The sequence below is a fragment of the Leptodactylus fuscus genome, chromosome 7 (assembly GCF_031893055.1).
Source record: "Leptodactylus fuscus isolate aLepFus1 chromosome 7, aLepFus1.hap2, whole genome shotgun sequence".
In the NCBI taxonomy this organism is placed as follows: domain Eukaryota; kingdom Metazoa; phylum Chordata; class Amphibia; order Anura; family Leptodactylidae; genus Leptodactylus; species Leptodactylus fuscus.
In genome coordinates, this window is record NC_134271.1 from 131,513,844 (window position 1) to 131,585,932 (window position 72,089).

Sequence of the window (72,089 nt, forward strand, 5' to 3'; positions counted from 1 at the left end):
TGGGCTTTTTTTTTATCAATGTCAGTTCGCGAGCGCCGGAGGAGGACGGGACCCGAGGACATCGCAGGAAGAGGAGGCGTGGATGAAGAAGACGGCGCACCCTGAATGCCCGCCCATCGTGCACGATGCGTAAGTAGATCACATTCTTTTTTAGGGTATCATTTTAAAACTGGGGGGTAGTTTAATATAACATTTATGGTGCCTGAATTGCCTTTTTAAAGGCTTTTCACGGATATGTGGGGCTCTATCAGCATGATTTTGCTGATAGAGCCCCTTTAAGGCCTAAAACAGGCTGGTGACTTAGGGGTTATGCTAGGACTCCATATAAATTTCCTGTCATTTCATCATAGCTGCCACGTAAGAAGTTAGGGAAGGGGTTTCAAATGGTTTTCTGCAAATAATCACAAAAACCCCCAACACTAGTATTTTTTTCTGTGACTATACATTGCAGAAGTGAAACACTGCATGTACTCTTTTAATGTCTTGCGATCCCACAGAGTAACATTCCGTGAAATAGCACATGCACTGCAATTTCCTGTGGTGGTGCACGAGATTATCCCACACATTTAACGCCATAAAGCCTTGGCCTAAAACAACTCATTCTAGCGAAAGTATTGGTAAAGAAAGTATTTTCGAATTTGCTCAAATTGTCACATATGACATCTGCATCCAGTGTACTGATTTGAGAACCAGAACAACGGACACACAGACCCCTAAAACAGTGCACACAAATAATGCTCGAAGGACTCCATTGACAATAATGGGATCCATCTCGTATCGATTTTGGGGTATGTTCATGGTGCTGCTGTATTCAGATATGGGATTGCTGTGATGGAATCCTGATGTCTCTGCATTGGAAATCCATTATAGCTTTCGTCTGCTGATTAGGCTCTGGTGAATCGGCAAAAACTCTTGAGCCGCTATCGGCAGATTCCTCTGTGTGAACATTTCCTTAAACTGAAACTGCTGGAGAAAAAAGTGCATTAAGTTTAATTTTCAATGGTCCCTGAAGTCTCCAAAGGGAGACTTTGGCGCAGATGTGAACCCGGCCTTAGGCTGTGACAATTCCAAGTAAAAATGAAAAATTAATTTTCCATTGGTGTAAAAGTAGTTACACAAGTTTGTGATCGGAAAAAAAAAGTCCAGTAAGGTAAAACGGTCCAGTTGAATATAGACCCAGAAGACATGGGGGATTCATCAAATGCGTTCCAACACTATTGTGACATTATACAGTCACAAATCATTGTGACAAAATAGTTGAAAGTGGTGAAAATTGTGCAGTGATTAGATTCAGCATGTAAGGTGACGGCTGAGTAATAAAGTTCCAGAAGTAGCTGCAGAGTCTTGAGCACCATCTTGCTTGTAGCATGGAAAACGCAGGGTGATCACTGGGCGGTAAGATGCCCTAAGAGCATAGTCACTACATCTGGCATGAATAAATATTGGGTGACTACCGAGTGGCAGACTTCTTGAAGTAACTGTACAGCACCCAGCTGTGAAAAGGTCCTACATCTAATATGGAAAACCACAAAGAGACCATTTGGCAGGACAGTTCAAAAAATAGCCTCATGAAGTCTTGGAAGTCTAAGGCATGGTTCTTTCATCCAGCCTGGAGAGACACACAGGGCATAGTTATCAGTACTGTGGAACTATGCACTTATAAACCTGTCATACGGACCTTCATAAATCTGTCCCATGTTCTAATGACCCAATATACTGGCGATGTGCTGCGGGCATGCGCAGTCGGCTCTGCCTGAGGCCTACGAGTTTGACCGCCTGTGCCAGAAGAAGACGCATGAAAAAGACGTTCCTGAAGAAGATGGAGACGTCGCTGGAGATTTCTCTCGTAGCATTGGAGACGCTCCCAGTGCTGTTTGAGTGCTGGGGCCCGTCCCCAGTGCTGCGAGAGAACTCATTTGCATACCGACGAAAACCAGGATTTCTACGGAACGGCGGCGCGGAGAAGACATCTAAAGGTAGGAGACGAATAGTCTTAAGGTAGGCATAAATTTTGGTGTAAATGAAGACGGCAAAGTATCGGACTTCTATTGATAAATATACCTCTTGGCCACAAGTGGGCTGTACAGTTGCCAAGGGTGTGTTCACACTGCTTCTTTTGGAGCGTTTTTTGAAACTTTTCTGCTACAAAAACAGCTGCCTGAAAATTCTTCCTTTGATTTCTAATGGAATCCGTCAGCTTCTTTTTTCAGTATTGTTTTTTTGTCAGCTACAAAGAAGTGTCCTGCCCTATGTTGAAGCAGAAAAAAACACCCCAAATCCCATTAAATCAATGAAACACAAAACTTAAGGAAAAAAACGCCTAATTAAAAAAAAAGCTTGAGAAAATGTGCAGAATTGAAACACTTAAGAAAATTAAGCAGCTTTGTGAGGGTGCTTTTAAAAGGTTGACTAAGGCCCCACAGGACGACCCACAGCAATAAAGTGCTGTGGGAAAACCCGTGGCAGCAACGCATCGCGGTTCTTCCCGCAGAGTTTTCCTCCGCGGACTTTCTGTTACAATTATATCTATGGGGAAACCGCCGGCGTTTCCGTGAATATACTTGACGTGCTGCGATTTCCAAAACTGAGCCGTTATGGAAATCGCGGAGTGTCCGCAGCGCAAGGTGGCAATGTGATTCGCTAAAATTCCACCCACTTTGCCTATCCTGTAAAATGCCACGATATTTCCCGCGGCGCTTTCCACTCTTGGGACCCCAACGCAAGTCTCAATTCACATCCGCGTTCGGGGAGTCCGTTCCCCTCTCAGCATCGAAAAGCAGCACTTTTCTCTTGGCATTTTTCATGAGGAAACCACACGGACCCCAATACAGTCTATGGAGTCTATGGTTTTCCTAAGGTAATTGTTTTTTTGTTTTTTTTATGCGGACACTATTTCTGTTTGGGGGACACCCCCCGAACGCAAACCTGAACTAAAATGTGAATGTAGCCCAAAGCGGAGGACCCACATACACAATTTTTTGGTTCAATTTTACTGGAAGTTAGCATTTTTCTCTCAAAATTTTTTTTTTAAAAAATTCTGCTTGGTAGAAATATTATATCAAGTACATTATTTTGTTTTCTAGTCATCCAGCAGGTGAAGCTAATAGAAGAGACATGAGCTTCCCTCAGGACTGTATACATTACAGCACGCCATGTATATGACGACTCCCTCAGCGCTTCCTCCCTCACACAAGACTTCCCGCCTCTCCGTCACTGACGGCTGTGCTGAGGAGACGGGACCGGTGTGGTTAGTCACAGCCCGCGGGACATGCAGCCTCTGCCGCCCGGAGACCTGTCCCATCTGGAGCTGGTGGGCAGCGGAGGGTTCGGGGTGGTGTACAGAGGCCGCAGCGCGAAGCTGGGCATGGATATCGCCCTGAAGAACACCCTCAGAGACAGCGTGTAAGTGCCTGGCGGGGTGGGCGGGGCTACGAGATCACGTGCTGCCCCTCTGTGCAGTGGTCGGTGCGGCTGTTGCATTTTTCATCTCATTACCTGAGTTGGTATTTTACTTTCACTTTCACTTTTTAGGGTGTTTCATCCAAAATCATTTTTCACTTCTGCACTTTATAGTTGTTAACTCTTTTTTTTTGACTGGAATACCCCCTTTAATTGGCTCTTATAACTAATTTACCAGTAGGTGTTCAATAAAATGTCCTCTCTTTTGCAAAATGGATACTTTAAGGTGTTGTCTGATCTGGGCCACCTCATCTTCACAATGTCTGATCACATAAAAATCTCACTTTATTAAAAACATTATATAACCTCACTTTTTCATATGGTTAGATGGTATGCAGCGTCCATTATCACAGGGGATACGGTCATTTTGATAACGCCTGTCTTTATAAGTCTTCCCCGGTGAGTTTCGTTGGGCTCCTTTGGTGTCATCATTATCAGATTGGTGGAAGTCTGACATTGGGTTCCCCGACCAATGTGTTCTCATCAGATACCGGCACTAGATCTATACAGTGAGAGGAGCCTGTAATAAATGGAGACTGAGCTTGTGGGTGGTGTAAGAGTCCATTCACATGGAGGTAAATGGTGAGGAATTTGGTGTGGAATTTTCCACGCTGAAAAAAAAGCCTCCCATTGATCTCATTGTGTTCTGCTAGCTTTTTTTTCCACTAGCGGAATTTTCCGCAAGTGGAAAATTCCACTAGTACAAAAAAAGCTAATGGCACCCATTGAAATCAATGGGAGGCTTTTTTTTTAAGCGTGGCACACCAAATTCCTCACCAATTTCCTCCTTGTGAATGGACCCTAAGAGAGAAGAAAAATTCAGATTTTGTGGGAAAACCCCAATTTGCACAAAAATTTGCAACTTTTTCATGCCTTGTATGCCCAAGAACTGTTATAAGGAAATTGTTTGTTCTCGTACCGTGTTAGCCAGCGGGTAGGATACCTTTTTAATGGCTAACTAATAATGATGACAGATTACGTTTCTGAACTCTCGGCTCCTTTCTCAAGTAAATTTCAAGAACTGTTATACAAGGCATTATAAATTTCCCACACGGTACGTAGCAAGATGTATACAGTTTATTTCTATGAACAGGTCAACATCAAAATTCTGGAAACCTCTTATTATAGTTCTACGATTTATAAAGTATTTTCTATTCCAGTGCTGATTCGGAAAGTCTGATGAAAGAGAAGGAGATGATGTCCCGAGCGAATTACACCTATGTTCTTCGTCTGCTTGGACTATACGAGAGAGAAGGACTCACACTATGTAAATATGGCCTGGTCATGGAGTACATGCCCCATGGTTCTGTTTCCTCTCTTTTTGACCGCCTTAAAGAACATGTACCATGGGCTTTGAGATTTCAGATTCTTCATCAAGTAGCGCTGGGTATGAATTATCTCCACCACGTTCTCGAGCCACCTATTATCCATCGTGATCTGAAGCCCCAGAATGTTTTATTAAACAAGTCCTTAGATGTTCAGGTTAGTATGTACCTTCTGGTTTGCATGAACAATGAAGTCATGATATGATGTCATCAGTGAAATTTTGTCCTTCACTGCTCTGAGTCCCTTGGCCTGATGGACACTAGGTATATACACCAAGCAGCCATATTATTAAAACCACCGATATATAAAGTGACTAAAATTGGTTATCTCGTGACAATGGTACCTGCCATGAATGGGATATACACTATGTGATCAAAGGTATCCGGACACCTGGCTGAAAATGACTTTCGTGGTGCCTCCATCGGTAATGCTGGAATTCAATATGGTGTTGGCCCACCCTGAGCCTTGATGACAGCTTCCACTCTCGCAGGCAGACGTTCAATCAGGTGCTGGAAGGTTTCTTGGGGAATGGCAGCCCATTCTTCATGGAGTGCTGCACTGAGGAGAGGGATCGATGTAGGTCGGTGAGGCCTGGCACGAAGTCGGCGATAAAAAACATCCCAAAGGGGTTCTATAGGATTCAAGTCAGGACTCTGTGCAGGCCAGTCCATTACAGAGATGTTATTGTGGTGTAACCACTCCGCCACAGGCCGTGCAGTATGTACAGGTGCTCCATCGTGTTGTAAGATGCAATCGCAATCCCCGAATTGCTCTTCAACAGTGGGAAACAAGAAGGTGTTTAAAACATCAATGTAGGCCTGTGCTGTGATAGTGCCACGCAAAACAACAAGGTGTGCAAGCCCCCTCCATGAAAAACACGGCCACACCATAACACCACCACCTCCGAATTTTACTGTTGGCACTACACACGCTGACAGATGACGTTCACCGGGCATTTGTCATACCCACACCCTGCCATCGGATCGCCACATTGTGTACCGTGATTCCTCACTCCACACATTTTTCCACTGTTCAATCGTCCAATGTTTACCCTCCTTACACCAAGCGAGGCGACGTTTGGCATTGACCTGCGTGATGTGTGGCACCCAATCACCTGACCACGTTCGAAGTCCGTGAGTTCCGCGAAGCGCCCCATTCTGCTCTCTCACAATCTCTAATGTCTAATGAGGTCGCTGATTGATTGAAAAATGGGCTCAGTTCTATGACTGTAAGCCTTCATACATGATGTCCTATCAGTTGTTCTGCTGCTAATAATTACATTATGGCTGTAGCACATTTTGCATTCGACTCTAAGGCTGTGAGCGTGTACAGTAACGAGCAGTCTGCCCCCTCCCCCATCCATTTTTTATGTGTAAGTCTGCCAGGAGTAACTGTACAACATCAAATAGCTGAGAATAAAGTGAGTATAATATAGGAGACCCAGGAACACTGGACTGCAATTATTGGGCAGATGCATGCACATACTCACTCCATTCTTGCAACTATCACGCAGGCCTGACACAGGAAAAGAGCAATTTCTAAACACAATCAGGAAATCTGCTTGCTGTCTGTGAATAATATCCCATCTGTAATCACACAAGCAGAAGAAGATACAAGTACTGTATATAGAAGACTTTTTTTACATTGTAACCTATGAGATGTGCTGAACATTCAGCCCTTTGCACAAAGCAACACTTTACAGAGGTGTGTGAAGGCTTTGAGGAGAATCAGCCCCTCCCATTTGCATTCACTCTGTGAAGAGTGAGAAGAACCTCCCCCTTCCACTCACTGCTATCCCCTCTTGCAACTAAAGAGACCAGACTTCCCTAACAACACAGAGTGAACTGCAAATTAGCTAGAAGGGAGACATCTAGTGGCAGGAACTTTAGAGAGGTTTTTCATGGAAAAAACAGCAATATTTTTCAATCAAGCGCATTAAACGAGACTAACTTGTCTGAAAAGCCAGTGACCATTTAATGCTGCATACCTGCTGAGGTCTTGTGGAGTCCATGTCTTATTGGGTCAGCTCTATTTTGTTGACAAGACAATATTATTGAGATGTGTTTAATGTTATGGCTGATCGGTGTAGATTGTAGTTCTTAATGTCGTTGGAAAATTACTACCAATATGTCTTACCAGACTGGGAATATGACCCTGGAAGCAAACTGTAGGCCTCTGAGATGACCTCTGAGGTACATGTGCTGGCCAAACCAAAAGTTCATTCTGTACGTCAGATCAAGCTGGAGGATCTGCATATGGGTATGTTCACATGGTAGAAAATGAAGAGGAATTCCATTTTTCGCCGCGGTCTAGCCATGACGGTTTGCCAATGCAATGCATCAGTATTCCGTCGTGGCATTCCGCTCCTAATTAGGCCCAGATGAATGGGTCTAACCAGTAGGGAGTCTCAAGCCGCGGACCCCGTGGATAAATCTGCGGCAAGATCGAGCAAGACGCTTCTGTTTTCCGCATCCTGCTGCAATCTCTGGGAGGAATCCGCCCCCAAATCTGCGGCAAATTCCTCTGTGTGAGCACAGCCAATGACAGATACTTGAATTAGCACAATGGCTTATTGTACGTCGTGATGACCACCACCCCCTGTGGCAGGGACATGCCCAAGACCTGATTTCATGAAGTTTTTCATTTTGGTCATTTTGCCTGTTCTAATCCTTTTATTCCAGTTAACAGATTTTGGTCTTGCTAAAAATGAAACCTCAGTCTCATCGAGTCAGTCTATGGTGGGCTCTCTGCCCTATATGCCCCCTGAAGCCCTGGTATCCTTCACTTACAAGCCGACAAAAGAGTTTGATGTTTACAGGTGAGGTTTTTCTGGCGCGTCTTGTAAATCTAATCTTCTGTATTTTGGACAATGGCCTAATGGTTATTTTTCTTCTTTGTGGCCTGAGCTAGATTAGATAAATGTTATCTCTACGTTCTTGGATAATATGCACAGTTTGGATTTATTGCTCATGTGACTATATGCTATTGATCCTGTGTTTACATGTATTGATTTCTAGATATTGTGATGAACTTGCAATTGAAGTGACATGGCATATTATTATAGAGATGGGAATAGATGGAGGGTTTATTTGCAAGGCCAGTGATTCCATTTGAGTGTATGGAGGGATCCACAAAAACGGCAACAATAGGACATCACCTATATTCTAATGGTTCATTACAACGGACCGTCAAAATAACGGTCATGTGAATAGCCCCCACTCACAGACATTGAATTTAATGCTGACGATTGATGTCACACGGCCATTAGTCACTGCTGTTTGTAGGTAGCTTTAGGTTAAGGCCCCATTCTGGTACAGGATCAGTCAAAGGGGATTAATCTTAGATATGGATTCCATTTGTGGGTGATTGATATCACACCCTTTACCTTGCAAACCCTCACAGAGTTGATGTCTACAGACATTACACATCACTTCCCTTCATACAAGGGTAAACTTGGCTTTTTTTGGAGGCTAAGGTTTTTTTTGGAGGCTGATTTTGAGGCGGATTCCTGACCAAATTCCTGACCGAAAAATTCAGTGTGAACTCAGCCTAAAGGGAAGTGTATCTTAAGTTTTCTAATAGATGGGATGAATCCAGTTAGTCATCAAAGGAAATATAGTAAAATGATATTTTATGAGGGGAGCATCCTACAGTCGCACCGAGGTGCGCAAGACTAAAACGGACGCATCAAGTCCAAACACGGCACTGTTGGGAGCAGGGAAAAGGTCTAGACACTCAACTCCCTACCCAAAGGGATTGGGGGGGTAAATCTTGGTGTCTGTGCGATGGAAATGTCGCCCTGAACCATGTCATACCCCTAGCTTGATACTACGGTCGTTTGGCGAGGAGTTATTGTTGTATGTAGCTTTCTGGTCCAAGGATGTAGGGCTGGCCTCTTCTCCTTGTGACATCACACGGGAGGGAGACGAGGACTGGTATATGGTCTCCATCCAGTGAGGGAGGGTAGCTCTGATCTTGAGAGAAGTTTGAGGACGCACATGTCCTGTGGTTGACTTAAGGAAGTGACCTGGGGCTACATAGCGGAGGCCTCCGTGAACTAGAAGGGGAACTTGATACTCATTTTCTCTTTTAGTCCCATTTTATTTTTGTACTGTATTCCATGTTTTTACCTGTATTTACTTGACCGTCCACTGATGTATATTCTGTATACTTTAGCAGTTAGTACCGACCCATTTGGGTTAATAAATATATAAAATTTATAAAGCTTTGTTGTCATGTTATCCTACGAACCAGGGTGGAAGGTAAGAGGGTGACCACAGGTAGGCTAAGCGGCTTGGCAAAGCGGTATCCTTCACACCCACGTTGTGGAAAAGCAGATTTTTTCGTTACGTTTTTTTGAGCCAAAGCCAGGAGTGGCTTGATCAGAATGCAGAAGTAAAGCGCTTCCTATATATTTTCCATTCCTCTTGTAGCCACTATTGTCTTTGGCTCAAAAAACGGCAGCAAAATTTGCAAAAAAAAGCTGCTATTCCACAACATGGGGCCTTATTCTAATACTGTCTCCAGAACACAGCATATCATCCCAACCCCGTAGGCAGGTTTAGGATCACGTAAATAAAGCATTGGTTTCCTCTTGTGAATCGAGGCCTCAATATGCAAATTACATATTTGGAGAAAGAGGTCATTGCCATCATAACCCTCTCACAACTCTGTGCTACCCTCTGTACACTTAATCCTGCATGGCCATGAGTCCTGTTGCCCTTGCTACTGCTTATATTCTCAGCACATGTGCGGGATTGCTATAATGGTCCCTAGGTCCTAGTTACGTGTACTGTACATGTGCTGAGAATATTTGTGCAACAGAACTGTATTTATTGAAATAGTGGAACTCACTGTCCTACATTGTTTCCGCAACTCCTGTTTACCTCTACTCTAGTGGTTTAATTACCAGGATATATGCGGTAGCAGCTACCAAAGGGCCTGGGACATTACGAGGCCCCTGATTTTTTTATTTTTCTTTAAATAGGCCGTCACCTGCTGGAGTAACCCCATCAGGTAACGGGCCCTGTTTACTTACCGATCCTTGCTCATGCTCACAGCTGCCTGCGGTTCCCCTACTACAGAAGCGGTTGTGAGCAGGGGCGGGTATCGGTAAGTGAGGCCGCAAGGTCCTGCAAACTCCGTAATCGTTATACTCTGGGGCCTTTTCAGACCCCGGAATATAATTATAATTGGGCCAGGGAAGGTGAAAAAACATAAAAAACACAGTTACCTACCTCTCCTGGGCTCCAGCAGGCTTCGGGCCTGTTTTGCCTTCCTGTTGTCACATGGCCCAGGCCAGGGTCATTATGCGTTGCGAATCCAACCTGGGTCAGGTGATCTCTGGTCCAACGTTGAAGATATCTGTGGGGAGTGTACTGGAGCCCAGGAAAAGTAAGTAAAAGTGTTTTTATCCTTCCCTAAAAAGACTCCAGAGTTAAGTGTTCATGGATGGTCCACAATGAGGCATAATACTGTGGGAAGGGGCCACTATGGGGTATAATATTGTGTGCAGGGGCCACTATGGGGTATAATATTGTGTGCAGGGGCTATTATGGGGCATAATACTGTGTGCAGGGGCCACTATGGAGCATAATACTGTTTGCAGGAATGCGGTTTGTGCCGGGTGGGGTCAAGGAACTGGAGGGGCCCCATATCAAATGATCACCTAGGGGCCCCGTCATTCCTATTTATGCCACTGCTCTACTCTTGTTATACACCAGATTTGATATGTCTGGTCCAAGATGTTCCTAATAGACCCTCAGACTCACTAAGTAAAGAGGCAGTTGAAGTGATTTTCTCCTAAATTTATGGTTCTATTTCATCTAAAATCTGATCTAAACTTTCACTTCCTCTCAGTTTTTCTACGCAGTCACTTCCCTTTTCTTAATTGTTTGCCATTATGTTGCAGTTTTGCAATCTTTATCTGGTCGGTCCTGTCTGGTCAGGAACCCTATAAAGGTAAGTCATAGTAAGTTACAGTCATTGTTATCACTTTTTTCTTTTTTTTTTTCCCCCTCTTTGTACTTCATCCGTGATCACTGTCCTTCTGAGGTTCTTCTGATCAAATCATATTCCTCCTCTATCTGCATAAAGAGCTTTTCCAGACTAATTTTTTTTAATTAGGCCAGGAGAGGTGAAAAAATATACTCACCTGTCCCTGGCACCTTCGATGTCCTCCTAGTGCGGCCTATTTCTGCTGCTTGGCTGTCTTTTTTTTGCTGGAAGTCCTCACCGGCCCAAGTACTTTCCACTGAGGTCACTCATTGGTCTCAGCCGTCATGTGACCACTAAGGCCAAACAGCGGCCTAAGAACGAGACGTGAGAGGTAGTGACATCCGGTGTCCTTCTTTGAGGCCGCTGAGGGTCTGTTCTCACGATATAACGCGGTGCTGATTCTGATACGTAAACTCGTGTCAGAGTCAGCGCTGCAAAACAGAATCCCATTGACTTCAATGGCTTCCGTTTAGCACGTGTAACACATTGAAATCAATGGGTTAAAAAGCCTCCCATTGATTTCAAAGTGTTACGCGCGCTAAATGGAACCCATTGAAATCAATGGGATTCTATTCTGCAGCGCTGACTCTGACACGCGTTTACGTGTCAGAATCAGCGCCACGTTACATCGTGGGAACGGACCCTTAGGCTGCGAACTGGAGCTGAGGTCACCATTGAAAACAGTGTAGTTGCAAGACCGGACCACGCTGGCAGACAGCAGACAGCAGTGGTTGGACAGTGAGTAGGGGTTTATTTATTTATTTTCACCTCCTCCTATCTAATTAAAAATAAATAAATACATTAGCATGGACAAATCCTTTATAGCCCATCCTTCCATCATTGAAGTCAGTGGGAGGTGAGCTGTAGTGATGGCCCTGTATAGTATATAGGACTCAGATATATGGAAACAGCTCCGTACATCTGATCGGACAACAGCTCCGTACATCTGATCGGACAACCCCTTTGAAGAAATTATATCCTTGATATATTTGTTTTTGTTTGTTTTAGATGTGTTCAAAAAATTGATCAACATATTGATTCCTCAAAAACATCGACCTGATATGAAGCTGGTCAGTCAGTACACATGTCACAAGAAGGTTCCGGAAGCAATACAGCTGATGCAGGAGTGCTGGGTTGCCGAGCCTGGTAAAAGACCCAGCTTCTCTGGTAAGGAGTACAACCTAAACAGTTGTTCCATAACTGGGGTAGGCTACCTGCTATATTTAGTCCTTAGGATAGGCCATCAGTATTAGGTTTGCGGGGTCTGACCACCACCACCCACGCAGTTCAGCTGTTCAGGACATGACTCCTGGTAATCTGACACCTGATCTGCGTGGGCACCCGGCAACTGTCATATCTAATAGTAATCCTAAGGATATTACAAAGGTGGATAACCCCTTTAAAGGTCCCTGTATAGCACTAATAATGGCCTGAGAGGCATTTGAGGCCTTCATATAAACCTTCACCCCTTCATCTAAGCCACTCCTCTTTGTCTAATTCATTGGAAAAAATGATCTAAACCCAGATGCACCTAAAATGTGCTATTTTAGGCCAGAATTTAGGCATAGAAACTAGAGATGAGCGAACAGTGTTCTATCGAACTCATGTTCGATCGGATATTAGGCTGTTCGGCATGTTCGAATCGAATCGAACACCGCGTGGTAAAGTGCGCCATTACTCGATTCCCCTCCCACCTTCCCTGGCGCCTTTTTTGCTCCAATAACAGCGCAGGGTAGGTGGGACAGGAACTACGACACCGGTGACGTTGAAAAAAGTAGGCAAAACCCATTGGCTGCCGAAAACATGTGACCTCTAATTTAAAAGAACAGCGCCGCCCAGCTTCGCGTCATTCTGAGCTTGCAATTCACCGAGGACGGAGGTTTCCGTCCAGCTAGCTAGGGCTTAGATTCTGGGTAGGCAGGGACAGGCTAGGATAGGAAGGAGAAGACAACCAACAGCTCTTGTAAGAGCTAAATTCCAGGGAGAAGCTTGTCAGTGTAACGTGGCACTGACGGGCTCAATCGCCGCAACCCAGCTTTCCCAGGATCCTGAATGGAATACACTGTCAGTGTATTCCCGTATACCCGATATATACCCCGATACCCGTTCCAACGGTGTGCCCCCCCACCTTCACCCCAGAAATACCCTGCAAGTCCCCTAGCAATAGAATTGGGGCTATATACACCCACAATTTTTACTACTGGTATACAGTGCCATTGTCTGACTGGGAATTCAAAGAATATATTGGGAATACAAATACCCTCATTTCTTGCTACTGCCATATAGTGCCAGTTTCTGACTGGTAATTCAAAGAATATATTGGGGTTACGTGCACCCACAATTTTTACTACTGGTATACAGTGCCATTGTCTGACTGGGAATTCAAAGAGTATATTGGGAATACAAATACCCTCATTTCTTGCTACTGCCATATAGTGCCAGTTTCTGACTGGGAATTCAAAGAATATATTGGGGTTACGTGCACCCACAATTTTTACTACTGGTATACAGTGCCATTGTCTGACTGGGAATTCAAAGAATATATTGGGGTTATAAATACCCTCATTTCTTGCTACTGCCATATAGTGCCAGTTTCTGACTGGTAATTCAAAGAATATATTGGGGTTACGTGCACCCACAATTTTTACTACTGGTATACAGTGCCATTGTCTGACTGGGAATTCAAAGAATATATTGGGAATACAAATACCCTCATTTCTTGCTACTGCCATATAGTGCCAGTTTCTGACTGGGAATTCAAAGAATATATTGGGGTTACGTGCACCCACAATTTTTACTACTGGTATACAGTGCCATTGTCTGACTGGGAATTCAAAGAATATATTGGGGTTATAAATACCCTCATTTCTTGCTACTGCCATATAGTGCCAGTTTCTGACTGGGAATTCAAAGAATATATTGGGGTTACGTGCACCCACAATTTTTACTACTGGTATACAGTGCCATTGTCTGACTGGGAATTCAAAGAATATATTGGGGTTATAAATACCCTCATTTCTTGCTACTGCCATATAGTGCCAGTTTCTGACTGGTAATTCAAAGAATATATTGGGGTTACGTGCACCCACAATTTTTACTACTGGTATACAGTGCCATTGTCTGACTGGGAATTCAAAGAGTATATTGGGAATACAAATACCCTCATTTCTTGCTACTGCCATATAGTGCCAGTTTCTGACTGGTAATTCAAAGAATATATTGGGGTTACGTGCACCCACAATTTTTACTACTGGTATACAGTGCCATTGTCTGACTGGGAATTCAAAGAATATATTGGGGTTATAAATACCCTCATTTCTTGCTACTGCCATATAGTGCCAGTTTCTGACTGGTAATTCAAAGAATATATTGGGGTTACGTGCACCCACAATTTTTACTACTGGTATACAGTGCCATTGTCTGACTGGGAATTCAAAGAGTATATTGGGAATACAAATACCCTCATTTCTTGCTACTGCCATATAGTGCCAGTTTCTGACTGGGAATTCAAAGAATATATTGGGGTTACGTGCACCCACAATTTTTACTACTGGTATACAGTGCCATTGTCTGACTGGGAATTCAAAGAATATATTGGGGTTATAAATACCCTCATTTCTTGCTACTGCCATATAGTGCCAGTTTCTGACTGGTAATTCAAAGAATATATTGGGGTTACGTGCACCCACAATTTTTACTACTGGTATACAGTGCCATTGTCTGACTGGGAATTCAAAGAGTATATTGGGAATACAAATACCCTCATTTCTTGCTACTGCCATATAGTGCCAGTTTCTGACTGGTAATTCAAAGAATATATTGGGGTTACGTGCACCCACAATTTTTACTACTGGTATACAGTGCCATTGTCTGACTGGGAATTCAAAGAATATATTGGGGTTATAAATACCCTCATTTCTTGCTACTGCCATATAGTGCCAGTTTCTGACTGGTAATTCAAAGAATATATTGGGGTTACGTGCACCCACAATTTTTACTACTGGTATACAGTGCCATTGTCTGACTGGGAATTCAAAGAGTATATTGGGAATACAAATACCCTCATTTCTTGCTACTGCCATATAGTGCCAGTGTCTGACTGGGAATTCAAAGAATATATTGGGGTTACGTGCACCCACAATTTTTACTACTGGTATACAGTGCCATTGTCTGACTGGGAATTCAAAGAATATATTGGGGTTATAAATACCCTCATTTCTTGCTACTGCCATATAGTGCCAGTTTCTGACTGGTAATTCAAAGAATATATTGGGGTTACGTGCACCCACAATTTTTACTACTGGTATACAGTGCCATTGTCTGACTGGGAATTCAAAGAATATATTGGGAATACAAATACCCTCATTTCTTGCTACTGCCATATAGTGCCAGTTTCTGACTGGGAATTCAAAGAATATATTGGGGTTACGTGCACCCACAATTTTTACTACTGGTATACAGTGCCATTGTCTGACTGGGAATTCAAAGAATATATTGGGGTTATAAATACCCTCATTTCTTGCTACTGCCATATAGTGCCAGTTTCTGACTGGTAATTCAAAGAATATATTGGGGTTACGTGCACCCACAATTTTTACTACTGGTATACAGTGCCATTGTCTGACTGGGAATTCAAAGAGTATATTGGGAATACAAATACCCTCATTTCTTGCTACTGCCATATAGTGCCAGTTTCTGACTGGTAATTCAAAGAATATATTGGGGTTACGTGCACCCACAATTTTTACTACTGGTATACAGTGCCATTGTCTGACTGGGAATTCAAAGAATATATTGGGGTTATAAATACCCTCATTTCTTGCTACTGCCATATAGTGCCAGTTTCTGACTGGTAATTCAAAGAATATATTGGGGTTACGTGCACCCACAATTTTTACTACTGGTATACAGTGCCATTGTCTGACTGGGAATTCAAAGAATATATTGGGAATACAAATACCCTCATTTCTTGCTACTGCCATATAGTGCCAGTTTCTGACTGGGAATTCAAAGAATATATTGGGGTTACGTGCACCCACAATTTTTACTACTGGTATACAGTGCCATTGTCTGACTGGGAATTCAAAGAATATATTGGGGTTATAAATACCCTCATTTCTTGCTACTGCCATATAGTGCCAGTTTCTGACTGGTAATTCAAAGAATATATTGGGGTTACGTGCACCCACAATTTTTACTACTGGTATACAGTGCCATTGTCTGACTGGGAATTCAAAGAGTATATTGGGAATACAAATACCCTCATTTCTTGCTACTGCCATATAGTGCCAGTTTCTGACTGGGAATTCAAAGAATATATTGGGGTTACGTGCACCCACAATTTTTACTACTGGTATACAGTGCCATTGTCTGACTGGGAATTCAAAGAATATATTGGGGTTATAAATACCCTCATTTCTTGCTACTGCCATATAGTGCCAGTTTCTGACTGGTAATTCAAAGAATATATTGGGGTTACGTGCACCCACAATTTTTACTACTGGTATACAGTGCCATTGTCTGACTGGGAATTCAAAGAGTATATTGGGAATACAAATACCCTCATTTCTTGCTACTGCCATATAGTGCCAGTTTCTGACTGGTAATTCAAAGAATATATTGGGGTTACGTGCACCCACAATTTTTACTACTGGTATACAGTGCCATTGTCTGACTGGGAATTCAAAGAATATATTGGGGTTATAAATACCCTCATTTCTTGCTACTGCCATATAGTGCCAGTTTCTGACTGGTAATTCAAAGAATATATTGGGGTTACGTGCACCCACAATTTTTACTACTGGTATACAGTGCCATTGTCTGACTGGGAATTCAAAGAGTATATTGGGAATACAAATACCCTCATTTCTTGCTACTGCCATATAGTGCCAGTGTCTGACTGGGAATTCAAAGAATATATTGGGGTTACGTGCACCCACAATTTTTACTACTGGTATACAGTGCCATTGTCTGACTGGGAATTCAAAGAGTATATTGGGAATACAAATACCCTCATTTCTTGCTACTGCCATATAGTGCCAGTGTCTGACTGGGAATTCAAAGAATATATTGGGGTTACGTGCACCCACAATTTTTACTACTGGTATACAGTGCCAATTTCTAACTAGGAATTCAAAATGCGCAAGGCTCCCGGAAAGGGACGTGGACGAGGCCGTGGGCGAGGTCGGGGGAATGGTTCTGGGGAGCAAGGTAGCAGTGAAGCCACAGGGCGTCCCGTGCCTACTCCTGTGGGGCAGCAAGCATTGCGCCACTCCACAGTGCCAGGGTTGCTTGCCACATTAACTAAACTGCAGGGTACAAACCTTAGTAGGCCCGAGAACCAGGAACAGGTCTTGCAATGGCTGTCAGAGAACGCTTACAGCACATTGTCCAGCAGCCAGTCAGACTCTGCCTCCTCTCCTCCTATTACCCAACAGTCTTGTCTTCCTTCCTCCCAAAATTCCGAAGCTTTACAGAACAATAACCCAAACTGTCCCTGCTCCCCAGAGCTGTTCTCCGCTCCTTTCATTGTCCCTCAACCTGCCTCTCCACGTCACGATTCCACGAACCTAACAGAGGAGCATCTGTGTCCAGATGCTCAAACACTAGAGTCTCCTCCATCTCCGTTCGATTTGGTGGTGGATGACCAGCAACCCACCCTCATCGACGATGATGTGACGCAGTTGCCGTCAGGGCATCCAGTTGACTGACGCATTGTGCGGGAGGAGGAGATGAGACAGGAGTTGGAAGAGGAAGTGGTGGATGATGAGGACACTGACCCGACCTGGACAGGGGGGATGTCAAGCGGGGAAAGTAGTGTGGATGTTGAGGCAGGTGCAGCACCAAAAAGGGTAGCTAGAGGCAGAGGCAGAGGTCAGCAGCTTAGGCGAAGCCAGGCCACACCCGGAATCTCCCAAGATGTTCCAGTTCGTACCCAGCCCCGAAAAACTCCCACCTCGAGGGCACGTTTCTCGAAGGTGTGGAGTTTTTTCAAGGAATGCGCCGAGGACAGATATAGTGTTGTCTGCACAATTTGCCTCTCGAAATTGATTAGGGGCTCTGAGAAGAGCAACCTGTCCACCACTTCAATGCGCCGTCATTTGGAATCCAAGCACTGGAATCAGTGGCAGGCAGCAACGGCAGGACAAAGGCCGCCTGCCGTTCACGCCACTGCCACTGCCTCTGCCTCTGCCTCTGCCACTGCCACTGCTGACTGTGCTGGCGATGCACTCCAGAGGACGAGCCAGGACACCACTTCATCTGCCTCCGCCACTTTGTTGACTTCTACCTCATCCTCCCCTGGTCCTGTCTTATCTCCTTCTCCTGCACCATCAAAGGCACCATCAGGCGTTTCTTTACAACAACCCACCATCTCTCAGACATTGGAGCGGCGGCAGAAATACACTGCTAACCACCCACACGCGCAAGCCTTGAACGCCAACATCGCTAAACTGCTGGCCCAGGAGATGTTGGCGTTCCGGCTTGTTGAAACTCCCGCCTTCCTGGACCTGATGGCAACTGCGGCACCTCGCTATGCCGTCCCTAGCCGTCACTACTTCTCCCGGTGTGCCGTCCCCGCCTTGCACCAGCACGTGTCACTCAACATCAGGCGGGCCCTTAGTTCCGCGCTTTGCACAAAGGTCCACTTGACCACCGACGCGTGGACAAGTGCATGCGGACAGGGACGCTACATTTCACTGACGGCACACTGGGTAAATGTAGTTGAGGCTGGGACTGCTTCCCAAACTGGCCCGGTGTACCTCGTCTCCCCGCCTAACATTCCTGGCAGGGACACGAGAAGAACACCCCCCTCCTCCTCCTCCTCTACCGCCTCCTCCTCCGCCACCGCCTCCTCCTCCGCCACCGCCTCCTCCTCCGCTGTTAGATTGACCCCAGCTACGAGTTGGAAACGTTGCAGCACTGGCGTTGGTAGACGTCAGCAGGCTGTGCTGAAGCTGATCAGCTTGGGGGACAGACAGCACACTGCCTCCGAGGTGAGGGATGCCCTCCTCGATGAGACGGCAATATGGTTTGAGCCGCTGCACCTGGGCCCAGGCATGGTCGTTTGTGATAACGGCCGGAACCTGGTAGCAGCTCTGGAGCTTGCCGGACTCCAACATGTTCCATGCCTGGCCCACGTCTTCAACCTAGTGGTGCAACGTTTCCTAAAGAGCTACCCCAATGTTCCAGAGCTACTGGTGAAAGTGCGGCGCATGTGCGCCCACTTTCGCAAGTCGACAGTAGCCGCTGCTAGCTTAAAATCTCTCCAGCAACGCCTGCATGTGCCACAACACCGGCTTTTGTGCGACGTCCCCACACGCTGGAACTCAACGTTTCAGATGTTGAATAGAGTGGTTGAGCAGCAGAGACCTTTGATGGAATACCAGCTACAAAACCCTAGGGTGCCACAAAGTCAGCTGCCTCAGTTTCACATCCATGAGTGGCCATGGATGAGAGACCTTTGTGACATCCTACGGGTCTTTGAGGAGTCCACAAGGAGGGTGAGCTCTGAGGATGCGATGGTGAGCCTTACAATCCCGCTCTTGTGTGTTCTGAGAGAATCCCTGATTGACATCAGGGATAACTCAGATCACACAGAGGAGTTAGGGATAGCATCCGATCCGTCACAGCTGGAGAGTAGGTCCACACATCTGTCCGCTTCACTGCGTTTAATGGAGGAGGAGGAGGAGGAGGAGGAGGAAGAAGAGTTGTCCGATGATGTGATGGTGATACAGGAGGCTTCCGGGCAACTTCGAATCGTCCCATTGTTGCAGCGCGGATGGGTAGACATGGAGGATGAGGAGGAAATGGAGATTGAACTTTCCGGTGGGGCCAGAGGAGTCATGCCAACTAACACTGTGGCAGACATGGCTGAGTTCATGTTGGGGTGCTTTACAACCGACAAGCGTATTGTCAAAATCATGGAGGACAACCAGTACTGGATCTTTGCTATCCTTGACCCCCGGTATAAAAACAACATCTCGTCTTTTATTCCGGTAGAGGGGAGGGCCAATCGCATCAATGCTTGCCACAGGCAATTGGTGCAGAATATGATGGAGATGTTTCCAGCATGTGACAGTGGCGGCAGGGAGGGCAGTTCCTCCAGTAGGCAACCAAGTTCTCACCGGTCCACACAAACGAGGGGCACACTGTCTAAGGTCTGGGACAACTTGATGGCACCCCCTCGCCAAAGTGCCGCCACGGAGGGTCCTAGTGTCACCAGGCGTGAGAAGTATAGGCGCATGTTGCGGGAATACCTTTCCGACCACAGCCCTGTCCTCTCCGACCCCTCTGCGCCCTACACGTATTGGGTGTCGAAGTTGGACCTGTGGCTTGAACTTGCCCTATATGCCTTGGAGGTGCTGTCCTGTCCTGCCGCCAGCGTCCTATCTGAGAGGGTGTTCAGTGCAGCCGGTGGCATCATCACTGACAAGCGCACCCGTCTGTCAGCTGAGAGTGCCGACCGGCTCACTTTGATAAAAATGAACCACCACTGGATAGAGCCTTCATTTTTGTGCCCACCTGTGTAAAGCACCCCAACATGAAACTCCATGTCTGTACTCAACCTCTCCAATTCCTCCGCATCCTCATACTCATCCACCATAAGCGTTGCACAATTCTGCTAATACTAGGCTCCCTCCAACATGATTTCCCCCAACTCTGCTGGTTAGAGGCTCCCTCCACCCTGATTTCCACCAACTCTGCTGGTTAGAGGCTCCCTCCACCCTGCTTTCCCACAACTCTGCTGGTTAGAGGCTCCTTCCACCATGAATTTGCCCAAACTGGGCTGTTTAGAGGCTCCCTCCACCATGAATTGGTCCAAACTGGGCTGGTTAGAGGCTCCCTCCACCATTAATTGGTCCAAACTGGGCTGGTTAGAGGCTCCCTCCACCATGAATTTGCCCAAACTGGGCTGTTTAGAGGCTCCCTCCACCATGAATTTGCCCAAACTGGGCTGTTTAGAGGCTCCCTCCACCATGAATTGGTCCAAACTGGGTTTTTTAGAGGCTCCCTCCACCATGAATTGGTCCAAACTGGGGTGGTTAGAGGCTCCCTCCACCATTAATTGGTCCAAACTGGGCTGGTTAGAGGCTCCCTCCACCATGAATTGGTCCAAACTGGGCTGGTTAGAGGCTCCCTCCACCATGAATTGGTCCAAACTGGGGTGGTTAGAGGCTCCCTCCACCATTAATTGGTCCAAACTGGGCTGGTTAGAGGCTCCCTCCACCATTAATTGGTCCAAACTGGGCTGGTTAGAGGCTCCCTCCACCATGAATTTGCCCAAACTGGGCTGTTTAGAGGCTCCCTCCACCATTAATTGGTCCAAACTGGGCTGGTTAGAGGCTCCCTCCACAATTAATTGGTCCAAACTGGGCTAATTAGAGGCTCCCTCCACCATGAATTGGTCCAAACTGGGTTTTTTAGAGGCTCCCTCCACCATGAATTTGCCCAAACTGGGCTGTTTAGAGGCTCCCTCCACCATGAATTGGTCCAAACTGGGCTGGTTAGAGGCTCCCTCCACCATTAATTGGTCCAAACTGGGCTGGTTAGAGGCTCCCTCCACCATGAATTGGTCCAAACTGGGGTTTTTAGAGGCTCCCTCCACCATGAATTGGTCCAAACTTGGCTGTTTAGAGGCTCCCTCCACCATTAATTGGTCCAAACTGGGCTGGTTAGAGGCTCCCTCCACCATGAATTGGTCCAAACTGGGTTTTTTAGAGGCTCCCTCCACCATGAATTTGCCCAAACTGGGCTGTTTAGAGGCTCCCTCCACCATGAATTGGTCCAAACTGGGTTTTTTAGAGGCTCCCTCCACCATGAATTGGTCCAAACTGGGCTGGTTAGAGGCTCCCTCCACCATGAATTGGTCCAAACTGGGGTGGTTAGAGGCTCCCTCCACCATTAATTGGTCCAAACTGGGCTGGTTAGAGGCTCCCTCCACCATTAATTGGTCCAAACTGGGCTGGTTAGAGGCTCCCTCCACCATGAATTTGCCCAAACTGGGCTGTTTAGAGGCTCCCTCCACCATTAATTGGTCCAAACTGGGCTGGTTAGAGGCTCCCTCCACAATTAATTGGTCCAAACTGGGCTAATTAGAGGCTCCCTCCACCATGAATTGGTCCAAACTGGGTTTTTTAGAGGCTCCCTCCACCATGAATTTGCCCAAACTGGGCTGTTTGGAGGCTCCCTCCACCATGAATTGGTCCAAACTGGGCTGGTTAGAGGCTCCCTCCACCATGAATTTCCCAAAACTTGGCTGTTTAGAGGCTCCCTCCACCATTAATTGGTCCAAACTGGGCTGGTTAGAGGCTCCCTCCACCATGAATTGGTCCAAACTGGGCTGGTTAGAGGCTCCCTCCACCATTAATTGGTCCAAACTGGGCTGGTTAGAGGCTCCCTCCACCATGAATTTGCCCAAACTGGGCTGGTTAGAGGCTCCCTCCACCATGAATTGGTCCAAACTGGGTTTTTTAGAGGCTCCCTCCACCATGAATTTGCCCAAACTGGGCTGGTTAGAGGCTCCCTCCACCATGAATTGGTCCAAACTGGGCTGGTTAGAGGCTCCCTCCACCATGAATTTGCCCAAACTGGGCTGTTTAGAGGCTCCCTCCACCATTAATTGGTCCAAACTGGGCTGGTTAGAGGCTCCCTCCACCATGAATTTGCCCAAACTGGGCTGTTTAGAGGCTCCCTCCACCATGAATTGGTCCAAACTGGGTTTTTTAGAGGCTCCCTCCACCATGAATTGGTCCAAACTGGGCTGGTTAGAGGCTCCCTCCACCATGAATTTCCCAAAACTTGGCTGTTTAGAGGCTCCCTCCACCATGAATTGGTCCAAACTGGGCTGGTTAGAGGCTCCCTCCACCATGAATTTCCCAAAACTTGGCTGTTTAGAGGCTCCCTCCACCATGAATTGGTCCAAACTGGGCTGGTTAGAGGCTCCCTCCACCATTAATTGGTCCAAACTGGGCTGGTTAGAGGCTCCCTCCACCATGAATTGGTCCAAACTGGGTTTTTTAGAGGCTCCCTCCACCATGAATTTGCCCAAACTGGGCTGTTTAGAGGCTCCCTCCACCATGAATTGGTTCAAACTGGGCTGGTTAGAGGCTCCCTCCACCATTAATTGGTCCAAACTGGGCTGGTTAGAGGCTCCCTCCACCATTAATTGGTCCAAACTGGGCTGGTTAGAGGCTCCCTCCACCATGAATTTGCCCAAACTGGGCTGGTTAGAGGCTCCCTCCACCATGAATTGGTCCAAACTGGGTTTTTTAGAGGCTCCCTCCACCATGAATTTGCCCAAACTGGGCTGGTTAGAGGCTCCCTCCACCATGAATTGGTCCAAACTGGGGTTTTTAGAGGCTCCCTCCACCATGAATTTGCCCAAACTGGGGTGTTTAGAGGCTCCCTCCACCATGAATTTGCCCAAACTCTGCTGGTTAGAGGCTCAATCCACCCTGATTTTCAAAACAAATGTTGGTGCCAACCTCAACTTACTACAAGGGCCAAATTCACTGCTGGTGACAAGCTCTCCTCACTGCAAGTGCCAAATACACATGTTTCAAGGTGTTTTCCTACTGTCAGAGAGGTGGTATTGAGTGTGTAAAGTGTGTAGTTGTTAGGCTGTGATGTTGGGGTAATAGAGGGTCTTTGGTGTGTTAGATGCCCCCAGACATGCTTCCCCTGCTGTCCCAGTGTCATTCCAGAGGTGTTGGCATCATTTCCTGGGGTGTCATAGTGGACTTGGTGACCCTCCAGACACGGATTTGGGTTTCCCCCTTAACGAGTATCTGTTCCCCATAGACTATAATGGGGTTCGAAACCCGTTCGAACACACGAACATTGAGCGGCTGTTCGAATCGAATTTCGAACCTCGAACATTTTAGTGTTCGCTCATCTCTAATAGAAACCAAAGTAAATTTCTCCGACTGTTTTAAAAGAGCTGGGTATTGGAAGAGGTATCTGCTGGGCGGTCAAGGAGGGTATTATTATTTTTATATTTCTTAGCACTACACAGACATTCTCAGCCACTGTCCCATATAGGGCTCACACTCTTCATTCCCTATCAGTAGGTCTTTGAAGTGTAGGCGGAAACCTAGACAAACACATAGAGGACATACAAATTCCTTGTCGATGTTGTCTTCAGCTGGATTCGAACCCAGGACTCCAGCACTGAAATACTATAGTTCTAACCAGTGAAGCGTGCAAATCACTCTGCAAATAATAGCCCCCACCCATTTCCCGTCTACAATGTGCAGTTTCCTATATTAGGGTAAGTTCCCATGGGGTTTTTTGGTCATGATTTTGAGGCCGTATCTGCTTCAAAATCCTGACCAAAAAGACTGCTCCCATTTTTTCCGAGAGCCATTTGTTCCGGCTCCCGGAAAAAAGAAGCGAAACAAAAAAGGTAGACACCGAGCAAACTTATAGTGTAGATTATCGTAGGATCTCAATGGGAAGTATGCCAGAGAACGGTAATGTTGACCTGAGTGGCCTCTCACCAGGTGTGATTGTGACACCGCTCACAACCATGTATAAAGATATTATATCCAGGCAGAGGGAGCAGCTCGTCCTATGGACACTGATTGAGGAACAACCGGGACAGAGAAGAAATCGGGGAAAGCAATGGACAGCACTCACAGGTTGCAGAAGGTTTATTGATCGAAGGAAATGCTGAAGCGACATGCTCATTCTTTCAGGCGGATTCACCTCGCGCATCCGATTTAAGACACTCCCTCTTGACTAGGCCCATTCATTTGGGCATAATCCGGAGCCAAGTGTGCGACTGGATGCCGGTGCAGTGTATCGGCATCCAGTCACGGCTACCCATATTTTGGACCAGAACCTTTTGGTTTCGGTCCAAAATACCCCGTGTGAACTTGGTCTTAGTGTTTTCCTATGTGACTGAGGGGACTTTGAGATGTTCAGACACCAACACATTTCTTATAGATAACACCCTACAGAAACACATGGCGTTACATGGACAGTCCATTGTTTGTTCAGTTCATAGTTGAGGGGACCGAATTGCTGTAAGGGGGTTGTCCAAACCTTAAAAAAAGTATAGATATAGTCCCTGAGTCCTTGGTGGTCACATTTTTGCTCTTTAGCTCACTTTTGGTAGGGCATCTTATCGTCAGGGGCTTGTCCTGCGGTGTACCGAGTCTAATCCTTTTGTTTCTGTCTGTATTTCAGCCATTATTAAAAGGACCAATGAGATGAATGTGGCCTATGCCGATGAGATCCACAAAGAAATCATTACAGTGTTGGATCAACTCAAAAAACCTAACACCCCTTACTCTCAGGTACAGGACATCATTTTACCAAACGTCTTGACCCTTTATCTTATGATACGTCTCCACCTGAGAAGAAATTTTGCAAAAAGTTGATTAAAAATGTGTGTGCAGCTTCTATATAGGCCTAGTATATGAATCTCTATGTTAACAGACTACAAACAAATCTGTGTAGTCTAAACCTGCATTCGTACTCTCTTCTATCCAGCCGCTGCTTCTTGCTCATATACAGTACATTCATGATAGAAAGAAGTTGTGAGAAAACTGAGAAAAGTATGACCGCAGGTGTGGGACTACACAGATTTTGTCTGTAGTCTGTTGATATACATTTGTCTGTATAGTAGCTGCTGACATAAAATCTTCCTTCAAGAGTAACTGGATGTCATTATCAGGCTGCACATATCATGCCCGTAGGGTAAAATTGATTAGTTAAAGTACATCAGTGGTTAAACCACCATATATTTTGCCTCAGTTGTATTGGAAAGTAGTGAGCTATGATGTCAGTACAACTGAAGCCTCTTCGATTTGTGGACATATTATGGCAATTTTAGTGCCACACGGCTTGGCCCTACCCGTAATTGTCTATGGTTGTTAGGAAGAGCACTAAAAGGTTTAACCACATGAGGACCGCCGTACGTAAATTTACGGCCTCATGTGCTGGTACCTAAAGACCGGACTATTGTCGAAATACATCCGGTCTTTAGGTGCCATTTCGGAGCAGATCGCGCCCCCCCCTGGTAACAGTCCCGCCCCTACCTCTAGCCCGGGACTTGGTGAAGATGCCGGGGACCGATCTGATTGGTCCCCGGTCATGTGATCGCTGTGACAGCAAGTCACAGCGATCTCTTTTATTTACAGTACAGGCAGCGTCTCAAGTCTCCTCCCTCTCCTCTTCTCCTTACACATTGTTACTTTGTGAGGAGAAGAGAAGAAGGAGAGAGACTTGAGACATTGCTTGCTAAAAAACACCCATATACACAGTTTCCACTGCCCGATCCTGCCCCCAAACCCATCGATCCCCTAATTCCTAATCCCCTATCCCCAAATCTATATATAGATCATATATATATATATATATATATATATATATATATATATATATATAAAAAAATAAATATATATATATATATATCTGTGTATATCAGAGCTAGATAGGGAGATATATATATATATATACCCACCATATAGGTATATATATATATTTCTGTCACTTGTATAGCGCTAACATATTCTGTGGCGCTTTACAGAAAGTGTCAGTCACCGTACCCTATAGGGCTCACAATAAATTGCTCTCTAGCACCATATATATATATATCTACCGTATAAATTTTAGATATATATATATATATATACATATATATATATACCCGCCATATAGGTATATATATATATCTGTGACTTGTATAGCGCTAACATATTCTGCGGTGCTTTACAGCCACTCTACCAAAGAGGGCTCACAATAATCAGCTCTCTAGCACTATATATATATCTACCGTATAAATTTTAGATATATATATACATATATATATACCCGCCATATAGGTATATATATATATATCTGTGACTTGTATAGCGCTAACATATTCTGCGGCGCTTTACAGCCACTCTACCAAAGAGGGCTCACAATAATCAGCTCTCTAGCACTATATATATATCTACCGTATAAATTTTAGATATATATATACATATATATATATATACCCACCATATAGGTATATATATATATATCTGTGACTTGTATAGCGCTAACATATTCTGCGGCGCTTTACAGCCACTCTACCAAAGAGGGCTCACAATAATCAGCTCTCTAGCACTATATATATATCTACCGTATAAATTTTAGATATATATATACATATATATATATATACCCACCATATAGGTATATATATATATATATATATATATATATATATATATCTGTGACTTGTATAGCGCTAACATATTCTGCGGCGCTTTACAGCCACTCTACCAAAGAGGGCTCGCAATCAGTGACATTATGGCGAGGAGGTTTTATACTAGTGAGGAGGCATACGCCATTCTTTGGTCAGATGCATCAGATGCGTCTGACACTGAAACATTTGCAGACAATGAAAATTACAATACAAGTGTCAATTCCGATGTGTCTTCAGGGGACGTTCTCCCTGATGACATTGACTCTTCAGATTGTGAAGGTGCAGGAACTAGCAGTGCGGCAGCAGACAGTGACACTTTCCCACTAATTGATGTGCGTTCCCTCCAGTGGGCACCTGCTCCATCTTTTGCCCCTAGAGTCCACCCATTTACTGCATCTCCTGGCATAACAGTGGATGATTCCCAATTTACCCACATGAATTATTTTAGTTTATTTATAAGCGATGACCTCCTCAATGAAATTGTCCTTCAAACGAATTTATATGCCACCCAGTACATAACCCAAAAACCTTCCTCTGCCCATGCCAAAGATTGGACACCCACAGATCTGGTGGAAATGAAAAAATTTTGGGGCCTCACCCTAAATATGGGTATTGTAAAAAAGCCCTCAATCAGATCATATTGGTCAAAAAGTCCCGCACAGTCAACCCCAATATATTCGGCAGTCATGTCCAGGCTTCGCTATGAGCGAATAATGAGGTTCCTTCACTTCAGTGATAATTCACAGGCCCCCCCAAGTGATGATCCAAACCGTGATCGGTTATTCAAACTGAGACCCCTCATAAATTATTTGAACCACTCCTTTTTACAACATTACACCCCAGAGCAAAACGTCAGTGTGGACGAATCCCTCCTTAGTTTTCACGGTAGACTGAGCTTTCGCCAATATCTCCCTTCCAAACGGGCAAGATATGGCATAAAGCTATATAAGCTTTGCGAAAGCAGTTCTGGCTACACCGCCGCCTTCAGAATATATGAGGGACGAGATAAAAAAATTAATTCCCCAGGATGCCCCCCAAATTTTCCCATCAGTAGTAAAATAGTGGTGGAGATAATGCAGCCCCTGCTACACAAAGGGTACCACTTGTATTGTGACAACTTCTATTCAGGTGTGGCCCTATTTAGACACTTGCATTGTGCAAGCACAGGAGCATGTGGAACCATGCGCAAAAACCGAATTGGTTTTCCGCAGCAGCTAGTGGGGAAGGGCATACAAAAGGGGGAGTCCTGTTCTTATTCTTGTGAGGAGCTGTTGGCGGTGAAATACAGAGATCGGAGAGATGTCTATTTGTTGAGCACAATACACCCCACAGGAACAGTGGCAGTGAGGGAAAGAGGGGCAACAGCAGATAAGCATAAGCCAATAAGTGTGTCCGAGTATAACAAACACATGGGGGGGTGGATTTAAGTGATCAAATCTTACAGCCCTATTTAGTAAAAAGAAAAACCAAAACCTGGTATAAAAAAGTGGCCATTTACCTCTTTCAAATTGGAATCCAAAATGCCTTTTTACTTTATAAAAAGAAGGGAGGCACCGACAAATATCTGGATTTCCAGGAAAAAATAATTCACAACCTCCTTTTTGACCCTCAGGACTCCATAGAGACCCCCCAGTCTGAAGATGTCAAACGACTCACTGAAAGGCATTTTATTAGTCTACTTCCCTCCACAACAACACGAGCTAACGCGCAAAAAAAATGCCGTGTCTGCACCAAAAATGGGCGACGCAGAGATACCCGTTACCATTGTCCCTCATGCCCCTCAAAACCAGGCCTGTGTATTGTCCCTTGCTTTGAGAGATACCACACTGTTCTTCATTATTAGATCTCTTCCCCAGAAAATTCCACTTCTAATTTTGTGATTGCCACCAAGCCCCATCTTTTGCATAAACCTGCAAATTCCTATTGTTATAAACTCTAAATTCCCTAAATTATACCCCTAGATGAATACATTGGGAAACAAAAATACTAATTACATTTTTTTGCATCTTTTTCAACATTTCACAAAAAATCTGGATACTCTAAGAAGATGCTAAAGCACTTATTGAATGCCTGCAAACTATTCTAGCAAAATCTGGCCTACAAAATCCAATTAGCGCTCCATCCGTTCTGAGAGCGACCGTGTGCCCGTACATTCGGGTACCAGCACATATGGGGTATTGTCACGTTCGGGAGAAATTGGGTAACAAAATGTGGGGTGCAATTTCTCCTTTAACCCCTTGTGGAAATGCAAAATTTGGGGTAAAGCAACATTTTATAGCAAAAAATGTCATTTTCCCATTTGCTGGGCCAATTCTGTGAAACAACTGTAGGGTCAAAGTGCTCAATATACCCCTTGATAAATTCCTTGAAGGGTCTAGTTTCCAAAATGGGGTGATATTTTGGGGGTTTCCACTGTTTTGGCACTTTGGGGGCTCTGCAAAAGGGACATGATGCCTGCAAACTATTCTAGCAAAATCTGGCCTACAAAATCCAATTAGCGCTCCATCCATTCGTACATTAGATTACCAGCACATATGGGGTATTGTCACGTTCGGGAGAAATTGTGTAACAAAATGTGGGTGCAATTTCTCCTTTAACCCCTTGTGGAAATGCAAAATTTTGGGTTAAAGCAACATTTTATAGCAAAAAATGTCATTTTCCAATTTGCTGGGCCAATTCTGTGAAACTCCTGTAGGGTCAAAGTGCTCACTGTACCCCTTGATAAATTCCTTGAGGAGTCTAGTTTCCAAAATGGGGTCATTTTTGGGGTGTTTCTACTGTTCTGGCACTTCAGGGGCTCTCCAAATGCAACATGGTGCCTGAAAGATATTCCGGCTAAATTTGCCCTCCAAAATCCCAATAGCGATCTTTACATTCTGGACCTCACAGCATGCCCATACATCACTTTACAGCCACATATGGGGCATTTCTGTAGTTGGGGGAAAATGCGTAACAAATTGTGGGGTGCATTTTCTCCTTTAACCCCTTGTGGAAATGCAAAATTTTGGGTTAAAGCAACATTTTATAGCAAAAAATGTCATTTTCCAATTTGCTGGGCCAATTCTGTGAAACTCCTGTAGGGTCAAAGTGCTCACTATACCCCTTGATAAATTCCTTGAAGGGTCTAGTTTCCAAAATGGGGTCATATTTTGGGGGTTTCCACTGTTTTGGCACCTTGGGAGCTCTACAAATGGGACATGGTGCCTGAAAAGTATTCTAGCAAAATCTGGCCTACAAAATCCAATTAGCGCTCCATCCGTTCTGAGAGCGACCATGTGCCCGTACTTTACGGTAACAGCACATATGTGGTATTGTCGTGTTCGGAAGAAATTGTGTAACAAAATATGGGGTGTAGTTTCTCCTTTAACCCCTTGTAAAGATGAAAAATTTGGGGCTACAGTAACATTTTATTATGAAAAAAGTAATTTTTCATTTTCACGTCTAAATGGTAAAAAAATCTTTGAGACACCTGTAGGGTCAAAGGGCTCACTATACCCCTTGATAAATTCCTTGAGGGGTCTAGTTTCCAAAATGGGGTCACATTTGGGGGGTTTCCACTATTTTGGCACCTTGGGAGCTCTGCAAATGGGACATGGTGCCTGCAAACTATTTTATCAAAATCTGGCCTACAAAATCCAATTAGCGCTCCATCCGTTCTGAGAGCGACCGTGTGCCCGTACATTAGGGTACCAGCACATATGGGGTATTGTTGTGTTCGGGAGAAATTGTGCAACAAAATATGGGGTGCAGTTTCTCCTTTAACCCCTTGTAAAGATGAAAAATTTGGGGCTACAGTAACATTTTATTACGAAAAAAGTAATTTTTCATTTTCACGTCTAAATGGTAAAAAAATCTGTGAGACACCTGTAGGGTCAAAGGGCTCACTATACCCCTTGATAAATTCCTTGAGGGGTCTAGTTTCCAAAATGGGGTCACATTTGGGGGGTTTCCACTATTTTGGCACCTTGGGAGCTCTGCAAATGGGACATGGTGCCTGAAAAGTATTCTAGCAAAATCTGGCCTACAAAATCCAATTAGCGCTCCATCCGCTCTGAGAGCGACCGTGTGCCCGTACATTAGGGTACCAGCACATATGGGGTATTGTTGTGTTCGGGAGAAATTGTGCAACAAAATATGGGGTGCATTTTCTCCTTTAACCCCTTGTAAAGATGAAAAATTTGGGGCTACAGTAACATTTTATTACGAAAAAAGTAATTTTTCATTTTCACGTCTAAATGGTAAATAAATCTGTGAGACACCTGTAGGGTCAAAGGGCTCACTATACCCCTTGATAAATTCCTTGAGGGGTCTAGTTTCCAAAATGGGGTCACATTTGGGGGGTTTCCACTATTTTGGCACCTTGGGAGCTCTGCAAATGGGACATGGTGCCTGCAAACTATTTTATCAAAATCTGGCCTACAAAATCCAATTAGCGCTCCATCCGTTCTGAGAGCGATTGTGTGCCCGTACATTAGGGTAACAGCACTTATGGGGTATTGTCGTGTTCGGAAGAAATTGTGCAACAAAATGTGGGGTGCATTTCCTCTTTTAACTCTTAGTAAATGTGTAAATTCTAGGGCTAAATGAATATATTAGTGATAGGAATTGAAAAATGTAAATTTGACCTCCATTTTGTTTTAATTGCTGTGAAATGCTGAAAGGGTTAAAAAACTTTCTACCTGCTGTTTTGGATTCTTTCAGGAGTGCAGTTTTTAGAATGGGGTGACTTATGGGGGTTTTTATTACAGAGGCCTTTCAATTTCCCTTCTGAACTGAACTGGTCCCTTGAAAAATGTGTTTTGGAAATATTCTTGAAAATTTTGAAAATTACTGCTTGATTTGTAAGCCTTATAATATCTGAAAAAAATTAAAGAGTGATTAAAATTTGATTGCTACATAAATGAAAGACATGGTTAATTATATTTATGAAAAAATTTGGGTGGTATGACTTTCTATTTGAAAGACATGCAATTTCAAAGTTTGAAAACTGCATTTTTTTCCAAATTTTCGCCAAATTTCATATTTTTTAATAATCAAAGACATAACATACCGACCAAAATTTACTACTGACATGAAGTACAAGGTGTTACGAAAAAACAATCTCAGAATCACTTGTCTATGTTAAAGCGTCTCAAAGTTATTGCCATTTAAAGTGACACATGTCACTTTTGAAAAAAAAGGCCTGGTCTTTAACATACTTTTGGGCCCGGTCCTTAACCGGTTAAAGGGAGTCTATCACCAGAATATCAACCTAACCCTGCAGATAGATAGGTTAGGGTCACCTTAATCCATCAGCGTTTTCCCTTGTGAATCAGTGCCTCTGAGGTAGCGCCATTTTTGTCAATATGCAATTGAGGTCCTTGGAGCAATAGCAACGCCTTCATTGCTCCAAAGAGCTCAATGTGTATTGACAAAGATAGGGATATCTCAGCAACTGAGGCACCAATTTACAAGGTGGCCCTAAAGTGGCTCAGGTGGCCCTATCTATCTGCAGGATTAGGTTCCTATACTGGGTTCTGGTGGCACTAACCTATCTGCAGGATTAGGTTCATATACAAGGTTCTGGTGACACTAACCTATCTATTTGGAGGTTTAGGTTCATATACTAGATTTTGGTGACTCTAACCTATCTATCTGGAGGATTAGGTTCATATACTAGGTTCTCTTGACACTAACCTATCTATCTGCATGGTTAGGTTCATATACTAGATTTTGGTGACACTAACCTATCTATCTGCAGAGTTAGGTTCATATATTAGGTTCTGGTGACACTAACCTTTATCTGCAGGGTTAAGTTTTGTTTGCTGGGATCTGGTGACAGACTCCCTTTAACTCTGTGCTTTATCATTTGTCAGACAGACCTTTATGTTGATTCTTCTTGTAAATTCTCTGGATTCTTCTTTCAGATGTCAGACAATCCTGATGGTGATGTAGGGTCGAATCCTGAGCCTCCTATCCCAGGTGTGTGATTATAGATATATCGCTCATCTCATCATTTATCAGGGTCAGTTTATGTGTCAGAAGTAACTAATATCTTCTTGCATTTATCTGTAGACAGCAGTACCTTCCATATAAGTATATTCAGAGAAATTGTGCAAGAAGTCGAAAGGGAAGAATCACATGTAAGTTTGTTATAAACCACTCAAAGAGCTCATAGGTTAGATGCCTTAATGTTAGTAACTGCATGTGCCACTGATACAAGATATAACGAGCATAACCGAAGGAAAACATTTGATATTGCCAAAGCAAAGAATGGTTGGGGGTGAGTATGGGGTGTGTGGTTTGAGGGCTTCGTGTGTTCTTGGTGTCTCGTCGTTCTTGTTTGGGAGGTGTGGGTGATGAATGGATGGCGGATGGGGGGCTTAAAGGTCTTTGGGTGGTGGGTGGAGGGGTTGAATAGTCTTTGGGGTCTCATCTTCCTCTTGTCTGGTGGCAGCTGGACAAGTATTGGGCAGCGATCTCCACAGTGGCCTCCTCTTGTCCTGTAGGATGTAGAGTTTCCACTTCTCATCTGCATATGTGAAGTCTGGGATGTGAGCAGAGAGTCTTTCAAAGCAGACGGCCCTCATAGCTGAGTATTTGGTGCAGTGTACCACTGTTTCCTAATATATAGCAGCTCCGTTATTATCTTATCATAGACTATGATATTAAAAATGCATGAGTTTTATGCACCCTACATTAAAGGGATCTCCTTCTCTTGGCCACAGTGAAGAGCAGTTACTAAGAGCATCTCTCACTATGGTGGACCTATCCTGTCCTACATGGCACACAAAAACTATAGATGTGAATGGACAATGTGCAATGCTTAATTTTTCCTGTGGTGGTGCTGTAGAGAAAATGAATACTTGCAAGGATCTTCCCCAGATTTTAGCTGATTGCTTAAAGATCCTGGCAGGGAGATACTTTATAACTATTATCAAAGGGCACGTCTAACAAGTCCATAGTATCCTGAACCTTTAAAAGGTAGCAGTAGCAGTTACAGAAGTATATTGTAAATTTCATATAGATCACACAGGCTAATCCTGCCCAATAAAACCACTGTTTGTTTACATTGTATCTACGGAACAGGGAGGAGTGGATAGGATTCTCCTGGTTAACTGATATATTTCCTCATTCTGTGTATTATCAGCCTCTTTTCTGCAACCCAGCAGTGTTAAAAAAGCAAAGAATAGCAGAGTTTAAAAGCAGCGATTATTTGAGTATCATTTCTATCCCCCTCCTCTCTTCATAGACTAATATGGAGGCAGTAACAGTCTGAAAAGCGGAGAAGAAAAAATTCTTTAATAAGATGTATTACAAAGTTCCTTATTTTCACCTGTACTCTATGTTTATGAAAAATTGGAGGTATGCTTTAACATGGGAGCATGGCCAATTTGAGCATGCATATATTTGAGGGGGGGGTGTTTTGACAGGTCGTGTACATGGCTGCTAGTGAGATTATAAATGGAGTTTACTTGTGGATTGTTTCCTTCATCTTGGTTAATTAATCCGTTCATTCTGATTTTTCTTAGAGTCATAAGCCCAATGTTACCCCTAATACCTTAAGTCAAGACATTGTAGATGCAAAAGGTAAGCATCTGAGTTTCTTCCACATTTTTCCTTTGTCCATATTATGTGGCCCCCACACATTATTGTACGTTCCACAGTAGCCCCCACACAGTATTATATGCTCCACACTGGTCCCTGCACAGTATTATATGCTCCACAGTGGCCCTTGCACAGTATAATGTGCTCCACAGTGGGTCCCTGCACAGTATTATATGCTCCACAGTGGGCCCACACACAGTATTATATGCCCCACAGCGTGATCGCAAGAGGTAAACAAAAGAAAAAAGTGTCATGGCGGTCAACCATAGATGCCACAGTTGCTCGGGTATGACAAGAAAGAAGTTCAGTAACTTGTGTAACATCACGCACATTCACCTGCATTCAGGTTTCCGTTCTTCAGGTCCACATGGGGACCCAAAAAACTGAAACCCAATCCACTTAGACTATAATGGGATATACCTGGTTTCCACCCAAACAAGTGGAAAGAAAAGATCTGCAATTGAACACAGATGTGAACCTAGCTTTAACAATCAGCGGAACTTCAGCTCAGAATCCTGCAGAATTATGATTGCAGCTCTGGCTATAATACAGAATTTTTACTGCACTTGGACTCCGCGGCCATTTCAAACCAGCAGTGATTTTCACTTCCCTATCTACTCATGCACGTTGTTCTTGTTCAGTGTTTGTCTAGTGGTGAACTAATATTAGCCAGAATAGGTGATGGGTTCTTTGGACCTTTGTAAGGAATTAGGATGACCACTACAAGAATGGATATCATGGCAGATGAATGTGGTCCAGAACCAATGGTAACATCCAAAGTCTGTAGATATTATTTCGTAACTTTTTCCTTGCTCACATTAACATTTTGTTAGGTCCACAGAAGTCTTCTCACAGACTGTAACTTTCTTGTGACGTGTATTCATTCTCTGTGGTAATACAAGCTCAAAAATCTGGCTTCTGATCAGTTCCATAACTTTTTGTCTTGTCAGATTTCTTGCGCTCAAATTTCAGTCACATTGTTCAAGCCACGCCTGACCTGAGTGAAGTCTTAGATGTCCTCTTCTCTGAAAGTACAATCACACAAGAGGAACGAGACCACGTCAGCGTTGGCTCACCACGGGATCAGATCAGGAAGACTTTGTCCATGATCATCTTGAAGGGACAAGGAAGCTGTATGGAGTTTCTCCAGCTCATGAACCAATTTCATGTAGAATTGATGGGATCGCTGAAAAAAAATGTCAGCTGAAGAACTGTCTAAGACAGGGATGGCTAAACTTTTGAGCTTGGTGGCTTGAAATTCGTAAAAATAACCTAACTGAACCTCGGGTGCGAGGTCACATCTAGAATTATCCATAACTTTATGATATTTGTAGCTCTAGTTAAAAAAAAGAGTTATATTTTTGATATATGTATTTGTATTATATGTATTTCTGGCCCATCACTTGGCATATGACCCCTTTTTTCTGGCCAGTCCCATGGTATAGGACCCCCCCCACACACACACACAGTGTATGACCTGCTTTCTACGCTCCCGCACTCAGTTTATGACTCCTTTCTTATAGTCGTCCACATTAAATGGCCCATGTTTTGCTCCACAAACAGAATATAATAATAATAATTTTTATTTATATAGCGCCAACATATTCCGCAGCGCTGTACAATTTGTAGGGTTCAAATACAGACAGAAAGATACATTACAAGAAAAGTCATTTCACACAATGGGACTGAGGGCCCTGCTCGCAAGAGCTTACTATCTATGAGGTAGAGGGGGTGACACAAGAGGTAGCAGGGGCGGCATTGCTTATACAGTGGTTAGACAATTTTGTAATAGAGGTGACTGTCATTACACAAACTTAAAACTTTGAGCCGTCACCAGTCGTGTCCTTTATCATGTGGATGGTGCTTGGACATATAGAGTTAGCCTGAGATGGCATCATATCATGTGGGGTAATGTGGGAGCTGGAACAGAGGAGGGTTAAATTTTGGGGATTCTAATGACTGTACGAAGGGTTTACATTAGGAATTGGGATAGGCCTGTCTGAAAAGATGTGTCTTTAATTTGCGCTTGAAGCTGTAGAAATTGGGAGTTAATCTGATTGTCTGGGGTAGAGCATTCCAGAGAAGTGGTGCAGCTCGGGAGAAGTCTTGTATACGAGCGTGGGAGGTTCTGATAATAGAGGATGTAAGTGTTAGGTCATTGAGTGAGCGGAGAACACGGGTTGGGCGGTCGACAGGAGGAAATGTAGGGAGGTGCGGCATTATGGAGAGCCTTGTGGATGAGGGTGATAACTTTATATTTTATTCTATAATGAATAGGCAGCCAATGTAGCGAGTGGCACAGACCGGAGGCATCGCTGTAGCGTCTAGCCTGATAGATGAGCCTGGACGCTGCATTCAGAATAGATTGTAGAGGGGAGAGTTTAGTGAGGGGAAGACCGATTAGTAAGGAGTTACAGTAGTCAAGGCGAGAATGAATCAGAGAGACAATAAGTGTCTTTAGTGTATCTCTGGTAAGGAAAGGGCGTATTCTGGAGATGTTTTTGAGGTGCAGGTGACATGAATGTGCGAGTGATTCAATATGAGGGGTGAAGGAAAGGTCTGCGTCAAACATGACCCTGAGGCAGCGGGCATACTGCCTAGGAGTTATAGTAAGGCCTGAGACTGGAATGGATATATCAGGGACAGATCTATTAGATGGTGGAAACAGTAGTAGTTCAGTCTTAGACAGATTTAGTTTCAGAAGATTATGATCAGAGAGTGGCAGAGAAGAGTTAGTAAATTTAGAAACTGTGAGGAGTCGATGGAAGACAAGATTAATCGTGTTGCCATCTACATGTGTGGTGGAAGAAGAACATTGTGAAAGACCAAAAGAAGTGGTTAATGAGATAAACTGTGAGGCAGTTGGGGAGACAGGGGTATCAATAGGGATGTTAAAGTCACCCATGATGAGGGTAGGAATTTCACTGGATAAAAAGTGCGGAAGCCAAGAAGCAAAGTGGTCCAAAAATTGTTAGGGTGAGCCAGGTGGACGGTAGATCATGGCTAAACGTAAGGAGAGTGGGCGGAAACGCCTGATAGCATGGGAATTTCACTGGATAAAAAGTGCGGAAGCCAAGAAGCAAAGTGGTCCAAAAATTGTTAGGGTGAGCCAGGTGGACGGTAGATCATGGCTAAACGTAAGGAGAGTGGGCGGAAACGCCTGATAGCATGGACTTCAAATGAGGGGAATGTGAGTGACTGGTATCAGTGGAATGGCCTGAAAAATGCACTGTGGTGACAGAAGTAAGCCTACCCCCCACCTTGGAAAACTGCAAATAGTGTCTCCCAGCAAGAGTACAGACTCCGAAGTTGTTCTTAATAAAACTTAGCTTTTATTATTTTTTAGCATACAGCTGGTTAAAATTACATTAGTGGCGGTGGGGTCGGTAGACCAAAGCCTCCGCGTTTCGGAGCATTGGCTCCTTATTCATGTCATGAATGCCATGCCATGAATAAGGAGCCAATGCTCCGAAACGCGTAGTCTTTGGTCTACCGACCCCACCGCCACTAATGTAATTTTAACCAGCTGTATGCTAAAAAATAATAAAAGCTTGTGCTGGGAGCAGGGCCGGCTCCAGGTTTTTATGGGCCCTTGGGCAACAGAGCCTCAGTGGGCCCACTTGTAAAGGAGGCGGGGTGTTAGGAGTACTTTGGTTCATTGCTTTCTATTTTTCTTACCTGGGGAGTTTTTTGCTGCGCGGTGTTTGGGGTGGCATCCTGGCGCTGCGGGGTTGTCCTGTCGTGGGTATTGGTGCACACCTTCTGACTTGCACGCGCGCACTGTTGGTAGGCAGCTTTATTTCCTGGTTGATTAGTCTGTCCTCCCATTTGCACCTGGGAGGAGTGGTCTCTACTCTGTATTTAAACCCATGCCTCCCATGGTTCTGTGCTGAGTGTCTCTTTTACACTGCTAGGCCTTAGCAGGAGGAGTAGGTGGTTATCTTGGATAGAGGAAGTTCCGTGGTTGGTTTTTGGGAGGTTTGGGTGAACTAGTTGGTGTGTGAGTTTTCCCTTCTGTGTTCACCAATCCTCCCTCTGTGTATAATTGACTGTGTGAGTGAATTGCCTTATCCTTTGATTTCTACTCAGTTTCCCTGTGTTTGTTTCCTAGTGTATGGTTCCTTCCCATATTGGTTTGGGGGAATCCTTTCCCACATTGTTCCTGTGTGCTGCTTGTGTTGTTAGTCAGCGCACACCCTTGTCAGTCCCTGTCAGTAGCAGCTTCACTTGTTCGTTAGGGGTGACCCCCTTTAGTCTCCAGTCCCTAGAGATCTTATAGGGCATTCCTTCTCCCACTTCCCTCTAGGCCTACGGTGTCAGTGAGAGAGGAGCTGTCGGGGTCAGGCTTAGCCTGAGTACAGCCGACCCACACCCGTGAGGCAGGGACCGGGATAGCTAGTGGGAGTAGTGCAGGGCGAGATTTCCTACTGCTATTCCTTAGCCCCGTTGCAGGTACCTGGACTGACATAACACGGGGGAGTCGAGACACTGTGCGTTGCAGATGAAGCAAGTGACGTCACGCAGGAGTGTGGCGTCACCAACGCCATACTTCCCAACTTTTAAAGAATAGAAAGAGGGGAAAAATGTGCGGCGCGCTCTGCTCCACCCACTTTTATGTTGACTCCGCCCACTCATTCATTTATCACACAGTATAATCCTCCTACAGTCACCCGTAAATTATATGCCCCCCCTCCATCTCTCCCCCAGTTTCATATACACCCTTCCTCTGCCCCCAGTTTCATGTCCCCCCCTCCACCTCTGTCCCCAGTTTCATCACGTTCTCCCCCTTCATCTGCCCACAGTTTCATGTCCCCCGTCTCTGCCCCAGTGTCATGCTGTTCCACCCCCCCATCTGCCCCAGTGTCATACCGTTCCCCCCCCTCCCCTTCATTTGCCCCCCAGTTTCATTGGGCCTCCTCCATCTCTGTCCCCAGTTTCATGCCGTTCTCTGCCCACCCCCTTCATCTTCCCCAGTATCATGCCGTTCCCCCCCTACCCTTCATTTGCCCCTTCAGTTTCATTGGGTCCCCTCCATCTCTGTCCCCAGTTTCATGCCGTTCTCTCCCCACCCCCTTCATCTTCCCCAGTGCCATGCCGTTCCCTCCCCTTCATTTGCCCCCCAGTTTCATGGGCCCCCTTCATTATGTTCCACCTTAATATAATACAAAACAAACACTTACACTCACCTTCCATCGCTCCGCCGACGCTCCTCTCTCCGCTCTCTCACTCCATTCACATAGGCGATTAAAGCAGGAGCTGTGAGCGCAGCTCCTGCTTTAAAGCCGCGGCCCAGCTTGCGTGTGTAAGCGCGATGTGATGACATCATCGCACCCCAGAGGCTCTGTAGGCCCCGGCACTTGCCCGACTATGCCGTGCGCTGACGCCGGCTCTGGCTGGGAGACACTATTTGCAGTTTTCCATTGAGGACAAGTTATCTACGGGGATAACATCCTTTGCATCAGAGACTCCTGGGTGACGCTCACCATTTCAAGACTACGGGGCATGTAAGTGTTTTTGTCTCATTTTGGATTGCAAGCACTGCATTCATATTTTTTTGGGCTGTTTGTCCTTGTTTTGTATTGTGGATACCCCCCACCCTGTCTATTTTCAGGCCTAGAGGTATGTGAGAATTGTAGGCCACCTTGAGACAGAGCAGCAGGGGAGGCCGTATCTGACTGCTGGATCCAAGTTTCAGTAAGGGCGAGCAGGCTGAGGGATTTACTAAGGAATAAGTCATTAATATATTCTAGTTTGTTGCACACTGAGTGGGCGTTCCAGAGAGAGCAGTTAAAGGAGACAGGGGGGAGATGAGGGGAAGGAACACGGTAAATATTGATGAAGTTTGTAGATCTTCTATGTGTGCAGGAGGAAGAGTTAGTGAAGGAAGGAGGGCCGGGGTTAGGAGAAATGTCCCCAGCAGCGAGGAGGAGTGAAATGGACAGAGACAGAAGGTGGTTCCCCTATTTTTACCCTTCCACGCACACAGCATATGATTCCCCTTTTTATGGCCCTGACACAGTTTACGACCCCCTTTCATACCCCCACATAGTATATAGCCCCATTTTTAAAGCCCATTTGCAGTATATGACCCCTTTTTTACCCCCATGCCCAAACAGAGTAGCAGAGTTTTCCTCTGCAGACTTTCTTTCCATATTATAACTATTCAGAAAATGCCATCATTCCCGTAGGAATAATAGACATGCTACGATTAAAAAAATGCAGCAGTTTGCAAGTATTGTATAACGACGCAATTTTTCCCGCGGCGTTTCCGGCCTGTGGGGCCCCAGCCTTAGGCTAAGGCCCCATGTTGCGGAAACACTGCTTTTTTTTGTTGCAGATTTTGTTGCGTTTTTTTCAGCCAAAGCTAAGAATGGCTACAAAAGGAATGGAAATTATATAAGAAGTTTTTATACTTCTATCTTGTGGTCAATCCACTCCAGGCTTTGGCTCGAAAACCGCAACAAAATCTGCAACAAAAGACGCTGCATTTCCGTGGGGCTTTAGCCTTAAACCTTTTACACCAGATAGCAGTTGCAGCTAAAAATGCTGCAGAAAAAAAATGCGGCGGAAACGCATTGCAAATTTTTTCCTTTGAGTTTTTCTTACCAGATTTTCTTTCCTTATTAACCCTAGAACGCATACCTGGGGCCTTTTAGGGCTGCATGCTTAACTTTTTGCTCCATTATAATAAAAATTTTGCCCACTATTCAGATTTTAATTTACAATTTTGAAATAAACTTGTGAAAGTAATTTAAGTGTGTTTTTCTATATTATTTGCATGGGGGCTAAAAGGCCTCCAATACGTTAAAATTTATGTATTTTTAACGTCATGCGTTCTAGGGTTAAACCTATAAGGAAACACCAGTGTTTCAATTGGTATAATTGACAAGCTGCGATTTTCATGGTCGTCTTTGAAAACGCAGCAGATTTATTTCAGCAATTTATTGATGGCATTAGCCAGAATCTTATTCATGTCTGTACCTATATAATATCACCGATGTAATATAATGGAAAACATGTTCTTTGTGTATGTGTCACGAATACTGTCTTTCCAAGAAGTGGCCACATGATGGCAATATAGCATTAGTTTAGGGTTTGTGAGTATAATTGATGTGTACATAATCTATATGTGTGTTTGCATCTGTTTGTGTTATTCCCCATGGCTGTACCACCTGTATACCTGGGGAATCACAGGCTATGATACTGCTATTTATACAGTATCCTTATACTATAGCTTCAGAGCTGAGCATATGAAAAAATCTATTTATTACACCTCATGATATCCATATATTAGGAATACAGAGAGATACTGTACATAGATATAGTGACAAATACACAAATAGATGACGTTGAAAGTAAATCTGTGCCCAATAATGTTAATTTTTTTTAAACAATTGCTTTATTGAATTTTATAGTTTAAGACGGTAGCCGACAATACATTATATGGTTCAAGAGAACATCACTATAAGAATACAGAGTATTGAGTATACAGGTATATCATACACATGTTAAGTATAAAGATATAATGAAATAGTCATGTATAAAATCTGTAATTTGCATCACTCTATATAAGATAGTCATCGGGTGAACGTTAACTTGGCCAACAGTTATGTTTATAGATCTCCACATACGTGGCCCCCTGTACAGCCAACAGGTGCAACCGGATTCTGGATTCTATGGAACACAGGCTGCAGTACTCATTATGGCCACTATTAAAAGTACAGCGAATGAGTATAACAACTCATGTGTGCATGGGGAATCAGCTGATCTGACTGGAACCCTTGCCAATCTATTATTGATGCCCTATCCTATGGATTTTAAAAAAATGTTGGACAACCCCTTTAAGCAAAGGCATTAATTTTAGTGGGAATTTGACACCTGGTCCATGCACTGAATAGTTAGCGACCCAGAGACTGGATCATCACCTACAAGACAATAATGGCATACGTTGTGGATAAGTCCATATGTGTTCAAGATGTCATGACGTTTGGCATGCCCATGTCACCACGGCTATTCACAGGTTTCAGTCGTGCCCCTGGGCCTAGGGCACCAGAAAAGGTCGCCGATTGCCGCTAGGAGGCCAGAAGAACTAATGGAAGGTGAGTATAAAGTGTGAGGAGGTGACAGGCAGAGTGCTGGAGTCACACTATATCAGCCCCAGCTTTCTGACCTATGTGTGGTCCAGGGCAAGTCTGGAGTAGGACTCAGCCCTAGATGTGGATCCTAGGCTCATTACTGGGCCATAAAAGGCTGAAGTGCCTGTACTTCAGGGCAGATCCAGGGAGTGAGAGGAGGCGTCTGGGTCTGTCTTGTTACCCTGAGTCCAGTGAGACTGCATCATGATTATTGGTTTGTTCGTGTGGCTGTTATTAAGCCACATGTATAGTTAGTTTATGATTACTGTTTAGTTAGTTGCTTAGACGAGCAGGATTTTGTTTTGTTTTGTCTGAAGTTAAGGCTATATTTTATTTTTGCTCATTTTGTGCCTGAAGACTGGTTGGATCCGTACCACTGCTTCTACCTAGCTACCTTCCCCACAAAGGTTTTTTTTTTTCTCTCCTCGCCAGGTTCTCCAGCTATTCTACTATGGGATCTGAAGAGACCCCAGAGAATAATAACATAATGGTGGTGCCCATTTTAGTTCATCAAAGATGAGTTCCAAATTGTTCAGTTTGATTAAAAACCGAACAATTTATTATTTGACTAGACCCATTAGAGGAACTTGTTCTGGGGGCCCACCCAACAGCTTCTTGATAATAGTCTACACCATGGCTCCTTTACTGATATCTGCTGACTCTCTGATATCTGCGTTACTGAGTATGTTCCCAGTATAGTCATCCCCTATAGTACTTCACAGGTCCCAATAGCTCCATGGCTAATTCATGCACAGTACTGTATGGGGGACACAGTCATAGAGCATTACACGTATGTGCAAGATTTTAGTGAGGGAGCTGTGAAGCAGATATAGCTGACAGCAGGAATATTGAGCCCTTTCCCCACAGTATACTGCTCCATATGGTATATTATGATCCACTGAGCCCCCCATAGTATATAATGTTGCATACCATATAATATACTCCCCAAAGCCTTTTCACAGTATAATAATCCACAGTGGCTCCACAAAGTATAATATGCTCCCCCGAAGCCCCACACAATACAATATGCTCAACACAGTATCCCACCAGTATAATGCTCCACAGTGGCCCCATACAATATAATATGCTTTCCAGACCCCTCCAGTATAATGCCCCACAGTGTCCCCACACTATATAACATGCTACCCAGAGCCCTGCAGTATTATATGGTCCACAGTGGCCTTGACACAATATAATATGTTCCTCAGAGGCCCACTAGTAAAATGCTCCACAGTGGCCCCACAAAATATAATATGCTACCTAGATGCCCATCCCAGTATAATATTCTCCCCACAGTGGCTCCACATAGTATAATATGCTCCCCAGAGAGCCCCCTAGTATAACTCCCCATAGTGCTTCTTCGAGTATAATGCTTCATATTGGCCCCACAAAATATAATATGCTCCCCAGAGACCACCCAGTATAATGCTCCACAGTGGCCACATATACTATAATATGCTCCCCAGAGACCACCCAGTATAATGCTCCACAGTGGCTACATATACTATAATATGCTCCCCAGAGACCCCCAGTATAATTCTCCACAGTGTTCCCACCCCATATACTCCCCAGAGCTTCAATATGCTTCAGGTGAACCCCTCAAAATTGTTTTTGATGAATATTCATGAGGTTTGCCTGTTTGTTTCAATGCTATTATTATACTCTGGAGTCTCTTCAGACCCCAGAATATAATAATCCGAGGCCCAGGGGAGGTGAGGAAAAATAAACAATTATAAACACATCTTGCCTCACCTCTCCTAAGCATCCTTGCATTGCTTGCCGATTCTGTCCGCTTCTTCTTCATGTCTGTGGCTGATGTCATGTGTTCCAGACATCACCACTGAGGTCTCAACGGTCGTGTGGGGCATGCTGACATTATGATGCCAGCAAACCACGTGTAGCGGTGACGTCCGGATCATGTGACATCAGCTACAGGCCAGAGATGGCCATAAAATGACGCTGGATTGCCGGACGCCCAGGAGAGGTGAGTAAAAATGTTTGTTATTTTTACAGACCTCCCCTGGGCAGGCTTTTATTGGAAAAGGGCCTGGTGTCATGTGCAGCAGGGCTCCTTTCCATTGTCAAAGTGGCCAGGCCTGACTCTGGAATCTGGAGAAATCAGACTCCAGATCCCAGGGGACCCATTGAGGACAAGAGTCGATTTACCGATACCCTAGTGGACCACTCCAGGCCTGACACCACATGAGAATATTCCTACATGAATAGTCTGACAGATTGTTTAGTGTTCCTAACTGATTGCTACAGCATCAGGGGGAGCAGTACTGCGGGAATAGATCAGACCTGTGAAGTTTCTCAATTCTTAGGATAGATTCACATCTTTCTGTCGTTCAGGTCCCCTGGCAGTTACAAACAACAGTTACACGCTGTGCTGTGAAGAAGGACGTCTCTGACTGACTGTCAGAAACGCCCTTCTGACCATAGAAGAGCTACGGTACCGGGACCGTAAGCTCTTCACACTGGGCCCAGATCGGGAAAGCCGACAGTGCGCTGAACTCAGCTTTCCGGCAGTATATAGAACTGCCTGTGGGCGAAATGGTGAAAGGTCCTCTTTAAGTAGATTATTATGCTATTATATTATTATTATTATTATTATTATTATTATTATTATTATTATATTATAATTATTATAATAATAATTATTATTATTATTATTAGTAGTAGTAGTAGTAGTAGTAGCAGCTATATTAATATTACATTATTATTATTACTTATATTAATATTACCATATTATTGTCAATATTACATTATTATTATTATCATTATTTATATCAATATTACCATACTATTATTATTATTATTATTAATATCAATATTACCATATTAATATTCCTCTTTACAGTATTATTTCTATTTAATATTATTGCAATTATTATTATCACATTATTTTTTGTTTTTATAATTTTTAGACCATCATAAATCCAGCATATAAATCTTAATGTACTACATTGCCTATAGTTATCTGCACTAAGTAACATTCTTATTTCCAGGGATAAAGGTGACGACATCTTTGTTCCTGAATTACATTTGTTACTTTCTTTTTTCTGCCTTGTTTACCAGCCAGGGTCTATCATATAATATAAGAGATGGTTTGTATTTTGCTTTCACCCCCTGAGAGGCCTTGTAATAAGGAGAATATTATTTTGGTCGGAGTGTTTGGGGAGTGGTAGAGACTCTAAGGGTTGGCTTGTAAACTCCCCTGGATTAGCTATGGGATAAACAGTAGGCGCGTGCGAGGGGTCTCTCCGGAATCACTATTATTTTTATTGTAATTAATGGGAGGATGAGTGAGGAGCCGAGAGCAGCTGTGACCTGGGCCCCGGGGGAAGGATCAGGGGCCCAGGGACAAGTGTTGTACAATATGCAATTACTGTACGGTAAAAGAAGCCAAAGAGGGTCCCAAGGTGCGGCTACCAGGGTAATAAGGAGTCTCCGAGGCCTGACCTGGATTCTATCCACATAGTCCTAGTATAGCATCACTTATGTCAAGCCATGTTAGTGATTCAATAAATCCTCATTGGCCCAGTGGGATACAAAGACTGTGACTTTCTACAATGTGCTACAGTATATACAGTAAACCTTTCCTATGTATTATTTATATTGGTATGAATAATGTATCTGTCATAATCATAAAATAATGGTAATACAATTATGAAGTAAATACAATATATAAATATATTTTATACTAATATAAAAAATGAAATATAATAATAATAATAAAACAATAATATAAAAGTTAAACATGAATAATGATAATAAAAAAACAATATAAGAATAAAATCAAAACTAAAGATGAATAATAATGCTAATAAAAACAATAATATAAAACTAAAATTAATTCATAAAAATGATAATAATGCTAATAAAAATAAAAACAAAATGTTAAAAAAATAATAATAAAAACATAATAATAATAATAATAATAATAATAATAATAATAATAATAAATTATATAGCCTAAAAATGTTTGTTATTAAAAATTAATAATTCTATACAACAGGGGTAGGCAACCTTCGGTACTCCACCTGTTGTAAAACTGTATTTTCACAGCAGCTGGATTGCCGAAGGTTACTGACCCCTGCAATACAACATATGGCAGCCATGGGACCAGTGGCGAACCTAGCCTCTCTGCTGCCTGAGGCGGATCAAAAGATGGGGCAAAGGGGGGGTGTTTATCTTTTCATTGCCCGCCTCAGACAGCGCGGGGGGGGGGGGGGGATGCTAGCGGTAATATTTTGTGCAGTAATATTCACAGGAGACGTCTTCCCACCTTTCCTGTCTCTTCCCTTTGGACTGCCATGACCACTTCTTCCAGCTGTGACTTGACTCTGTAAAGTTTGAAACTCAGACATCTTTGACTCCTCACTTCTCCACGCCCCTGCAGCCTATACTATGCTCCACAGTGGCACAATAGACTGTAAGGCATAATAGAGGTTGCAGGGGCCACAGTGGACCCTTCAAGCTCTATTATGCCCCACAGTTGCAAACCCACAAACTATTATTATACTCAGGGATCTTTTCAGAACCCTGATTATAATAATCAGAGCCCCAGGGGAGATGAGTGAACAGTAATAATAATAAATAAGTAATAATAATAAACAGTGTTACTCACCTCTCCGGGATCCAATGTTAATCCTAGCAGGCTTTGGGCCTGTATGGTAATGTGTCAGATGTCACGTGGCCCAAAGCCTGTGCTAACAGTACTATACAGACCCAAAGCCTGTGCTAGAAGTAACAGACTATTACTACTAGCACAGGCTTCGGGCCTATATGGTACTGCTAGCACAGGCTTTGACCTATATGGTAATATCCCAGACCAAGTGACGTCTGGGCTTTGCCATATGGGCCCGAAGCCTGCTAGGATTAACATCAGATCTGGGAGAGGTGAGTAACACTGTTTATTATGTTCCCTCATCTCCCCTGGGGCTCCGATTATTATACTCGGGGGTCTGAAAAGACCCCCAAGTATAATAATAATAGCGGCAGTGGGATCACGGTCTGGCCCAGGCCTACTCACTGCCGGCCTCCACGGCCTATAGTACAAGGGGAATTGGGGGCGGCAGTGAGCAGGTCTGGGGAGGTTGGTAAATAGGCCACTACCGGCTGGGAAAACTCCAGCAGGTAGTGGCCTATTATAAAACAAACAAACATAAAGTTCTTATACGTACCAACCTCGATGCTGCACCCGCTGCCGTCGCATCCTCTTCTTCTCCCGGCACAGTAAGACGTCTGCGTATTAGCGTAGGCGGCGTAATGACACCGCCTGCGCTGAGACGCAGAAGTCAGTGCAGGAGAGGGGCCGCTCGGGTTGTTTCAAGAGCGGCTGCTCTCCGGTGTTAGTATAAGTAAAAAAAAAAAGTTAAAACAAAAAATAAAATCGCCCGGGCTGCCGTCCCCCTATGGAGGGCCGCCCGAGGCGGTCGCCTCACCTCGCCTCATTAGAGGTGTGGAGTTGCATGGGACCTATTAGGAGTGGGGGTCTTATCTGATGCAGCGTGGTAATTCTATAACAGATTGAGGTGACGAGGGGGATAAATAAGAGGGAAGGGATTTATCTCTGCACCATCTTTAGGGCAAATAAAGCCATTGCAGAATGGGTAGGATAGGTATACAGTATAGAGCAGCAATATAGATATAAAGGACACAAGTTCTATACCCATGGAATGAAATTAAGATGTGGAACAGTAGTGAGACATTAGTTGTCATGGTAGTAGAATGTTTTTGGGGCTCCAGTGGGCATCATGGTACAAACAGGAGAGCCCAAAACCTGACTGTAATGTATAATACTTCTAGTAGGGGTGTTGCTTGGTATATAAAAGACTAGAGGCTCGAGCTGCAATGTATACGTGACAAATTCTAGCAAACCAACGAGTTGGTAAACCCTCCATGTCTGTGTTCAGCCAAAGATAATAGTACAAACATACTTGTCAACTGTTTCCAATTTGTGGGGGCTGTTCCTTAGTGTGGGCACTAAGAGGGCATTATCCTGTATGGGAACATGTAGGAGGGCTTTATACCATGTGGGTATACTAATAAGGGAATTATACTATGTGGGGGCCACTACGGGGCAGTATACTATGATGTTTCCTCAGGTTGTAGACCTTCATCCAATATAATGTTCCCTAGTGGTCCTGCACAATATAATGCCCCCTTAATGTCTCTACATGATATAATGCCTCTTCATTGACTCCTGCTATGGTATAATCCCCTCAGTGGACCGTATACAGCGTGAACAAAAAAAAAAAAAAACACCTCTTCTAACCTCTGTTCCCTGCTACTATCTTCAACGCAGTGCAGACCTATAATAGCCTTTGTTCTATCAGTCATGTCTTGATACCCTCTCTCCACATCCACCACATGTCAGATACAGGCTCTGCTTGGTCACCATTCCCTATATCTCAGTGGTTCCATCCCAGCCTGAAATGCATTCTTGATACTGATGAGTTATCCACAGGATCGTGGGGGTCCGGTACCCCAACCCTGCAGCTGCTGGGTGGTGTAAGTTACAGCAGTGGAAATAGTGCCACTGCTACTCTTCTACACGAAAGTAGATATTAACATTTTAGGGTAAATTAGACCATGTCTCATGTCCACCCAATTCTCTCCTTCCCAAAGACAGCTGTCCCTCCTGGTCTCCTGCCTGCTCAGAGGCTGCCGAGGTCCTCTCCATCTAGACTGCACCATAAGACTGCATGAAACCAATCTCCTGCCAGTCCTCTAACAGGAATCCTCCTTTCTAGGAGCCGATTACAGATCGCTTTGAGGATAGTACCAATTTACCCCAGCACTGGTACTTGACTGACTACTCACAGCTCCAGTGGACATAATGTACTTTAGCCATTACTTGGAACTCTGGCAGGCACACCTCCTATACAGCTCCTCTCTGGTCATCAGCAACTCATGGTCCACTTGTTGGACCTTGCTTTGTGATCTTGCTCGGTGAAGCTATCCTATCAGGACTCTCCTTCTTCTGCAGGTGATCTCCTCCACAGATCTGAATATGTTATTAGAATATATCTGACCTCCAACTTCCTCTTACAGATTAACCAGGCCCCGACCTACACACGTACAGACCAACAATACTCCAGCCCAGCATACCATGCAGATTTCTGCACATTCTGTTTAATAGTGCCAATCTCCTTCTATTTGTGGGCTCCCTCTAGCCCCCTCCTACCAACATGGCAGTACATCTCTACTTACTCCCAGGCTCCTTTTTAGCTTAACTAAGCCAGTTTACCTTGCACAAATGGTGTCCTTTAATGTCTCTCCCTCTTGAGCAGTAGGAGGAGTACCCTGATATAATGGTTGTGCCCCGTACCATGGACTATTGTGCACCAACCTCCAGCCCAATAAAAAATCCGCAGTGATCAAGCCCAATCTGACCTCCAATGCACCTCCAATGGACATTAGCCTCAGGCCTACCAGTTACCTACCTCCCCCCAAGTGAACCCCTCTCTTGTTCAACCTATTTATATTAACACTTTTATAGGCATAGACCCAATGTGCCATTTTAGAAAGGACATAACCAATACTTACAAGTGATGGAGTAGACTGGATAATGGAGATTGAGTTTCTACTAACGGGTGCAAGTTACTGCACGGTATCCTGGGGGTATCTGATGGGCATATCAAAGGTATGGTAGGGCAATGTCTATGAAAGGTGGTGGTAGGTACCTTGTATGGTGGGTAATGTAACTTGGCCTTTGTATGTTGGAGATGTGTCTGACTCTTTATGGTGGGATAGGTGGCTTGGACTTTGCATAGTGAACACGTAGCTGCCTCTTTATCTTGGGGGATGAAGCTTGAAGAAGGATGGTTGAGGCGGTAGGTTGCCCTTGTAGGCTTGTAGACCATAACAGTTGAGTGAAGGATTTTATTTTGCCTTACACGGCATGGAAAGCGTAGAGTTTGTAGTTGACTCTAGATGGGGCTGAACATCCCTTAGAACACAATGGTTCTTACCTCTCATAGGTCACTGATGTCCTCATAGGGGCCTCTGGCCATTGTATCCTCACCTACAGACCACTGGGACAAAGCTCTGAGGAAACCAGACCCACCAGTCTTACTGTACATAGGCCATGTTAACCTTATTATGCCGACAAGTTGCACACAGACCCCAAACATGACATTACACCACCTTGGATTCCACAATGAGCGTCCGTCTCCCTGTGACATTCTACAACTCATGTGACTACCTATGGATTTCCCAAAGAACATTAGATGATCCAGTATACCACGTGTCCATATTCCCCACCACTAGGTTTTGTGTCTTTGTAGCCTTGTTGGCCCTCCAATATGAGCAACCTCTGATCCTACAAGCCATCCTGTCCTTTACAGAGAATCATCTCCCATCTTGGGTAGCCAGGCCACGTCTGGTACACCACGAGGGGATAACACTAGTATTGAGTGAATAGTATTCGATCGAATACCTCGCCGACATAGGAATGCATGTAATAGGCCGAACACTAAGGGGTTCAACGCATCGAATCTCCAAAGCGTTTAACCCCTTGGTGTTCGGCCAATTACACGCATCCCTATGCCGGCGAGGTATTTGACGAATACTATTCGCTCGACACTAGATAACACTCAATGTCTTCCATGGTGGACCTCATGGGTGCAACTGAGGAATCATAAGGAATCATCACACAATCCAGTTCACAAAATTTCCAGGACAATGACTGTGCGATGGCCCGCACCGATTATAGCAACATAGGCATTATGGTGGCTCAGTAGTTAGCACTGTAGCCTTGCAGCACTCAAGTCCTAAGTTTGAGGGCAACATCAACAAGGAGTTTGTATGTTTTCCCCGTGCTTGCAGGAGTTTCCTACCACAGTACAATTTAGGTTGTGACTCCTATATAGGACAGTGTTGACACTACCTATAAAACACTGCGGAATATGATGGCGCTATATAAGTAAGCAAAATAAACATAACTGTATACAGAACATCAAACAACATAGTGTAAGGACATGATATAACTAATACACTCTGCCTCCAGTCACCCAGAGTCCGCGACCCACACAATTTCATGTTCCCCTTATATAAATGATGTCCCCTTATATTAATATTCCCACTTCATGTCCCAAGCAGGATAATGCCCCCCCAAACAGTTTAATGTCCCCCTTAGTGCCCTCACAAAGTGTAATACCCCCTTAGTGCGACAACATAGTTAAATGGCCCCAAACAGTGTAATGCCCCACCCTAGTGCCCTAACACGATTTAAAGGGGTTATCCAGTTTCTAAGATTGATGTGCTGCAGGGGCTGGCACCCTTGCAGATCACGGGTACAAGTACAAACTGTAGCGGTGAGTGTCCGTACCGCAGTGCTGCCCCATTGAAGACTATATGACCGAGCTGCAGTACCTGCGCCTGGTTCTCCCACACAGTCTCGATACTTGATTTGTGGGGGTCCAGGGTATCAAACCCCCATAGATAGATCATCAATCTCAGAAACTTGTACCAGTAATGCCCCCCTAATTGGCCTCCCATACTGCTTAAAGGGATCCTATCATTAAAACACTATTTTTTCTGCCTACCATGCAGTAATAGCCTTAAGAAAGGCTATTCTCCTACCTTTAGATGTGTTCTCTGCGCCGCCGTTCGGTAGAAATCCCGTTTTCTACAGTATGCAAATGAGTTCTCTTGCAGCATTGGGGCGGTCTCTAGCCCTCAAACAGAACTGGGGGCATCCCCAATGCTGTGAGAGAACTCTCCAGTGCTGCCTTCTTCGTCTGGAACGGCCTCTCTCCGCGTCTTCATCTGGTGCTGTGGTCAAACTTCTACGCATGCGCAGTCGGTACTGCCCTCGAGCAAAGCCGACGGTTCATGCCTGCGGCCATTTTTTTGTGGCCGCTTATACGAGTGTTCTGCGCATGCGCAGTACACTCCTGTAGTTCAACGTAGTACAGAGCGTAAGCGACCACAAAAAAATGGCTGTGGTCATATGCAGTTGGCTCTGCTCGAGTCTCAATGGCAGAGCTGGCTGCGCTTGCGTAGAAGTTGGACCCCAGCGCCGGAAGAAGATCCGGAGAGAGGACATTCCAGACGAAGATGGAGGCGGCACTGGACAGTTCGGTCGAAGTATTGGGGACGCCCCCCAGTGCTGTTTGAGCGCTGGGGCCCACCCCCAGTGCTGTGAGAGAACTCATTTGCATACCGAAGAAAACTGCGATTTTTACCTAACAGCGGTGCAGAGAAGACATCTAAAGGTAGGAGAAGAAAAGCCTTTCTTAAGGCTGTTCCTACATGTTAGAAAAAATTGCATTTTAATGATAGGATCCCTTTAATGCCCTTTCAGTGTCCTCATACTCCTGAGAGGGTACTGTCAGTGTCAGATAATTGCTACCCATTCTGCTCCTCAGCCCCGCTCTTTCTCCGCTCTGGGTGTTGCTGAACTGTGATGTCATATACGCCCAGAGCAGAGAGGTGAGTAATTTATTGATATTCACAGCTCCCTTTAAGGCAGCTTGTAGGCGACAGGCCTAAAGCATTTTATGGCCTACACGGTGGAGAGTGGCAATCCTATGGCATTGGGTTATATTGGGTCTGCTCCCCTTCCGCCTACCCCCCGCTTCTGTGATCTGGCAGTATTTTAAATAAATGGGCTGGCATAACTGGGGAGAATCCTCTGCATCCCACCCTTGGCTAGTGCAGTGAGATGGCTGTGGGATTTGGCTATGATAATTAGGCATAAAAAAACCCAAAAAACAATATTTTACTTTTATATAATATATATGATTATGCCGTCTCTGATTTCATACCTCCCAACTTTTGAACAACAGAAAGAGACGTAATATGCGGCCCGCATAACGCTCCGCAGCACATTTAGCCCCGCCCACTTTTATGTTGACTCCGCCCATTCTCTTAAATTTTTTTATGTCCCCCGACACAGTATAATCCTCCTATAGTCACCCGTACATTATATGTCTCCACATTGTAATGTCCCCCTTCCAACTGCCCCACAATATTAAGTCCCTCTCCTGGTGCCCCAGTTTAAACATGAAATTGGATCAGCTGGAGGGGAACATTAGCAATGGGGGTAGTTGGAGGGGGCAATAAATAAATGGCAGATGAAGTTGGACATTAAACGGTGGGCAGCTAGAAGCAGACATTAAACTGTAGGGGGTAGCTGGAGGGTGACATTAAACTGGGGGCAACTAGAGGCAGACCACTCCCCCTCCCACGGTTTAATGCCCTCTCCAGTTGTCCCCCAGTTTAAGTGCCCCCTTTATCTGCTCCATTTCATGTCCCCTCCTCCATCTCTGCCCCCAGTTTCATCCCCCCTCTCCATTTCTCCCTCAGTTTCATATCCCCTTTCATCTGCTCCCAGTTTCATGTCCCCCCTCCATCTCTGCCCCCAGTATAATGACAAACACAGACAGACATACACACACACTCTCTCTCTCTCTCCATCCTGCATCTCACATCCCCCCTTCACCCTCCCTTCTCAGTACCTTACACGGATCTCTTCTCTCTTCACTGCATGGGACACTGACACGCCGCCTAGTCACGTGACCGTGTGATGTCATACAAGGTCAATGAAGCGTTCCACCGATCACTGCAGCCTCTTATCTGTTATAAGAGCAGGCGGTGATTGGAGGAATGATTGATCAGTAAATAATTATAGGGACATAGCGGGACATGTAGGGAGCTGCGCAGAATGGCGGGACAGGGGCAGGAGAGCGTAAGTGTCCCGCGGAACCAGGACGGTTGGGCGGTATGTGATTTTACTAAGGAGAGCCACAAAAAATACTTGGTACCTGACATATAGTAAATGACATCATTGTAATTTATCAGCAGAGTCAGATTATGTACACTAGAACATCAATTCTACCATAAAAAGCACATTCTTATTTTTGTCTAAATACTACAATCTAATACTGTATGGATGGTTGGTTGAAATTCATTTCTTATCTTACACCGCTATCTGGTGGACAAACATTGATATTACATCTTTAATATAAATTATTCTCCTACTGCACTGACATGGATTTGTTAGGCTTTTATTTATCTCAGTCACAGTCATAATAGTCTTATAGTAATTTCTACGTTTGTATTTAAAACACAGGACCTGCTATGTTGTACAGCAAATATGGACATTACTGTGCACATTATACCGGTACTGTGACATCACTGTGTGTATTATCCCTGTACTGTGACATCACTGTGTATTATCCCTGTACTGTGACATGACTCTGTGTATTATCTCTGTACTGTGACATCACTGTGTATTATCCCTGTACTGTGACATGACTCTGTGTGTTATCCCTGTACTGTGACATCACTGTGTGTATTATCCCTGTACTGTGACATCACTGTGTGTATTATCTCTGTACTGTGACATCACTGTGTGTATTATCCCTGTACTGTGACATCACTGTGTGTATTATCCCTGTACTGTGACATCACTGTGTGTGTTATCCTTGTACTGTGACATCACTGTGTGTATTATCTCTGTACTGTGACATCACTGTGTGTATTATCTCTGTACTGTGACATCACTGTGTGTATTATCCCTGTACTGTGACATCACTGTGTGTATTATCCCTGTACTGTGACATCACTGTGTGTATTATCCCTGTACTGTGACATCACTGTGTGTATTATCTCTGTACTGTGACATCACTGTGTGTATTATCCCTGTACTGTGACATCACTGTGTATTATCCCTGTACTGTGACATGACTCTGTGTATTATCCCTGTACTGTGACATCACTGTGTGTATTATCCCTGTACTGTGACATCACTGTGTGTATTATCCCTGTACTGTGACATCACTGTGTGTATTATCTCTGTACTGTGACATCACTGTGTGTATTATCCCTGTACTGTGACATCACTGTGTATTATCCCTGTACTGTGACATGACTCTGTGTATTATCCCTGTACTGTGACATCACTGTGTGTATTATCCCTGTACTGTGACATCACTGTGTGTATTATCCCTGTACTGTGACATCACTGTGTATTATCCCTGTACTGTGACATCGCTGTGTGTATTATCCCTGTACTGTGACATCACTGTGTGCATTATCTCTGTACTGTGACATCACTGTGTGTATTATCCCTGTACTGTGACATCACTGTGTGTATTATCCCTGTACTGTGACATCACTGTGTGTATTATCTCTGTACTGTGACATCACTGTGTGTATTATCCCTGTACTGTGACATCACTGTGTGTATTATCCCTGTACTGTGACATGACTCTGTGTATTATCCCTGTACTGTGACATCACTGTGTGTATTATCCCTGTACTGTGACATCACTGTGTGTATTATCCCTGTACTGTGACATCACTGTGTGTATTATCCTGTACTGTGACATCACTGTGTGTATTATCCTGTACTGTGACATCACTGTGTATATTATCCCTGTACTGTGACATGACTCTGTGTATTATCTCTGTACTGTGACATCACTGTGTGTATTATCCTGTACTGTGACATCACTGTGTGTATTACCTCTGTACTGTGACATCACTGTGTGTATTATCCCTGTACTGTGACATCACTGTGTGTATTATCCCTGTACTGTGACATCACTGTGTGTATTATCCCTGTACTGTGACATCATTGTGTGTATTATCTCTGTACTGTGACATTACTGTGTGTATTATCCCTGTACTGTGACATCACTGTGTGTATTATCCCTGTACTGTGACATCACTGTGTGTATTATCCCTGTACTGTGACATCACTGTGTATTATCCCTGTACTGTGACATCACTGTGTGTATTATCCCTGTACTGTGACATCACTGTGTGTATTATCCTGTACTGTGACATCACTGTGTGTATTATCCCTGTACTGTGACATCACTGTGTGTATTATCCTGTACTGTGACATCACTGTGTGTATTATCCCTGTACTGTGACATCACTGTGTGTATTATCCCTGTACTGTGACATCACTGTGTGTATTATCCCTGTACTGTGACATCACTGTGTGTATTATCCTGTACTGTGACATCACTGTGTGTATTATCCTGTACTGTGACATCACTGTGTGTATTATCCTGTACTGTGACATCACTGTGTGTATTATCCTGTACTGTGACATCACTGTGTGTATTATCCTGTACTGTGACATCACTGTGTGTATTATCCTGTACTATGACATGACTGTGTGTATTATCAGTAGGTGTGACTTATCAAGATAACCCTTGTCCATATTATCTGGGCGTACAGGCATCATAGAGGGCACATTCTAGTCATTCATGTGTAATATTTATCTTGTCTCCATCTATCTATTGTGAGAAGGTGAGTCCACATATATCAACCCCAAGTTTCTGACATATATGTGGTCCAGGATGGATCTGGAGTAGACCTCAGCCCAGGTGTAGATCCTGGGCTCATTACTGACCCATAAAAGGCTGCAGAATGTGCAGTTCATGGCAGTTCCGTCAGGGGAAAAGATGTGTGGATCTGTCCTGTATTCCGGAGTCCGGTGAGACTATATTGCTCCTATTTTGTTCTTGTGGCTGTTAGTAACCCACATGTATAGTTAGGTTATCAGTTCTGTTTAGTTAGTTGCTCAGACGAGCGGGATTTAGTTTTGTTTTTGCCTGAAGTTAAGGCTGTATTTTGTTTTGCTCATTTTGTGCTTGAAGTCAAGGTTTATGTATTTTCCTGTTTTTTTTTGTTTTTTTTTTAACTTCTAAATAAACCAGTTTGCTGCATATTTTGTGTCCCTGTCTTGACTGTTTGGGTCCGCACTACTGCTTCTACCGAGCAAACTTCCCCACAATATCTGTCTATCTATCTATCTATCTATCTATCTATCTATCTATCTATCTATCTCCTATTTATCTATTCATCTATCTCCTATCTATCTATCTATCTATCTATCTATCTATCTATCTATCTATCTATCTATCTCCTATCTATCTATTCATCTATCTATCTCCTATCTATCTATCTATCTATTCATCTATCTGTCTCCTATCTATCTATCTATCTACTATCCATCCATCCATCCATCCATCCATCTATTCATCCTCGTAGAATCTCCAGATCAGAGAATATTCCCGGTTTCTCTCCTGCAGACACGCTGCTGTCTATTATATCTGTGTTACCGTCCTCTCTGCCTCCCCTCTTACCCGGTATAATCCCCCCTCCCGCTCCCCCATCTATAATTCCACAATCATCCTAAAATTCCGGGTGCGTCTGCCTGCGCCTGTTCTAATGTGTGACCCAGATAGCAGCCATGTCTCTCTCCATCCTCCTCTATTCCGCTCCATCTTTTCTCTGCCATTGTTCTCAGATCTGGCAGCTCGGTGATACAGACGCTGGGTCTGAGGATGCTTTTACTCTCCCTGTTAACCCTCTCCTGTCCTCGCACTAGCCGCTATGTAGAAGCACGTCAGGTTTTCGGCTGCATTCCTGCGTCCTGATTTTGCAGCATTCCCTGAGAGGGGAGAGGGGGGGGGGGGGGTGGATGGTGATGCTGAGATGATGCACCAGTGATGATGTGGATGCAGAAGGTATATTCTATTTCAGAGCTGATGCTGATGGTGAGCATGCGGTGAGGTCTCTGTGGCGCAATGGACGAGCGCGCTGGACTTCTAATCCAGAGGTTCCGGGTTCGAGTCCCGGCAGAGATGGTAACTACCGTAGTCTTTTGTTTTATCCATAATGTCATCTAAATTGACTGTAATTATCTGCGGAGCTACCAGGGCTAGCTGTATGGTATATTCTCAATTACTCATTACACCAGGCGTTTTCCTTCCGTCTATCTATCTATCTATCTATCTATCTATCTATCTATCTATCGGAATTATTAGATTTATATTATATTAAATTATATTTTATTAGATTTAAAGATATTTTGTAATAAAGTTTATTACATAAAGGTCTATTATACAGGACTACATTACTTTTCGTGACATGATTTAGAGAACGTTGAATGCCTTTAAGGACGAGTAGATGTAGCAGAGCTAAATTTGTTATATTATGTCACGCTTCATATTATAAGGTTATATGGATGCAAGTTGTGCCCAATATGCTTTATTACAAACCCAGCTCTGCTACGTCCAATAAAATAGTCTGTAGTCGAAGTATATCTGTATACATGTGACAAACTGAGGACAAGATATGCCATTCATTTATATTAACCACCTCTGGTTTAACCCTTCCCCACAATTTCCCATATATGTATATGATGGTGATAACACGGGCTCAGAAGTGGAGCCTGTGTGATCACTGCGGGGGCCCGGCGACAGACTGACAGCCCAGCTCCTGCCGCAACAGCCGGGACAATGATAACACTGCTGTTTAACCCTTAACATGCTGCAGTCAATAGCGACCGCAGCATCTTAAGTGTATGTCAGCAAAACTGACACTCTCATTGGCCCCACGCAGTGCAAACGTGGGGTTGCAGATGGGTCGCTATGGCAACCAGGAACCTAACAGAGACCCCTGTGACTGCCATCGTACACATCATATGTTCTAATAGAATGCCTGTTACAATTCAATAATAGGCACCATACACTGCAAAGCACATGCATTGTATTGTATTGTATTATATTATATTATATTGTATTGTATTGGACAGGTGATCAAGCCCCCTAGTGGTAAAGTACCTTAGGAGGATTTGGGAAAAAAAAAAAAAAAAAAAGTCAGAATAAAATATTTAAAAAAAAATTTAAAAAAATCCCATTTTCTCCATGGAAATTCTTTGCATGTTGTAAATTTTTTTAAAAAAACGTACAAAAATTCGGTATTGCCAAGTCCATAACAACCTGACGTATAATATAATATTATTTCATCCACATGATGAATGGCGTAAAAAAATAAAAATCAAAAATAATGCCATTTTTGTATGTCCCCGCCATGCAATAAACAGAATACAAAGTGATCAATAAGTCACTTTAAAGGGGTCGTCCCATCTCTAGGATCCTATCTATACTGCTAGTTTATGTGGATTTAAGACTTTTCCTATATACATTGCTTCAGGTAAACTGCTTTGTTTGGTCGCTATCTGAGATTATTCACTTCATTTTTACATTTTGTTTCCATAACCACGGACCTGGGGATGATCTTATCTCTCCGCCCAGGACAAGTGACGTAGCTCCCTGCTCTCAGGAGGGAGAGGGAGCTGAGTGCTCAGTGCTTGTATTTCTGAGCTCTTTATCTCTCCGCCCAGGACAAGTGACGTAGCTCCCTGCTCTCAGGAGGGCGGGGGAGCTGAGTGCTCGGTGCTTGTATTTCTGAGCTCTTTATCTCTGGCTATTTTAATTTTCCTGATAAGGGCTGAGACAGGGAGTCCATTAAACACAGACCTAAAAGTGAGTATAGTGCAAGCTGACACTTGGTCCTGTAGCATGTAAGTTTGGGATTCTTATCACCTATCAAATCCAGCCTGCTACATCAACTTCATATTGTGCATCTGCCAGTGATACTGTGCTAATTGATTTACAACTATCCCTCATTACTGACTGCAAACATGTACTGCTATAAAGAGAGATAGCAGAGCTGGCTTTGTCTGGGAGACAGCAAGTGAAACCCCGCCCACCAATTTACTGACAAAACCAGGAAGTGAACAGAGCACACAGCCTGCAAGGTGGTGAACAGGCGAGTTGGGAATACCCCTTTAATTTTCTTAGTGTCATAGTAGCAGGACATAAAAAATGTATAGGGCAAAAATTAAGGCAAAATAGCTGTGTGTCCCCCCCCCCCATTCTCTCTCTATAAAAAAATATGAATTATTGATTTCTATTGTAAAAATAATTCAACCAATCCTGCAAAAAACAAGCCCATCTATGTCTATGTCCACATAAAAATTAAAAATTATGGCTCTTGCAATATGATGATGAAAATGTCTGCGATCAGTGCAGGTGCCGATTGCTGGCATTAGTGCTGGATAATACTGAGTGGCTGCTATACTGAGTTCCCATTATCCGTCGTACTATTACAGCAGAGGTTGGGAAAGGGTAATATATAGGATTTAGGCTCGTCACACTGTATTGTATTATTCACTTCCCACACCCAGCCCTGAATTTCCACTCTTAGGCACCATCTTGGTTACAGTAATATAACATCTTCTGTGCCAAATTTCTTCAAAATTCTTATTCTGACACAAAGTTCCAAATCCTCTGCATGGACATAGAGTTAGATGATTCAGCTCTGGCCGACAGCAGCTAATAGCTTCTTATATGGTATCCGTGGACCCAGCGGCCAGAACTTCTACATTTACTGTACTCATTGGCTGTCCCTTTGGACGATCCCTATTTTTGTAGCCAATAAACTGACCCCAAGCAATCAGATGTAATAAATGAGGAATCCGGCCAGTAAGTGTTGAATTTCCCTGCAGTGCCACCGCAGGTGAAATGGGGAATTACACCGTGCCTATCCAAATCAATGAGTTGTCTATGAATTGCAGGACAGGTCAGGTCCTCCAGAGTGAGAGACTCTCTTTGTAGCCACTCTCCATTCTGATCCTGAACAGAATATATATGGATGTATGACAATGTTTAATTTTTGTAAAAAGGAGAGGCCATTGCTCAGTTCTGGAGGTTTCTGGAGCGAGCTGGTGGACCAACAACTCCCTTTTATCCAGTCTGGGCCTCTGCGTTACCAGTCAGTTTAAGGATAATTCACACAGGGTTTTTGGGACCAGAACCGACTCAGGTTCTGGTCCAAAAGACGGGTAGCAGGGACTAAGAAAGTATTAAGGAAACTTAAGACTTAAAGCCCCTAATTCAGCATGATATAGAGGGGCAGAAGACTAGAGGAGGGAGTGACGCAATGTGAACATCTCCTGTCTGTGTTGTAGGGTGCTCTGTAAGTGGATGCTGGATTTACTGTACCACCATGTTGTGTGACTGGAAGTTCATCGATAGTGAGCACTGGGTCACACCTTTAAGGCTAAGACCGCAGTAGTGGGCCGCAGCCAAAAAGCGCTGCAGGAAAAAAACTAATTCCACCCATTTTGCTGGAACTGTAATGCCACGACTGATTATGCCACGGGCTTCCACCTTAGGGTAAATTCACATGGAGTATTTTGGTCAGGATTTTGTGGTCGTAATTGCCTCAAAATCCTGACTAAAAAGACGTCTCCCATTGAAATCAGCGAGATGCTCATTCTTCAGGCCTATTCGCCTCGCAATTCGGTCTGAAGACACTCCCTCCTCCCAACTAGGCCCATTCATTGGGCTTAATCCGGAGCGGAGTGCGCGAAGGGATGCCGGTGCAGTACGCAGCTGACCGTATATTGGACGTCCGCCTCCGGTTCAAAATACTCCATGTGAACTTACGTTCAGACGGAGTAACGTGCCGCTCATTCTGACACGTGTCAGAGTGAGCACTGTAAAACAGAATCCCATTGACTTCAATGGGTGCCGTCTTACACGCGCTACACATTGAAATCAATGGGAGGCTTTTTAACCCATTGATTTCAATGTGTAGCACGTAAGACGGCACCCATTGAAGTCAATGGGATTCTGTTTTACAGCGCTCACTCTAACACGTGTTTACGTGTCAGAATGAGCGGCACGTTACTTCGTGTGAACACAGCCATCTGCCAGGACACCCACACCAGGCTGTGCCCCATCCACTCCATCTGTTACTATCCACTACACCAATGCTACCCTACGACCTACTGGTCCACCATCTTGGGTCTATTCCACCCTGTCAATTTGATGTTGCATCTGCTGAGATGTTGCAATTAGAGTTGAGGAAATCGAAGCTGACAAAGTGGAATTCGATCTGAATTTCAGGAAATATTTGATTCGCATCGAATCCGGATTTCCTCATGCTTCGTGGTAACAAATTGCATTTTTTCTAAAAATAGCTGCTGCACATTAGGGTATGGGGCAAGGAACTCTGGGAATGCGGGATCACCCATAATGCCATGTGTGCAGCCAATCAGTAGCCAGCCTGTCCTGTGATGTCACAGCACTTTAACCCCTTCACGACCGTCCATGGCATCATGAGCAATAGAAGACTGCCTTTTAACTCAGCTGCTCTTGTCACAAACATGTCTGCTACCGTATATTGTAATTTTGCAGTGTAGTACACTAATATGTCCACAAGATGGCACTGCGTCACTACATATCAGCATGTGGCCTACAATAATACTGTCCAATAACTACAAATTTACAAACTGAAACTGAAAATAAATGACACATGATGATATAAAACATGTTTATTTTCTTTGTATAAAACAGCATATTGAGGATTGGAAAATTTTTTTCATGGTGACTAGAGATGAGCGAACAGTGTTCTATCGAACTCATGTTCGATCGGATATTAGGCTGTTCGGCATGTTCGAATCGAATCGAACACCGCGTGGTAAAGTGCGCCATTACTCGATTCCCCTCCCACCTTCCCTGGCGCCTTTTTTGCTCCAATAACAGCGCAGGGTAGGTGGGACAGGAACTACGACACCGGTGACGTTGAAAAAAGTAGGCAAAACCCATTGGCTGCCGAAAACATGTGACCTCTAATTTAAAAGAACAGCGCCGCCCAGGTTCGCGTCATTCTGAGCTTGCAATTCACCGAGGACGGAGGTTTCCGTCCAGTTAGCTAGGGGTTAGATTCTGGGTAGGCAGGGACAGGCTAGATAGGAAGGAGAAGACAACCACAACAGCTCTTGTAAGAGCTAAATTCCAGGGAGAAGCTTGTCAGTGTAACGTGGCACTGACGGGCTCAATCGCCGCAACCCAGCTTTCCCAGGATCCTGAATGGAATACACTGACAGTGTATTCCCGTATACCCGATATATACCCCCGATACCCGTTCCAACGGTGTGCCCCCCCACCTTCACCCCAGAAATACCCTGCAAGTCCCCTAGCAATAGAATTGGGGCTATATACACCCACTATTTTTGCTACTGCCATATAGTGCCATTGTCTCACTGGGAATTCAAAGAATATATTGGGCTTACATATAACTTCAATTCCAGGGAGAAGCTTGTCAGTGTAACGTGGCACTGACGGGCTCAATCGCCGCAACCCAGCTTTCCCAGGATCCTGAATGGAACACACTGACAGTGTATTCCCGTATACCCCATATATACAACCCAAATCCCCGTTCCAACGGTGTGCCCCCCCACCTTCACCTCAGAAATACCCTGCAAGTCCCCTAGCAATAGAATTGGGGCTATATACACCCACTATTTTTGCTACTGGTATATAGTGCCATTGTCTGACTGGGAATTCAAAGAATATATTGGTGTTACGTGCACCCACAATTTTTGCTACTGGTATATAGTGCCATTGTCTGACTGGGAATTCAAAGAATATATTTGGGTTATAAATACCCTCATTTCTTGCTACTGCCATATAGTGCCAGTTTCTGACTGGTAATTCAAAGAATATATTGGGGTTATAAATACCCTCATTTCTTGCTACTGCCATATAGTGCCATTGTCTGACTGGGAATTCAAAGAATATATTGGGGTTACGTGCACCCACAATTTTTGCTACTGGTATATAGTGCCAATTTCTAACTGGGAATTCAAAATGCGCAAGGCTCCCGGAAAGGGACGTGGACGAGGCCATGGGCGAGGTCGGGGGAATGGTTCTGGGGAGCAAGGTAGCAGTGAAGCCACAGGGCGTCCCGTGCCTACTCCTGTGGGGCAGCAAGCATTTCGCCACTCCACAGTGCCAGGGTTGCTTGCCACATTAGCTAAACTGCAGGGTACAAACCTTAGTAGGCCCGAGAACCAGGAACAGGTCTTGCAATGGCTGTCAGAGAACACTTACAGCACATTGTCCAGCAGCCAGTCAGACTCTGCCTCCTCTCCTCCTATTACCCAACAGTCTTGTCCTCCTTCCTCCCAAAATTCCCAAGCTTCACAGAACAATAACCCCAACTGTCCCTGCTCCCCAGAGCTGTTCTCCGCTCCTTTCATTGTCCCTCAACCTGCCTCTCCACGTCACGATTCCACGAACCTAACAGAGGAGCATCTGTGTCCAGATGCTCAAACACTAGAGTCTCCTCCATCTCCGTTCGATTTGGTGGTGGATGACCAGCAACCCACACTCATCGACGATGATGTGACGCAGTTGCCGTCAGGGCATCCAGTTGACCGGCGAATTGTGCGGGAGGAGGAGATGAGACAGGAGTTGGAAGAGGAAGTGGTGGATGATGAGGACACTGACCCGACCTGGACAGGGGGGATGTCAAGCGGGGAAAGTAGTGTGGATGTTGAGGCAGGTGCAGCACCAAAAAGGGTAGCTAGAGGCAGAGGCAGAGGTCAGCAGCTTAGGCGAAGCCAGGCCACACCCGGAATCTCCCAAGATGTTCCAGTTCGTACCCAGCCCCGAAAAACTCCCACCTCGAGGGCACGTTTCTCGAAGGTGTGGAGTTTTTTCAAGGAATGCGCCGAGGACAGATATAGTGTTGTCTGCACAATTTGCCTCTCGAAATTGATTAGGGGCTCTGAGAAGAGCAACCTGTCCACCACTTCAATGCGCCATCATCCAAGCACTGGAATCAGTGGCAGGCAGCAACGGCAGGACAAAGGCCGCCTGCCGTTCACGCCACTGCCACTGCCTCTGCCACTGCCTCTGCCTCTGCCACTGCCACTGCTGACTGTGCTGGCGATGCACTCCAGAGGACGAGCCAGGACACCACTTCATCTGCCTCCGCCACTTTGTTGACTTCTCCCTCATCCTCCCCTGTTCCTGTCTGATCTCCTTCTCCTGCACCATCAAAGGCACCATCAGGCGCTTCTTTACAACAACCCACCATCTCTCAGACATTGGAGCGGCGGCAGAAATACACTGCTAACCACCCACACGCGCAAGCCTTGAACGCCAACATCGCTAAACTGCTGGCCCAGGAGATGTTGGCGTTCCGGCTTGTTGAAACTCCCGCCTTCCTGGACCTGATGGCAACTGCGGCACCTCGCTATGCCGTCCCTAGCTGTCACTACTTCTCCCGGTGTGCCGTCCCCGCCTTGCACCAGCATGTGTCACTCAACATCAGGCGGGCCCTTAGTTCCGCGCTTTGCACAAAGGTCCACTTGACCACCGACGCGTGGACAAGTGCATGCGGACAGGGACGCTACATTTCACTGACGGCACACTGGGTGAATGTAGTTGAGGCTGGGACTGCTTCCCAAACTGGCCCGGTGTACCTCGTCTCCCCGCCTAACATTCCTGGCAGGGACACGAGAAGAACACCCCCCTCCTCCTCCTCCTCTACCGCCTCCTCCTCCGCCACCGCCTCCTCCTCCGCCACCGCCTCCTCCTCCGCTGTTAGATTGACCCCAGCTACGAGTTGGAAACGTTGCAGCACTGGCGTTGGTAGACGTCAGCAGGCTGTGCTGAAGTTGATCAGCTTGGGGGACAGACAGCACACTGCCTCCGAGGTGAGGGATGCCCTCCTCGATGAGACGGCAATATGGTTTGAGCCGCTGCACCTGGGCCCAGGCATGGTCGTTTGTGATAATGTCCGGAACCTGGTAGCAGCTCTGGAGCTTGCCGGACTCCAACATGTTCCATGCCTGGCCCACGTCTTCAACCTAGTGGTGCAACGTTTCCTAAAGAGCTACCCCAATGTTCCAGAGCTACTGGTGAAAGTGCGGCGCATGTGCGCCCACTTTCGCAAGTCGACAGTAGCCGCTGCTAGCTTAAAATCTCTCCAGCAACGCCTGCATGTGCCACAACACCGGCTTTTGTGCGACGTCCCCACACGCTGGAACTCAACATTTCAGATGTTGAATAGAGTGGTTGAGCAGCAGAGACCTTTGATGGAATACCAGCTACAAAACCCTAGGGTGCCACAAAGTCAGCTGCCTCAGTTTCACATCCATGAGTGGCCATGGATGAGAGACCTTTGTGACATCCTACGGGTCTTTGAGGAGTCCACAAGGAGGGTGAGCTCTGAGGATGCGATGGTGAGCCTTACAATCCCGCTCTTGTGTGTTCTGAGAGAATCCCTGATTGACATCAGGGATAACTCAGATCACACAGAGGAGTTAGGGATAGCATCCGATCCGTCACAGCTGGAGAGTAGGTCCACACATCTGTCCGCTTCACTGCGTTTAATGGAGGAGGAGGAGGAGGAGGAGGAGGAGGAAGAAGAGTTGTCCGATGATGTGATGGTGATACAAGAGGCTTCCGGGCAACTTCAAATCGTCCCATTGTTGCAGCGCGGATGGGTAGACATGGAGGATGAGGAGGAAATGGAGATTGAACTTTCCGGTGGGGCCAGAGGAGTCATGCCAACTAACACTGTGGCAGACATGGCTGAGTTCATGTTGGGGTGCTTTACAACCGACAAGCGTATTGTCAAAATCATGGAGGACAACCAGTACTGGATCTTTGCTATCCTTGACCCCCGGTATAAAAACAACATCTCGTCTTTTATTCCGGTAGAGGGGAGGGCCAATCGCATCAATGCTTGCCACAGGCAATTGGTGCAGAATATGATGGAGATGTTTCCAGCATGTGACGTTGGCGGCAGGGAGGGCAGTTCCTCCAGTAGGCAACCAAGTTCTCACCTGTCCACACAAACGAGGGGCACACTGTCTAAGGTCTGGGACACCTTGATTGCACCCCCTCGCCAAAGTGCCACCACGGAGGGTCCTAGTGTCACCAGGCGTGAGAAGTATAGGCGCATGTTGCGGGAATACCTTTCCGACCACAGCCCTGTCCTCTCCGACCCCTCTGCACCCTACACGTATTGGGTGTCGAAGTTGGACCTGTGGCTTGAACTTGCCCTATATGCCTTGGAGGTGCTGTCCTGTCCTGCCGCCAGCGTCCTATCTGAGAGGGTGTTCAGTGCAGCCGGTGGCATCATCACTGACAAGCGCACCCGTCTGTCAGCTGAGAGTGCCGACCGGCTCACTTTGATAAAAATGAACCACCACTGGATAGAGCCTTCATTTTTGTGCCCACCTGTGTAAAGCACCCCAACATGAAACTCCATGTCTGTACTCAACCTCTCCAATTCCTCCGCATCCTCATACTCATCCACCATAAGCGTTGCACAATTCTGCTAATACTAGGCTCCCTCCAACATGATTTCCCCCAACTCTGCTGGTTAGAGGCTCCCTCCACCCTGATTTCCACCAACTCTGCTGGTTAGAGGCTCCCTCCACCCTGCTTTCCCACAACTCTGCTGGTTAGAGGCTTCCTCCACCCTGCTTTCCCACAACTCTGCTGGTTAGAGGCTCCCTCCACCCTGCTTTCCCACAACTCTGCTGGTTAGAGGCTCCCTCCACCCTGATTTCCACCAACTCTGCTGGTTAGAGGCTCCCTCCACCATGAATTGGTCCAAACTGGGCTGTTTAGAGGCTCCCTCCACCATGAATTTGCCCAAACTGGGCTGTTTAGAGGCTCCCTCCACCATGAATTGGTCCAAACTGGGGTTTTTAGAGGCTCCCTCCACCATGAATTGGTCCAAACTGGGCTGTTTAGAGGCTCCCTCCACCATGAATTTGTCCAAACTGAGCTGTTTAGAGGCTCCCTCCACCATGAATTGGTCCAAACTGGGGTTTTTAGAGGCTCCCTCCACCATGAATTGGTCCAAACTGGGGGTTTTTAGAGGCTCCCTCCACCATGAATTTGCCCAAACTGGGCTGTTTAGAGGCTCCCTCCATCATGAATTGGTCCAAACTGGGGTTTTTAGAGGCTCCCTCCACCATGAATTGGTCCAAACTGGGGTTTTTAGAGGCTCCCTCCACCATGAATTGGTTCAAACTGGGGTTTTTAGAGGCTCCCTCCACCATGAATTTGCCCAAACTGGGCTGTTTAGAGGCTCCCTCCACCATGAATTTGCCCAAACTGGGCTGTTTAGAGGCTCCCTCCACCATGAATTGGTCCAAACTGGGGTTTTTAGAGGCTCCCTCCACCATGAATTGGTCCAAACTGGGGTTTTTAGAGGCTCCCTCCACCATGAATTTGCCCAAACTGGGGTGTTTAGAGGCTCCCTCCACCATGAATTGGTCCAAACTCTGCTGGTTAGAGGCTCAATCCACCCTGATTTTCAAAACAAATGTTGGTGCCAACCTCAACTTACTACAAGGGCCAAATTCACTGCTGGTGACAAGCTCTCCTCACTGCAAGTGCCAAATACACATGTTTCAAGGTGTTTTCCTACTGTCAGAGAGGTGGTATTGAGTGTGTAAAGTGTGTAGTTGTTAGGCTGTGATGTTGGGGTAATAGAGGGTCTTTGGTGTGTTAGATGCCCCCAGACATGCTTCCCCTGCTGTCCCAGTGTCATTCCAGAGGTGTTGGCATCATTTCCTGGGGTGTCATAGTGGACTTGGTGACCCTCCAGACACGGATTTGGGTTTCCCCCTTAACGAGTATATGTTCCCCATAGACTATAATGGGGTTCGAAACCCGTTCGAACACACGAACATTGAGCGGCTGTTCGAATCGAATTTCGAACCTCGAACATTTTAGTGTTCGCTCATCTCTAATGGTGACAATATTTTACTAGAATTCTTAATGTGACCATGTGAATCCTTAGTAACTTTAGTAATTAATCATCTAATAATCTTCTAATCTGGAATCAAGAGAAACTCTTCAATTTAAACAACATTAATGTAATCCACTGGATTACGTGAGAATAAGGGAGATTTTTCAGTTTCATGCATGCGATTGCTGTCAGGTGCCACTAGAGGCGCTAGCTGCATAAGTATTTGGTTTGTACCTAATAACTTCTATAGGGTTATACAGTGACTAGTGAGTGCCCCCTAGCTGCTGAACTGAACGCTTCTGCATGTGAAGGACGTACTATGTTATCACTGTGAGGGGGCTGTGTACTGGAAGCTTTTGGTTCGAGATGAGCAAATCAGTTCGTAACACTATGGAGGAACAGAAATGGACGCTGCATTATACTCTGCCGTCTCTGAGAGGGGGTGACAAAATTTTTTAAAAAGTACAATTTCATATTCACCTTTCATTAACTCATTTGGACCTTGCTTACCTTACCTCTTTTTGGGCCTTGATGCTCGGTGTGCCCTTATGACCACTGGTGGCCCAATCAAAGGCCTCAGCAGTGACCCTGGGTGTAAGATGTCACAGGACACCACCAAGGAGGCGGAGAGAGAACTGTGGATGCTACAAGGAGGTCCAGAAGAGGTAACAAAAGTTGAGTGTCATGCCCCAGGGCTTGGTTCATTCACTGACATCTATCTGTGATATTATGTTTTGCCTTTTTTAGTTTGTCCCTCCTGTCTCTCAGTATTCTTAGCTGTGTGTAAGGGTTAGTTCACAACATAAATAACGCGTGGCTTATTTTGGCACCGGGAAAAAAAGCTTCCTAATTAGGAAGCTTTTTTTGGATCTTGCCAAGCTTTTTTTTTGGAGCTTTTTTTTTGTAAAAACAGCTTAAAAAAAAGCCAAGTTGTTTTCCCTTCCTGTAAAGTGAATGGACTGAAAAAAACGCGTAGCTTTTTTTCTGCGTGTTGTTTTGCAAAAAGAAAAAAAGCGTTGCTTATTTTTGCAAAAAAACGCTCAGAAAAAAACGGGCGGTTTTCACCTGAAGAAAGGTCATGTTGCTTCTTTTTCTCTGCTAGTAGAAAAATCTGCTAGCAGAAAAAAAAAAACTAGGAGTCTACATAGACATTGTATGGAGGAGGATTATGATTGTGGATTCCGCTGTCAAAATCCTCCTCCATGTCCCCGTGTGAACTAACCCTTATAGCTCCTCCCAGCTCACTCTGTGTTAGTTCATCTTGATGCATGTAACATGTCTGCACAGCTCCTGGAAATTCATCATTTTTCACCTGCTATTATGAGGTTTTAACAAGATTTACCCGGAATAAAACATTTGGAATCTTATCTACACCTCTTCAGTTGAGTTGAACACTGCCTGACAACATATCTGATGTGAGTACTGGTTAAATACAGAGAGGCTACGACTAAGAGGACGTACAGTCCTCGAAATGCGTCAGCTGGTCGAGGCTCTCCAAAGGAATGGATTTAACACAAGAGCAACAGAGATTGTGAACATGTATTGGAGTTTTTAATCTATGTGAATAAAAGTTACGTTTCATAAAGGACTACAGGAGTGGAGCCGGAATTTTATTTTCCTTGTATAATATTTAAATACAGAGAACTACAGGACTCTCACACAACCTAACACTTACAGTCAAGCTATTGAGTCAGAATAGTGAGTATAAATGTTTTTTTGTTTTTTTTTTGTTTGTTTTTACACCTCCCCTGGGTCTCCATCCATTGTACTCTGGGGTCTGAAGAAGATTGTGACCTCTGTCCCGAACCAGGTGCAATGACATCATTCATTAGCACATGCTCTGAGGTGGAAGAATATTATAGTGTATGGGGGCTAACGTGGAGTATATGATAGTGTGTGAGAGCCACTGTGGTGTATATTATACTGTGTGAAGGCCAATATGGAGTATATTATACTGTGTGGGGACATTGTGAAGCACATTACATTGTGTGGGGGCCACTATTGTGTATATTTTACAATGTGAGGGCTACTGTGGACCATATTATACTGTGTGGGGTCCACTGTGGAGACTATTATATTGTGTGGGGCCAATATGGTATATTGTGGATTGTGGAGCATATTATATTGTGTGGGAGCCAATGTGGAACATATTTTTCTGTGTGTGGGCCACTGTGGAGTATATTATACTGTGTGGGGGGCCACTGTATTGCAGAGTGTACTGTGTTGGGGCCACTGTGGAATATATAATACTGTGTGGGGGCCACTGTGGAGCACATTTTACTGTGTGGGCATCACTGTAGAGCAGATTGTTCTGTGTGGGGGCCCTTCACTATTCACATCACACAGTATCTGTTTTATAGCAGATATGATATTATTACAGGTGGTAGTTGCATTGCACAGTCACTATAAAACAGATCCTGTGCGATGTAAATAGTCAACACAAATTGTTCAAAAGTACCAAATGCAAACTATCACCTCTGAGTACAAAGTTGTTTGTATTATTATTTCTCTTACTTATATAGCGCCGTCATATTCCACAGAGCTTTACAGACATTGTCAGCTGTCCCATATAGGGCTCACAATCTACATTTCCTATCAGTATGTCTTTGGCATATGGGAGGAATCCGGAGTAGCCTGAGTAAATCCAGGGAGAACATACAAACTCCTTGCAGATGTTTTTGGTTGGATTTGAAGCTTGAACCACAGTGCTAACCACTGAGCCACCATGTATCATTAACAGCTCTGTAAAGCCCCATTCATAAGACTATATTTTCCGGGTCCGTAACTGTCCGCAGATGTGGATCCGCACAGTATTAAGGTTATATTGCCATGTTGGCACTTTGCAATAAATTAGTGGGTTTCGTGTTGCAGTTGGGGTACTTGGTCTGTAAAAGGTTCGCAGACCAAAGCATTTCACCAAATTCTGAAGTTATCCAATATTAATAGAATGAAAGGACTGGCAGGGCACATCTTTGGGATGGGTGGGAGTCCCAGCAGTCCATTGA

General features: G+C 44.7%; 1 protein-coding gene and 1 non-coding gene across 2 annotated transcripts; both read left to right on the top strand.

Annotated features, from left to right (window-relative positions):
* Positions 1–3,268: 3,268 nt before the first annotated feature.
* Positions 3,269–35,759, top strand: LOC142213333 (receptor-interacting serine/threonine-protein kinase 2-like). Its single transcript, XM_075281647.1, has 10 exons — positions 3,269–3,402; positions 4,605–4,941; positions 7,467–7,603; positions 10,697–10,746; positions 11,791–11,949; positions 24,973–25,082; positions 32,872–32,926; positions 33,020–33,087; positions 34,477–34,534; positions 35,503–35,759. Exons 1-10 carry the CDS (start codon positions 3,269–3,271, stop codon positions 35,757–35,759), a joined length of 1,365 nt encoding a protein of 454 aa, XP_075137748.1.
* Positions 35,760–58,236: 22,477 nt separating this feature from the next.
* Positions 58,237–58,310, top strand: TRNAR-UCU (transfer RNA arginine (anticodon UCU)). Its single transcript has one exon. It is a non-coding gene; the product is annotated as a tRNA-Arg (tRNA).
* Positions 58,311–72,089: the final 13,779 nt, after the last annotated feature.

Excerpts from the sequence above, each read along its gene's own strand:
- LOC142213333 (XM_075281647.1), top strand. The coding sequence starts at position 3,269 with ATGCAGCCTCTGCCGCCCGGAGACCTGTCCCATCTGGAGCTGGTGGGC. Across the intron at positions 32,927-33,019 it reads TCCTGAGCCTCCTATCCCAG|ACAGCAGTACCTTCCATATA; the intron begins GTGTGTGATTAT and ends ATTTATCTGTAG. Across the intron at positions 33,088-34,476 it reads TCGAAAGGGAAGAATCACAT|AGTCATAAGCCCAATGTTAC; the intron begins GTAAGTTTGTTA and ends GATTTTTCTTAG.